Here is a 72,089-nt window from a genome sequence, read left to right as displayed (position 1 = left end):
AATGAAGTGAGAAGTGAACAATAATAAATTGGATTTTTTTGCCAAATGCAGCCTTTTATATGTGCGAGTTTGTTATTTGTAGCCTTTTCATTTCAATCTCTCCAATTGCAGCCTTTTAAATTGAATGTACATTTAAGTTGCAGCCCAATTTGGATTTAGGGCCAAAAGTGACGTCATGGTTAACCATGGTTAACCTCCAACGGGAAATTTTGTCCCAACCTTTTGTGAAACCCTCGATTTTTCTCTCTCTCTCCTCTGACCTTCAGTTGCTCTCTCTCCTCTTTCTCCTCTGACCTCCATTTTGTCTCTCCTCTCTCTCCAGGACCACCATTTTCTCTCTCTTCTCTCCCCTGTTCGTGTTGGCATTTTCGAAAATATGTGGCAATGACTGAAAATTTTGTGGGAAGCTCCATACAAGCATCTTCTACTTCGAAAACTGGACCCATGATATGCCCTGAGTAAGTTACCCTTTATCTTTTCCATTTGCAATTCTTTAATGGCATAATTAATTGTTGTTTATTCACTTTGATTCCTGTTATTACTTAGATATATTTTAGTGTTTAACCTAAGATTACATAAGACATTGTTAATTAATTTTATGGTTGCAAAGTTTTTATTTTTAACTTTATTTAATTTGAAATTGAACAGGGATTTTGGCATTAAACCCCTCCCTCTTGAAATTAGAATTAGGCTGTTGTATGGGGAGAATTTTGAGAATAAGAACTTAATGGTTAATTGGGTTGGGGAGTCATTGTATTTGGATGGTCAAATTCCTGTGAGGAGGATATGCTTGTTGAGAAAGCAGGTAGAGTAAAGGGGAAGAAGAACATGTGCAGCAATTGCAAGCACATGGGTCACAACAGAAGAAGCTGCAACAACCAAACATATGTTTCCACTGTTGCTGATGAAGCCCCAAATACAGGGAAGCCCCCCTCCACTGATCCTTGGTGTAAGCACATAAGAGAAAAAAGAGAACAAAACAAGCAAGGTACTAACCTTCTCTCATCCTAGTCATGTGCAATATTAAGAAGGGTGTTAATTTTTGTATTTTGTTTGTTACAAGGTTGCTAGAGTTGCTGCCAGAGATGCTGCACAAGCTTCACATGCAACAAACTTGGATATGGTGGGTTCACAAGCTTCTCAGCTAACCACATCAAGTTCTTCTAGGCAACCACATAGTCCAAGTCACATGATGTCATAATAGATAGTCTTGTAATGCTTAAACACTGTTATGTTGCTTTTGAACAAAGTTTGTGTAACCTCGTTTATTTAGAACAATGTTATGTTGCCTTTCTTAGTTTGGAGAACAATCATTTTTTTGGAGTTTGGAACAACTTTGAATGCAAGTGAAATTTGGTTGAACAAACACAAAATGTTATTTCATTCCCATTTCATTCATTACATTACTAATTCACTTACTACAACCTTAGATAAAACCTTACATATTACTAATACACTTAGATAATGAGCATTGGAAGCTCTAACAAATCATAACAATCCCCCCCCCATTACATCTCAAGTTAAGATGAAGTACCAAAACAACAATATGGCCAAAATAAAGTGCACATATTACCCAAACCTCACATTTCAGTCCTAAACTAACCCTTGTCCTATTCATCTTCAACATAATTTTTTCTGTATCCTTCGTTTCAAGTACAACTGATTCCATCAGCTTCCTCTTGAGCACCCCAACTTCATTGCTTAGTTGTCTCTTGTCTTTCATTAGCCCTAATATTACATCTCTCTGCCAATCTGTTGGGTCTTCCTCATCAATCCACTTAAAGTACTTGCATCCCCTTATGTTGGTGTCAGCATCAAAGTTTGGACATGCATAAAACCTTCTCACCGGAATGTCCTTAGTCCAAGCTCTCGTTTTTGAAATGTACAGCCCACAATTACACCTCTTACCATCTTGACTCCAACATCTACACTTCTTAAACATAATTCCTGCCACATAAGTATCAAATCATGATTACAATTGCACTTATTTAGGTATTGAAATCAAAAGCTCTAATTTTTGAGATCACCAAACCCTAATTGTTTCACCCAAAAATTTTGAAATAAAAATTCCTAAAAATCCCGAACCAAAAAAATTGGGGAAAAATCAGGAATTTAGTTGTACTAACCTTGTCTTATGATGCACAACACTCCAAATCAAATGAAAATGCACTGAATTGAAGGAGAGGAGAAAGAAAAACAATCTCAAATGTGTTAATGGTTGAGAGAAGAAACAGAGAGAAAAAACGAGGGAAATAAACTAAAAGCAACTGGAGGTCAGAGGAGAGAGAGATAAAAATCAAGGGTTTTACAATAGGTTGGGACAAAATTTCCTGTTGGAGGTTAACCATGGTTAACCATGACATCACTTTTGGCCCCAAATCCAAATTGGGCTGCAACTTAAATGTACATTCAATTTATGAGGCTGCAATTGGAGAGTTTGAAATGAAAAGGCTGCATTTGGCGAAAAATCCTAATAAATTTGAAACATATTTTGAAATTTGAATTTTGAAAACCAGCGGAAGTTTTAAAATTCGTAAACATAATAAATTTTATGAATTTTGAAAGAAGTCGAAAATGTTGAATATAGAATTGCAATATTGTTCATTCGACAGAAAGAATGTGTTTTATTACATTAAATTTCCATAAATATTCATTACGAAATTGCAAATGTTTAATCAACAATAGCTCGTGCTCGTTACACTACAATGTTCATTGGAATAAATTAGATTTTTATTAGTTTACAACGCACCTGAGGTAAAATAAATTGAGAAAAGAAAATTTGATATGGGTCTCACAAATGTTCATGAGTTCATCCCAAAATTGTTTAGTATCGTGCGCACCTAGAGGAAGGTCGTTTAACTATACGCATCTTCATAGTAAGAAATAGAAAAATTAGGCATCACAATAGGAAATACCAAGAAAATATCAAATGAATAGAATTGTCAGAGGCCTGTGTACAAAAACAGATCACGAGTTCGAATCATCCCTCTCCCATTTGTATTTTCATCTTCAAAATTTAAAAAATAAATAAAAAGCAAATTGTAGATTATTTTGAAGACAATCCCTTAAGTAGGTAATTTGCAACGGAGACATCTATTCACAATTTCACTTTTTTATGATTTAGATTCATCATAACATGTATTTTATTAATATGTACCGTATTTTATTAATATGTACTTTGGCATGGCATGCGTGTGAAGAGTGTGAGTGGGTAGATTAAAATGAAACAGAGGGAGTAATTAACCACTAGTTTATAGGCGAAAATAAAAGGTGGTAAAGGACCGTAGAGGATTCGAAAAAATGCCAACAATGCAAATTAATGCCTTAACCAGTTAAACAAATATAATAATATAATGCCTACTGTAGTTTTATAATATCAACTTTTTATATTTTTTTATTAATATAAAATTGAAGATATTAAAGTCAAAGTTACATCTTGGAGACCGTATAAAAAAGAAACAAACATTATATTATGGGACGGAGTGAGTATAACTATATTATGGGACAGAGTGAGTATAACAATGCTCATTGCCGGCCGGGCGAGTGATAATTGCCTCGTGACTTGATAGGAAACACTATTCCCATCTCCATTAAATAGAAGATCAGACTCAATAAGAAAAGTTCTCCAAGACCATAGAGTTTGGCCAACCTTAAAGCACATCGCATGGTCTTCCCTTCAGCAATTTCAGGGGATCACCACGTCCTGACTCTTCTTGTAGCAGCCCGAAGAACAGCTCCACGACTGTCCAAGCAACAGCCCTAAGGCCCATCAACGCCAAGTCTCCAACATGTGTTTTTAAGGTTCACAATATTTCCTTAAATAAACACGAGAGTGACAAATTTACCCTAAACAATGCACCAAAAACACGGGAAAAACAAAAGAAATACTAAAACCTGTTCAAGAGGGTAACGCGTCCTCTCGTGTTTGAACTTGCTCAATAACATGAGGCTTTTCATCCGCTCGTGTTTGAACTTGCTCAATAACATGAGGCTTTTCATCCGCTTGACAATCTACCGCTGGGACGGCTTCAGCTTGAATAGCGACAATATGTGCAAGAACACCTTGAAGTTGTTCCTCGTAGTAGGCAATCTGCGCCATCAATAACCTAACAATATGCGTACACCCACCAACAGGATCATATGCACGGACATTAGCAGAGTAAATTAGAGAAGTCATGGCATCGTCTTGAGCGTAAGGCGGGACAGAAGATAAAATTTTGATGATGTTGTTGACGCCGAAAAGTCTGTGCGCGTTAAGGAATTGTTGTGCTTGGTGGGCGGGGAAATAAGGTGCAAGAGCGCAGTCCGGAACGCATCTACGCCTTTGGAACCTGCATGATGCGCAAGCAAGTGTTTGTGATTGTGCACCTCTTTGATCACTATTAGTAGAATTAGTAGAAGTAGAAATTGTAGTAGGGGAGTTTGGGTCGTTGATCATGGAGGAGATAATTATATAGGCGCAATTAGGGGGATTGACAAATGTTTCCGGCGGAAGAAGGGGATATTTGGAAGATACATTTTCGTTTCTACGTCAAAAAAATATATTAATAATTTAATTTTGATAAATTTAGATAACTAAATAGTGATCCTATCAAATTAAAGATATTAATTAATAATTAGGGTGACTAATTACAAAGATTGATTGATGGCTTTTAATTATTTACCCAAACTTTTGTATAAGGCAGGCCACACCTTGAACAAAGCCAGCTAATAAAAGGCCCAAGCTAGGCTTTATAATGAAGCCCACATCCCCTAAAAAAAGCCCAAGCGTAAATTCGTTTTCAGAGGGGATACTTTTCGTAACAGGATTACTTTTGATCCGTTTTCAGAGGGGTTACTTTTCATAACAGGGGTTACTTTTGTTGAATCTATGTTTTTTTTTTCTTCTTCTAATTTTTAGGTGTTACTTTTTAGTGAAACTAAGGGTTACCTTTTCGAATGCTAAGCAGTTACTTTATTAAAACCGGGGATTACTTTTTTTTTAATGATAAGGGGTTACTTTTTTACGGAAAGTATGGGGTACATTTAATAGGTGTTACTTTTACTGAAACTATGGTTACTTTTTTAAATGTTAAGGGTTGCTTTTTTTGTAAGGTTGAAAGGTTACTTTTTAGACTTTTACTGAAACTAGGGTGGCTTTTTGTAGTTATAAGAGATTACTTTTACTGAGATTAGGGATTACTTTTTGTAGTTATGCTTGGAATTTACTTGCCTCCCTTTTTTGAATTTATTTTCCTCACGATCTAGATATCGTCATTTCCCCCTCTTCACATCTCTTTAACAAAGATTCCTTCCATTTTCATTTTCCCTCTCCTTTGCAAATCATTTTTATGACATACAATTTCAAATTCTAGTAATTTGTTCAACCAAATCATGGAGGAAAATCAAAATCTAAATAAAAATGAAGCTGAAAATGTTGAGTTGTCGGAAATTGCCGATAAATTGGACGAAACCCTCACATTAGGAAAAGAAGTAGTAATAGAAGAAGAAGAAACTGAAGATGAAAATTGAACCAGATTTTTCAATGAATGACATGTGGCAAAGCAAGTGACGTGTGGCCTGCCGGGATATTTAACGACAATGGTTGTGGCTTGGCGCATTCGACGTCACCGTTGGAGGAGAGAGTGGCGAGCTCCGAGGAGAGAGAAAAGAACTGGGAATTAGGTTGTTGGAGATAGAGAAGAAGAGAAATTGCAGTAAAATATGCTTAATGGGTGGCGACGAAAAGAAGAAAAAAAAATTGGAAATTAGGTTGTTGGAGAGAGAAAAGAATGGGAAAGAAGGGTTACAGTAAAATTTGCTTGGTGGGTGGGCGGTGAAAAGAAGCGAAGATTAAGGAAGGAAGATGGATGTAGCCGTACGCTTTAGTTGTGTATGGCCTGTGTTACCAAAAAAGGACTGAATTATTTATTATTTCCTAAGAAGAAGGCTTTCCCTTTTTAGTTTTGTATTGTGATTGGACTTTCCTAATTATTTTTTTTTGTTTGCGAAAGACTTTCCTAATTGATGTATTTTTATAAGAAATGTATTTTTTTTTTTTGTCAAAGAAATAGGTATGAGTTGACAAGCGTCTCAATTCATTGTGAGTTTTAGTTTTTGACCTATTGTTATCGGTTTAAGACATATAATTATTTATTATTTCCTAAGAAGAAGGCTTGCCCTTTTTAGTTTTGTATTGTGATTCGACTTTCCTAATTGTTTTTTTTGTTTGCAAAAGACTTTTCTAATTGATGTATTTTTATAAGAAATGTATTTTTTTTCAAACAAATAGGTATGAGTTGACAAGCGTCTCAATTCATTATGAGTTTTAGTTTTTGACCTATTATTATCGGTTTAAGACATATAATTATCAGTTAAAAGCCAATTGTTATCAATTTATAAACCTAAGTACTCGTTTACAAAATATATCTATCAGTTTATAAATCAAAGCTATCAGTTTATAAGATATATCTATCAGTTTATAAGATATATCTATCAGTTTATAAACACTAGCCTTCTCTGCACGTGATGCGTGCGTGGATTATTTTGCGGTTATTATTAAATTTTATTTAAATGTGATTTTGAAAAATGTAATTTACAATCATCATTAGTTCTGATTGAATATCATTTGGTATAAATACAAAATATAAAAATTACTTGATGAAGAAATTATTTTCTTGGTATTTTTTTTTTTGGGATATTCCATTTGGTACCATTAAATTTTTGGCTTTTCCATTTAGTACCACTGTTATTTTAAAATTCCACATGATACTACTCTAATTTAATATTAATTTTTATCATACCATTTGTTTAAGTAAAATGTTAGTTAATGGTTGAACAACAATTTGATTTTGTTTGCGTTTGCATGTTTCTATTTGCTGTTGCGAAAATTTAATAAATTAAGATTTTAGGGTGTCGTTTTAATCCTTAAAGCTTTATTTTTCAGTCAAAATTTTCATAAAAATGATCATAATATTTTATGTCTTTTTATTGTCAAATATGACCTCAACTTTGACCTTAACGACTAAAATTATTACTAAAACCTTAACGCAAATTAAACCATGTAAATCGAAGTAAAACTCTAGCCTATTCTAACTTAAATTAACACTTTACTTAATTGAATGATACAATAGAGAATAAAATCAAATTATAGTGGTACCACATAGAATATCTGGAAAATAGTGGTACCAAATGGAAAAGCCAAAAGTACAATGGTACCCAAGCTCCTCTCCCCCTGGCATCCCCGCAACCCCCCTTCCCTCGCATCCTCCGGCGACCCCCCTCTCCCCTCGCATCCCCCGACAACCCCCCTCCCGCCGCAGCCCCTAACAACCCCCCTCGCATCCTCCAGCAAACCCCATCCCTCCTCGCATGACCCGATAAACCCCCGTCCCGCGCAGCCTGTCCACCTCTTCTTCTCTTCCTCTTTCTCCTTTCATCCTCCCATCTGAAATTTCAAAAAAAAAAAATTGAGGGAGGAAGATGCTAGTAAAATAAGGGAGAAGGCGTGAAGGTGGAAGAAATGTGAAAACCTGAAACAAAATGGGTTCTAGGACGGTCAACACCGGAAAATCGAGGTCAATCACCGAATTTTAACACGTGATTGTAGTTTGGTTTTGCTAGGCAAACACTACTGATTATTAGAGTTGTGTAGTTTTTATGGTGAAATTTGTAAAAGCTTCATCCCTTCACCACAAAAAATTGGCAAATGCTACCTAAATATTATCATTCTTATTTAAAGCTTAAGGGCACCCACTAATAATAATTTGAAACTTATTTATACTTCTTATCTAAAGAATTATTTGAAAATTGGCAAATGCTATCAAATTATTTCTTATCGACGTTAGTAATAAATTCTATTTTATCGAGTAGCAAAACCCATTTTTCTATTACGAGTTAAAAGCATATAATTGTTCCCTAACTCATTATTTGGCTCCGCAGCTATAGTGGTGTCAGAAACAGATCTGACCGCTGGGTCAACCTGATTCTGACCTGACTTGAACCTGGTTCGACCTGTGAAGGTCAGTCTCCAGACCTGACCGAAACCTGACCTGGGATTACCCAGACCTGACCGGCACCTGGAAAGATTATATGCTGACCTGACCAGACAGACCTGTATTCAAATTCAAACCCGACTATACTCAACTAGATATTACTAAAATTCAATTATTTTTTTATATCTACAGAATCATTTAAATATATTAATTTATAAAATTTATTTCATTTAATAATTAATTAAATAAAAAAATGAATTACATTTAATTTAAGAGTTAAACACTTAAACTTTGAATATCATGTACTTGTTTATATTTTCATTTAATTACCCAATATTCCCATTTTCAAAATCTCATTTTAACATTCTACCAAATAATATCTCAAATTCTAGTAACCTTATACTAAACAATTTGCAATAACCAAATTAGAACTTGCAAAATCACAATCTCCAATATGCCAAATTAAATGGAACAAAAGAATTGTCAAACATGAAATCTCTTACATTAATATGAACAACAACAAAAAAAACTCATATGACAAACATAGAAAATTCAGATACTAAAACAAAATTACAGATTCGTTTTTCTTTATACTAAACAAACCATAATGTCGTGACAAACAAATAAAAATTACAATTTATTTGTCATGAAAAACTACAATTTGTTTGTGATGAAAATACTGGGGATTCTTTTATTATGAGTTCCCATGTATTCTTATTGATAATCATCTCCAGATTTTTCCAGATAAAATACTGCAAAAGAAAATTACACAGCAATTTATTTGTTACAATCCTAGATAAAATTCTTTTGTCTGTCAATAAAAAAATTACAATCCCAAATAAAATATTGAACTTGAGAATATCAAAAGAAAATTACAATTTCAGATCTAAGTTTATCAGATAAAAAAATTCAAAAAAAAAGTAAAATAAAAACGAAAATGGAACTATAAACTAGCAACAGAGTGAGGATGCGAGATAGACGACAATGGCGACGTTGGTGAAGTCGAGCAAGAATGAGAGATGAACGAAGGTGAATGAGGATGATGAGCTGAAATAAGATCTACACATATCTGAAAAATTCTGCAGAAATGGCGTCAATGTCTTTGTCGATGAAACGACGAGAGAGCTGTCGTTTTACTCGTCCTCATACGCATCCTTTCCTCCACCTCTTTCTCTCTCCTCTTCATTGAGTCTCTCGCTCTCTGTCTCCTCGCTTTCGCCGCTTTCTTCGTCGAGATCTCCGTCGAAAATTTCATCAATTCCACCACCAAATTCACTGCTAGGTAATTTGCTGTCTTGTGAATTTTCTAATTGATTTCATCGTAGTCTTGATTATTCGAATTGATAGCTTCGGAATTCTGAGTGAATTTGTTAGGGCTTTGATTATGTTGGATTGTGTATTGGTGGCGGCCGAATTCCGGCAAGTACAGAGAAAGAAAAGAAGGAGCAGCACAATGGAAAGAGCAGTGGCTGAACATAGAGAAATATGATTTTTAGGTTTGGAGGAGAGATGGGAGAAGGTAATAGGGTAGAGATGATCTAACGGTTCAGTTTGTTTTATGACATGTACCAACGGTTAATATTCATGATCCGTGTGCTTTGTGTTATTTCTTGTGTGCCCTTGATTATGATGATCTAACGGTTTAGATTTTGCCCATTAATGATTTTGGATTTTGCCTTAAGAAAACAAATAATCCTACCAAATTATTATTCATAACAACTAATCTCCATGTTCCACATCCCTAAACCCCAAATCTCATACCTTATAACCCCATTTTTAAATAATAATATAATTATTTAGTAGTAATATCATATCCACTAATTGACGTATATTCGTAGTTAATATATAATATTCATTATTATTATCGTTAGTTATGCTATTAAACATATTAAGAGTTATACTCATTAATAATCAATCGCGTATTAGTTAGAATGATTCCAATATTATTATATCGTACTAAAGTATTTAAGTCTACTGATAAAAGTTTGTTTATAGTCACTATATACAAAGTTAAGACATATAGCTCAAGTAGATGTTTTTTGTTTCAAAATGCATTTCTTATAAAGACGATTAACTCAAATATTGTATTGTTATCTTAATTAGCCTATCAACTACCATTGACACATTCGTTTAGTATAATATGTAATTGAATCATTCAAGTAGATTTCTTTGTTTATGAACGCATTACACTCAGGACGATTATCATAATGATTACCCACTTACATTGACTAATCTATACACTAATCCATTTGTTATCTTTGTTTTATACTAATGTATACTAGCTAGAAATGTAATACATTGATCTATACACTATCTATACATTGACATATAGTCGAAATGCAATACATTAATCTATGTACTAATTTAGTTTAGCCTAGTGATTACCCCTACATTGGCTTCCGTCACGTTTATCTCGTATTAGCTTGTGTTGATCGACTTTAATCATCATTATCACCAATTATGATCACATTATATCGTATTTTTTTTGGTCAATGATAGAGATTTAAGAAATGATAATGCTTAGGGCAAGGGAATAACCGAGTAACTGACTAAGTGTTAAGTTACTATATGGTTGTGCAACTTATGAATCCGACCTCGTTATAATCACTTAGGCCTCATATGAACCGTCGTTGTAAACACATGAATGTATGATTGTCATTTGTTAAAGTATTATAACATATTAAGAGTCGTTATACTAATTTATAATCAATAGAGTATTAGATTGGTTTTACAATTATTTTGATATCAATTTATATTAAAATGATTCAACATATTAGTGTTTATATTATATTATTGTTAGTATTCCGTTCTTATTTGTATTCCTATTGCTATTGTTAGCCTTGTTACTATTACTGTTATTATTTGTATTTTTACCTATTATCATTGTCGCTTTATGTTTATTAGTATTTTATTCTCATTACCATCATAGCTATTTACCTTATATATCAATCATAATGCTTATAATAATAAATCATTAATATAAAGTTTGAAATTAATCGTCTACTATTATTATTATCGTTGGTTATGATATATAATATTAAAACATATGAATAGTCGTTCTACTCCATTACTCATTAGAGTGGTTTTACGCAGTTGATTATTCGAAATAAGAGTTGACTAAGAGAATACACTAAACATCACGGTAATCAATATAGTGTTTTTTTTTGTCATCCATATATTTATCGCACCACACATATGTTATATATATGTCGATCTTAATACTTTTATTAATATGATTCGTTTACAAAATACATAACAAAATCAAGATGCCGACAGGAGTTACCCGAAGTTGATGGATGTATGCGAATGGACCCGATGTTTCACAATGATCGAACAAGGTCATTACTAATTCAACCCGAGTACATTTGACTTAAGCAACCGTACATGAAACCTAAATACGACCGCGCAAACCCGGCAAAAAAATATCAACGGGTGATCATATCCGGGATTGGATCGGCTTGTAAATGGAACGTTCAGACCTGTTCGGCACCCGGGAATCCAATGATTCAAATGTGTTCGACCCAGTTGAACAAAACCTGACCAGTCATGACCTGGGACACTGACAATCAGAATCCTGACCTGTCCGGGTATGACCTGGTTCGCCGTGGGTATACCCAGAACCTGTTTGATAACCTGTTTTGACACCACTACGCAGCTACACATATCTCCTTTCCAAACCATCAAAGACGTGAAATTAAACTCTCATAAACACCTTTGCAAAATCATGATGGTCAGGTCAAAACTGTTGAAGGTCAATTTGATGATTTCAAAACCATAAATCAGAAGAGCTAAGAGCTCTCACATAAAGTCAATGAGTACTTGAATGATATCAGAGTATATTTGGATCAGTTTACTCTTCTATGCTGCCCTCTTCCTCATGAAGACATCACATACATGTGTAAGTCGTAAGTACACCAACTAACAAGGAGTTATTATTCCTATTTATGCTCGTGAGTCGTGACATCCTCGATCTTGTATGACTAGTTTTACGAACAATTGCTAAGTCGTCAATAAATGCTAAAAATTAATTACTTTTAGCTAGTTCTATAAAAGTTTAAGCAGACAGCAGTAACACTATTAATGTAATGGGTAATGCAATACTTATAACTTATAGCTTTTTAAGCATAAGATGCTCGCAACAATAATTTTTTCATTGTGATATTTTGTAATATCGAGTAGTTAGTTTTACATGCACACAATACATATAGCGACAACTCACTATAATTTACGTTGACAGTTTTTTTTTTCCAGTAAAGACTCTATTTTGTTCAACTTATTAGAAGTTATTTCAACATAAATAAATTCTGATAAGTAAAAATAAGTTAAATAGAACAGAATTACAGTAGTTAAAGAAAGCATGCATTTATAATTAATATTTTAAACATAGTACTAAAAAAATGTCCATAAGAATATTATATAATCACCTCATTTGTCAGGTTTATCAAATATGATTTCCAGATTAGCTCATAATTGCAAAAATATATTAATCTTACGTGGAATTCAAATAAAAAAGAATATTTCTTTTCTATTTATTTTTTTTTTTGCTTTTTCTGATCCCAAATCTGATTCAAATCTATGTTTACCATAATTGCAAAGATTACCTTTATATCTTTGTGTTTTTCTTTTATCTTCTTTTGAATTTTGATTGTGAACTATTTTCAATTCTAACTCTTATTTATCTATCATTGATAATATAGCTAAAACTTCAAATGTAGTACATTGTCTTGATCTAACCTTATTATTCGATATGTAATTGACTTATACAGATTTAAATTATATATATAAACCCATTAAAATGATCATTTCTTTACATGACTTTTGATGGTGTGGAAATATATTTCTGATTTTTATTTTGACAATTTTTTCTTTTGATGGAAGATTTTGACATTCTTAAATGAATATGTTATCTTTGCTTTTTTTTTTGTAACTTTTTTAGTTTATTTTTTAACCTAAAATTATAAGTTTTTCTAATTTGAGTTTTTTTAAAAATAATGACTAATATTTTGATTGATCGATTACCCATTATTATATAAAATTTTTAAACAAAATGATTGTAATTAGAAAAACAAGAATATTATAGTCATTTTAATAGTGGAACACCATGCCTCTGCCCTTCACTTATGTAATGGAGATAAGGTTGTGAGAGTTAGAGCAAGATCAAGGGGTCTTGCACTCTTGTGTTAAGATTTTGTTCACATATCTCGTCAATACGTCCAACATTCCGTTTACATTCAATAATTGAATTGTTATTAATGTTCGAACTAGTTATTAATCTCGGACTCTTTTCCATGTAAGGAAAAATTTCATTTATTGATATTTTACTTTAAGATGATAGCACTAAATATCACTTAGTCTAATTGTTAAGACTTTATTATATAAATTTGAAATCGCAAAATCTATGCAATTTCTAATTTTTTTACTATATCTAAATTACATGGAGTACAACGAAGGAGAACCCCATGTGGCACCGTTCCTTGCTTATTTGTTTAATTAGAAACGTCTTTTAATTTAATATATTAGTATATATTTATCCAATTTTGCTCTTTACCCCTCACAACTTGTTTAAGTCTTCTCAATTGTTCCCCTCAAAAAAAAAAAAAAAAGTCTTCTCAATTGTTCTATTGTATATGCTATTTAACTTCCATTGATTCTTCAGTAGACTCTTAGTTTTTTCAAGACTCAATTTAAGACTTTGTCAAGATTTCCAATACTGCAAATAGTCTGTCTTGTCTTAAGATTAGGCGGGGCATATGCCATGCATGTCTGCGAAATCCAAGCCTTAAGAGTTAAGACTTAGGCTAATCATTAGGTATCACAACATATAATTCGAGTGATTTAAGGAGTACAAAAGAAAATTTTGACTATATGACGTGAGTTAATTTATATGGCTGAATCATACAACAATTAGGGGTGTAAATAATCAAGCTCGAGTTTTGTTAAGCTCGATTAGAACTCAAAAACTCGAAGTTAAGTTCGACTCGACTCGACTTGAAACTCACGAGCTTGAATTAAATTCGATTTGAACTCAAAATCCTTAACTCGAGCTCGAACTCGAAACTCAAAACTCGTACTCGAATCAAGTGTCAACTCAACTTGAGTTGATCCATGTACCTTGAGTTAGATACTTGGAGTAGTCTTTTATAGAGAAAAAAAGTTAGTGTTTAGTTGTCCAACCAATACAAGATATTATGAAATAAATTTTCATAGAAAACTATAGTTTTCACCCAATAAAAAAAGGTAACAAATAGGCTTTGTTGCATTTGGAATAGAACACAAACTTAAACTTTTGTTTACCGGCCAATGTGAGACAACCTGAAACAAAAAACTATTGTTTACATTGCAAATCAATATGATGCGGGACATTTAATATTTTACATGAAAGATCGCTTTTATTAATTTTTCAGTTTGTTCATGAGTTTTCGAGGCAAAGCAAGGTGAAGGCTCATTAAAATCTTGTGCTCGACTTGGTCAAATCAATTCTTGGGACTCGAACCACCAACTTAAGCTGGTGGTTGGAGTCCCAAGAATTGATTTATATTCTATCAGACTTGGTAAGCCATTCTAAAAACAAACTATGATTAAAGTCCCCTATATTTTCTATATTAGTATAAATTTTATTTCATGGATTAAGTTCTTTGAAAAAGTTTGAGAATTATTTATTGAAATTATAAGTATTACATATAATTTTTTTTCGAGATCATTTTGAGTCGAGTAGGTAGTAGCGCAGCTTGACTCGATGACTCAATTAGCTCGCAGGTTGTCTCGTCTCATTTACACCCCTAACGATAGTACATTGTTGCTAAACTCCTATACTCCAGCCAAACAAATAAATATAATTGTCGTATATATCACGCAGGGAGACGAATTGCACGATAATTGAAATCGAACATTCATTTTGAAATTCTTGATTTGCAACTAGTAAGAATGTTTTCCCACGATCTCAAACCTCCGAACTTCTCGAAATGGAGATACTAAATGATAACCAACTAAAATCTTAACCCCTATAAAAGAGGGGACTAAAACTCCTAGATAACACTCATAACAAGAGACAAACTTATCAACAAAGATCCCCACATAACACTTTCATCGTCTAAGCCCACGATTTGGAAGACGAATTTAATTTCTACTCTAAACTCCTCAAAGTAAAAACTTCATGATAATTTCTTCTGATATTTCAATAAAATTATTGACAAAAAAAACGAAATATCTCAGTATATGCTTATTCCTATGCCATTGCGTTTAAACTTTCAGCCACTTAAATTATTTTGCAAAATTGGATGGTGGGGATTCACTTCAATGAATGGCACAAGCCAACATTGTACTAGATTTTTTACGGGCCACAACATACAAGTAGCTTCATCAAAATCTTGATTACAGAAGTCCAAAGGCATCGTGCAAGATATTATCTCTTCCTAAACGAGGAAGTCCACAAATTTTGACAATAGGGTTCCAACTATGAGTCATTGTTAGAGGTTTTTGACTATTGATTATTCACCGTGGAACTAAGTAGGAGTTGTTGTGATTTGATGAGACCTAACTTATAAATAACAAAAACTTGTATTTTGTACTGCGTTTGTGGCTCATATGGATATAAATATATATAACAAGAGCTTAGTTACCACATTATTAGTGATACACTGGTACTTATCAGTAACCCCCATATATATTCATAATCATAAATCCCATTTATGATTTATGTAAACCAAATGGGCACCATCAAGTGATGTTGTGGCACATCACCTATAGTGATCGGTATTTTACTTATTTTTTTTATTTAATTAATGTTCAAATGAGAGTGAAGATATCAAGAAAAAAATGCAAATGTTAAAAAGTTAGTGTATTTAAGCACTATATATACATTTGGGACCATGATGCTCATCATGGTCTATGTCCATAGTGATGGGCAATTTAGATTTCTACTACGAATACAGGCTACAACCACCATAGTTCTTAGTTACATATATACATTGTTTGGGCCAGTGAGAATCTAACCCCAAACCATTTAGGAGGTGGGACTTGGGAGTTCACAATCCCACTTTTTTTTAACCATATAAGCCACGAAGACAGTACAAAGTACAAAAAGAAAGGGGGATTCAAACCTGTAACTTATCGTTCACATCACTGCAATCTTAATCACTAGGTCAATATATCCTTAGTAGTTTACAGTTTCTACTTGATTATCAAGAAATGTATATATATTTATAACAAGGGATTCTGTCCGGAATAGAAATTGTAACAAGATCAATAATATATGAAGATACTGAGAAACACAAGGCATAAATTCATATTTAGCAGAAAACTAGATTACTTGAGCAACGTGCATTGAAGTTTATACGCTGAAGCATATATATGCTATATGTACAAACCTATGAAGCTCCAATGGTACACCAAACATCTATCTTCCATGCAATTCAACAGAGTTTCATACATATATACAATCTACTTATTGATTGATAAATGCGGAACTCTGTATTCAGTATCATCCATGAGTATTCATAGCCTCCCACACCAAATTCTTAGGAACAGGATTGCTTAGATCGCGAGCCTGAAGTGCAGCAGTTTGAAGAGTATTAAATGTCAAGACATTCGCCTTCCAAAAGGATGCGCAATTATATGGCAAGTTGTGTTTCTCACAAAGCTCTTTCACAAATGGAGATATTTTCCTTAGTTGGCACCTAGGCATCCTAGGAAAAAGATGATGTGCAATCTGAAACTGCAAACCACCATGAAACCAGTCCATCCAACAAGGACAATCGATGTCGAGTGTTCCACTTGTTTGCTTCTCAAACCAATCATTTCCTCTAGGAGGTCCAACATAAACATTGGAGGAGAAATGGTTCAAGCAAAATTGAACATGTTGAATGCCAGTGACACTAAAATTAGCAATCACAAATGCAATTCTCTCAAACCAATTAGGCAAGCACGAAACCAAAATCGGGTACCAAATCCAAAAAACAAGTAATCCAAGAAGTTCTTGAGCTCTATTGGGCACTTTCCTCTTTGAAGAAAACAGCAACAATAATGACTGAGTATAGAGATTAATCCTTGCAACACACATAACAGGGTAAAAAGTCCAATGTTGGTAACTGACAAAAAACCTTGAAATTGAATCAAAATTCAATTTTCTACCATAAAATTGTGAAGTTAAAGAGGAAAAAAACTTGGAAGAAACTACAAAAAAAGGCATGTATTGTAAATCAGGATCAAATTCAAGGGAATTAACAGCAATATGATGAGCATTATGGATCCATTTCCACCACCCAATGCTTATCCCAGCAATGCAATTTCCTGTCATAAATTGCACGAAACGGTTAAATTTAGGGTTCATCATAACTTGATAATGCCCTGAATCATGCCCAATCCACCCACTTTGAATCCAAGTAAAACCCAGTAATCCACCAGAAGCAAGATGAACCCAGAAATTATCACTACATAAAACACCATAAACACTCATTGTAATCATTATTACTATAAAAGCCATCAAAATGAACACACCATGACCTTTCTTATCAAAAAGTCCCATTTTAGTGAATTCTGAAACCAAATTTCTGTAATCTTTTGAAGTTTCAGAGACAATGTAGTCTTTTAAGTAATACCCAGTAAAGTGATTATCAAGAAATTTCCAAGCAGATGTTGGATGAAGAGCAAGAAATGGGTCCGTTACATCTTGACCTGCAAGATTTAACAATGGTGTTTCACCACCTGGGTGGTAATTAGCCCAATTAGTGACATTGTAAATCTTACCATGAATTGAGATCCAAAGATCATTTCTTTTGTTGTGGGTTTTCAATTCTTCTTCGGAAATGTATTTTTTTGAGTCCAACATTATGTGTTACAATTTTAATTTGATGAGAGTTGCTGAGTTGGGGTTTGTAATGGTACGAGGAAGACTATAGGATGTAATGATAATTAGTTGTGCTTTTCCCAGGTTTTTGGAGCAGGCAAAAGTGGTAGTGTGGTACTATGATGATAAAATTTAGAAAAAAAAAATGTACAAGCAAGAATCTTGAAAGGAAGAGAGGGGAAAGGATAATAAAAAAGAGGAAACTATATGGTTTCTCACACTTAGACTGCATTTATTGGTGATTCATCTACTAGTCAGTTTATAACTTTATATACTGAAGGGATTGGGGATTAAATCTTCAATAAATATATGTTTTTTTGTGTTTGGTAATTGGCCATGTTCAGCAAATATATTTTTTTTGGGTGTTTGGTAATTGGCCATTAATTGTTATTAGAGTGCATTTTTTTCACCTGGATTCTCCTAGACGTATTTGAAGTTAATTGAACTTTTTTCTGAACTTAATTATTGAATTTCATTTTATAAGGTTTTATAAATTTATTTGAACTTCACAGAATATATGGTGAGTAGAAGGCATTATTTTACTTGACTGATTTATCTAGCTGATTATATTTGTTATATAAGTGAGCTATTTAACTATAGGTTGTAGATAATGTGTTTGATAAATCAATAGTTAGTGTTGAGTGTTTAATTCAGACTAAAAGAGAAGGCCAAACGCCAATACAAAAGCCAAAAAGTCATTTCCCAAAGTGTTGTTTTTTTTATAAAAAAGGTTGACCGCATAAAAAATCTACCAGAAAGCCATTTATCAAAATACTTTTTTCTAGCTGTTTGACAACAGAAAAAAAAAAATTCAAACGTCAATAGTCATCAAACCAAAGCCATTTATCTAACATCCCTCTTATATATTTTTCTTAACTTCTAAAAAATTATTAAAAATATTTTCTTTACTCCATGCGTCGCATGTTAATTGCAAGACAACCTTGTGACAAAATTTTAGAAAGTAGATAGAGTGTGACTGAGTTTATTATTATATTGATAAAGTTGATTTAATTGAAGATAATGGGTATCTTTATATTATAGGTAAATTGCGTGGGTCATTTAATTGAAGTTTCCTTTTTTTGGTGCAATCTTTTAATTGAAGTTGAGTGTATATAGGGATTATTATTTTATCACTATTTCGTCATTTTCAACAAAGTTATGGAGTATAGTTATATAATGAAATTTAACTAAAAAATACAAAGTGGGTCATGCCTAAAATTGAAGTGTTGCAATTGATAAGGAATTCTCGGATGTGGAAAGTGTTGCAATTAAAATGAGATGATAAGAGTACTAACTTTATAAGTTTGTTCCCTGAACAAACTTATCAATTTATAGCGTAAACTGGTGGATACATGGTTTTAAATGATATAAACATATCTTAAATTGGTATAAAAATTTCATAAAATTTTAAACTCATCTCAATCAGAAAGCACTAAGACTCAGCCAGGAAGGCTTTGGATAATATAGGCATATAGCCATATTTCCAGAAAACATTATATTTTTGACAGAATTTTCTTTTAACTTTTTTTCTATTTTTTTGAGATACATAATGAAAGTTAGGATACACTTCTCTCAACGGAGAAGAATTTTCTTTTAACTAATAACGTCTGATATATAAGAATTTACAAAAGGTGGAGTCAAATTGTTTCCTTTAAAGTTAGGATACTTTTGTCTTTTTCCCATCCAAAAATAAAAATTTAAGATATTTTTTTATGTAGAGAAGTAAATTAATAAAAATCTATCACACGCTACAGGATGTAGGAATATCTTTGGAATTATCCTGCCTGGATATACCATCTTTCTGTAGGTATATTCTCTAAAAATAGATTGTACATTATACAATAAAAATTACATACTCCCTCCGTTTTAAAATATAAGACATGCATGATGTTCGAGGTCAAACTTTGACCATTAATTATTTTCAATTTACGTGGATAAAAAATTTCAAAAAATTAATATTATTATAGTATTTTTCTTGACGAATCCAAAACGATATAATTTTCATAAATTTTATTTATCATATTATGAGAGATAATTGTGGTCAAAGCAAATTTTCATAAAGCGTAAATGCCTTATATATTTTGAAACGAAGGGAGTAACTACTTCCACTATTTCTTAATACTTACAACATTTATTGACCACGCTATCCTATACACTACTTGTTCCTTAATATTTTTAATTATGTATAAGTACATATTATTAAAAAAAATCGATATAATGAAAGTATGCATTAAGACGAATCAAATAAGATCACACTTTATCATGTATTTTTCTTATATATTTGTCATATGGGATAAAGTTGGTAAATATATAGTGGTATACAAATGTTGCAAGTATTAAGAAATTAAGAAATTAAGAAATTAAGAAATTAAGAAAGTATGCACATACATGTACAAAATCTTTGTAATGCTATAATTTCGCCACGTAGAGCATGCCAAGAAATTTTAGAAAAATTAAGAATGAGCAGAAGTTGTTTTTTACAATGAATTAAGGGTCCGTTTGATTCAACTTGTCTTATTTTATCTGATCTTATCTTTTTTTTTTCTGAAATAAGTGAAGATAAGTTAACAAAACATCTGATCTTATCTAATCTGATCTGTCTTATCTCATATGATCTTATCTTATATGATCCAATCTTATCTTATCTTATAATATCTTAAATAAGTTAAAATAAGTTGAACATAACACGTCTAATAAACTGAAAAAGAAAGGCAATTGGATTTGTGATGAATGATGATTTGGACCACGTGACCTCGATTAAGATGTGAATTTTGCATATTCTTTTTCTATAAATATCTTTGGCTTTGTGCAAGGTGTATGAGATTTGATATTATATTTCATGCAAGGTATATGAAATAGACATATAAATTTCTTGCAAAGTATAAGAAATAGTTTTATAGATTTCGGGTAAATTGTACGAATATATTGATGTATATATTGTGAAGGTCGAATGAAAATTGATGCCCTAATTCATGCATGTTGAATAGAACAGAAATATAGATCTCGTTTGGATTGTATTAGTGACTCGCTAGAGTGATATCTTGCTAATTGTGTAAGACAACTGATTAAATTTTGCGCAGCTTGTGTGATTCTTTCCATCTATTTTATGGACATTGTATAAAGTTTTATGATGTGTTTTAAATTACTTGCATGAAACATATTGAGTAGTTTTACGTGCTCGATCTACATAAAACATACTCCCTCCGTCCCAAAATATAGTTCCCATTTCATTTTGCACAGTCTCCAAGACGTACATTTGACCTACAATATCTTTTGTTCCTAATTAGTAAAAAATATAAAAAGTTGATATTACGAATTTACACATTGAGACGAATCTAACAAGACCCCTCATGAATATGTTTTTTTTATACATTAGTAAGAATATTTGGTCAAAGTTTTTAAAATTTGACTCCCAAATTAGAAATGGGAACTATATTTTGGGACGGAGGGAGTATTGAGTAGTGTCACATGCTCCACATAAAACATGCTGAGTAGTTTTTACATGCTCCACTTGAACTTTGTGGTTATGTTTCTTCTAATGATCTAATCCATTAATGTGTTCGATATTAAATTAAGTTTGAGGTTTAAATTTTAGTTTTGTTGCTTAAATTTGATGTTGTTTGTCTGTTCATATTGAAGAAGTGGGTGAGAATACACTTAATTTTAGTGAAACAACCTCAATTATACCCCCACTTAAAAATTTGTTGTTTGATTAGGTCATTATAGTTGATTATATAACATGACCATAATCTCGCCCAGATCATAGCATGATGAAATTCATGGTCTTGGAATGCAAAAAGCCAACCTCAACTGTAAAAGAAACAGACTTATAGGTTAAGGTTTGATTTTTTTGGATTGAAATGGATTTAACTTAACTTAACTTAATTTAATTGAACTGAACTGAACTGAAATAATAATGATAATAATAATTAATATAATAATAATATTTAATATTAATAATAACTAATCACTTATAATAATATAACAATAACAAATATAATGATAAATAATATAATAATAAATAATGTGATAATAATAATAAATAATAATATGATAATAGTAATAATAATGATAACAATAATTATTAATAATAATTGATCATAAAATTATTATTATTATAGTAATATAATAATAATAATAATAATAATAATAATAATAATAATAATAATAATAATAATAATAATAATAATAATAATAACAACAACAACAACAACAACAATAATAATAATAATAACAATAATAATAATAATTATAATAATAATAATAATAATAACAACAACAGCAACAATAACAACAACAACAACAATAATAATAATAATAATAATAATAATAATAATAATAATAATAATAATAATAATAATAATAATAATAATAATAATAATAATAATAACTGAATTGAACTGAAATTAACTGAAATTAACTGAAAATAAGTCCAAAAGAACATGACCTAAGTGTATCTTTTGTACTTGTAGATGTGGAAAAAATTTCAAGAACACAAACAAATATGTCAATTCCAACTTCAAGCAAGCGTTGGTAGTAGATTTTAACGAGGGAATGCAATTATCACCGAAAAAAGTAAATCTGAGTTCATAATGTATACACGAGGTAACCAAATCAAATCATGACAGTGTTCAGTAAAAAAAAAATTTGGCATCGAGAAACTTTCCATTAACTAAAACTTGGAGTACATCCTAATGCTAATACAACCACACAGAAACTACTAAAACTAACAAGAACTACATTAACTCGTACATTACTTTTTAAAGAAAACACTAACTATTATGTGTCCGGTCCGAAAGAAGTTTGTCTTGAACGATGGCGAATGAGGTTGGATATGAGAGGAACTCTGTTGAGATACAAAACCCTAACGATCTTCATAGAGAGATTGCCATACAACAGTTAGTAGATCCCAATGTCCACTAGACGCGAAATCCCAAGGTCTTTGGTGATCCTCATGGGATTCTTCTAATACAACTAACAATGAATTCACGTTCTTTAGTCACTTCTGACCCTACTGCGAGGGTATCCGAAGTTCATTCATACTAGACTGAAACTCGAAAGACATGGAGGTATTGACGTTCCCCGAAGCAAGTTCGAGTGCCTCCCACAAGATGCGTTTTTTAGGTGTGATAACACCTGAAGTCATCACGAGAATTGGGGCGAGTTAGAATGATGAACTTCACACCACTTACGGATCCTCTCGTCTTAACCAACACCTGAATTTCTAAAGTGGCAAAAACTCCATGCCTAACTCCAGGATTATTGGCTCTACCTACCAAGTTGTCTAGATCTTCATTCCTTTATCATAAGAAACCAAGAGCATTGAACTGCCTACCGATCACTACTAACGAACACCCCAGCACAGCCAGTCACAAAAAGGCAATGGCCTTCGGATTTGAAAGAAACGAACATGAAAATAAAGCATGTCAGAAGTTGAAAACAACGTTAACAAGTGGGTAGGTATATGTGATGCAACATATTATGAAATTGATTGTCGATTATAGCTATCAGTAGTGCCATTGTGGAGAAATTGAAACAGATTTGGTAAGGGACGTAGTCATGTGCATCTTAGTGTTATTGATCTATCACTCTTATAGTCTTATTTCATTATATGTTAAGTCATTACTTGTACATATAAGGCAAAAGATAAAAAAATCCCTTTTTTGTTATAAATTGTTGGTAAGGTTTGCACGAGAAAAAAATACTCTCTATTCTTTTTGTTTGGTTAAAAACTGAAATGAAATAGAATTATGAATGGGCTTTTAGTTTTAGGAATGTACTTAGTGTAACTAATAGGGAAATGATTCTTATAATTGATGTTGATTTTATATAATGTAATTCTTTTGAAATCGTGGAGAAGTTGGAAAATTGTGTGGGCAAGTTGAAAAAATAATAGTGTCGATGCATTCTAGCCAACTTGTCGACATAGATCTTATTGTAGCTTAGTTGAATTTATCTGAATTATTAGACCTTATTGTTATGTAATAATCAGAGGGGTAGATGAGGGTGTGCAAGGAGCCCAACAGCACAGGGCCCCCAAAATTTTAAAGGCCCCAAAATATTTATTTTGAAAATTTTACTTCATATTTGAAGAAATCACCCTTGTTTCCCACCCTTAATAAATTTTTCAATGATTTATCTTTAGATTTTCAACTTTTCATCTTTAGAACTCTAACCTTTCATCTTTATTTTCTATAAATCTAGGGGCCCAATTTTCATGTTAGAACCGGGGCCTCAAAGTTTTCAAGACGGCCCTGGTAATAATTATGCATGAATAATTATAGTTGGATGTCCAACCCTTTACATTACCTAACCTTTAGCATCCCCATGACTTTTCGCATTACATAACTCTAGACTCTTCCATCATTGTGTATATATATGTACCCCATGAGGTTAATAAGATATAACCTTCTCCATCATCTTTCTTCTCACTACTCTATAATTCTCTCAATTTTATAACACGTTATGAGCACCAAACCCTAGCCAACTGAGCAAACAAGAAACCAAGAAAATTATCTGTCATTGAGCCTGCCGGAAGCCAGACGTCCGCTGCAGCAGCCACCCGCCAGCCGCAGTCCATTGCTACTCTCTGCCTCTTTGCTTCCTATCTTATCTTGACGAGGTTTGTTTTATCTGTTTTTTTTTTTCTTATGCTGAATTGAGACGAGGCTTGTAAATTTGCAATATCTTGACTCTTGAGGAAGCAGTGAAGAGATCAAATATAAAGAAGAAACTTTATTTAATTTTATACACTGAATTTGCATGGTTTAGAGTTGTTTTTGCCGGTTTTTTTTTTTTTTAAAAAAAATTTATAATCCTACCTTATTTTAAGAATCTTTCATATTTGTTAGCTCGTTGCTTCCTTGACTCTTAAGGTTTCCCCTTGTGCAACATGCATTGTCTCATATATGCCACTAGCACCAATCAATAGTGTGATAAAATCTTTCGTTAGTTTTACAGGCCAAAAGCTTACCCCCTTAATGTTATTTTTGTTGGACTTAATTGAGCTTTATTTACCATTTTCATTGGCATTGGTGTGCTTGATACTATAATCAGCCTCTGCCATGTTTTTAGATATGCAGTATAGTGTATATGTTTTTGCTAATCTGTATGCAGGTTAGATTTTTCAATTTATTTCTTTGCAAACATTGACTAATAATCCCATTTTATTTATCTATATATTTTCTCATATATATGAGAATAAGTCTAACTATGAACCGTTTTTTCATATTAAACTCAACTATAAGCTTATAATCGTCGTTAATATTGGAGGCGCCTTTTCAAAATTATCCCATGTAGATGATCTGTATGCATTGTTTACTAAGCTTCAGTGTCATGATTGTCTATGACATAAATGCATAAATGTCAGTGAGCAAATTAGTGAAGCTTATGTACTAGATTGAGGTCTTTCGGGGATGCCAAGCAATGAAATTTAGTCGCATTAATATCTTGTCAGTTTCATATTTGGGAGTTTTTATTTCTGTTCGTATGCATAATTGATCTGGTTTTTTTTTGAGTGACTGTTATGTATTATTTTGTTTTAACGTTCGATTTTTTTTAGTTGTTCTTCATAAATTTGCTTTAATTATGATTCATTCCATTTTGTTCTCAATACGAAAGAAATCAACGGATTTATCGATTTGTTGGTTTTGTTTGTTATTAAATTACAACTTGGTGGTATTATATTAGACTTGATTATTCATAAGTTTCTGTTATATAGTATATGTTTATTGGAACCTATTTAATTTCATCTTGCAATATTATTTTGTATAGTGAATTATGTCAAATCTCGCGAAACTTGAATTTGTGGCTCTTGATATCACTGGAAAGAACTATTTATCATGGGTATTAGATGCTGAAATTCATTTGGCTGCAAAGGGTCTTGGTAATACTATCAAGGCCGGAAATAATGAATCGGATCAAGATAAGGCCAAAGCTATGATATTCCTCCGCCATCACCTTCATGAGGCTCTAAAGAATGAATATTTAACTGTTAAAGACCCAGAGGTGCTTTGGAGTAATTTAAAGGAAAGATATGACCACCAGAAAACTGTGATACTTCCCTCAGCTCGTTATGAATGGCTAAATTTAAGACTGCAAGATTATAAATCTATTAGTGATTACAACTCAGCCATGTTTAGACTAACTTCTAAACTGAAACTATGTGGGGAAAAAATAACTGATGATGAGATGTTGGAAAAGACTTACACCACCTTTCACAAAGATAATCTTCTTCTAAGCAAACAATATCGTGAAAAGGGTTTCACGAAATACTCTGAACTCATATCTTGTCTACTTGTGGCTGAACAAAATGACGAGCTATTATTAAAAAACCACGAGTTACGACCTACTGGTTCTGCACCATTCCCTGAAGCGAATGTTGCATCCCATGATGGAAAGACAATAAAGACCATGCCAGTAGCAAGGGTCGAGGCCGTGGTAGAGGTCATGGCCGTGGAAGAGGATATAAACCTACTAGAGGTCGAGGTGGTTATGGACCTAGTGGAGGTCGAGGTGGTTATGGACCTAGTAGAGGTCGAGGTGGTTACTCCAAGAACTCTTATTCTCACCAGAAGTGGGACAATAACAATGGTACCAAATACGAGAAGGATAATGCGACCAGTGTGTGCTACCGTTGTGGAGGAAATGGTCATTGGTCTCGTATATGTCGTACCCCAAAGCATCTTATTGATCTCTACCAGCAATCATTGAAGCAAAAAGGAAAGAAGGTAGAGACAAATCTTGTGTTCGAGGACGGTGAAGGTGATTTTGCTCATGACAATGCAACACACTTGGAAGTTGCTGATTTCTTCACCACCCCCGAAGGGAATAATTGAGATTTGAGAGACATGAACTTTGATCTTTTATGAAAGAACTCTAATAGTTTACGTTTATTAATCTATTTGCATTATGGACTTTACTATATCTTTTGACATCAATTTATGACTTTATGGACTTTGTTTGGTTTAAACTTCTCAATAGTTTTTTTTTTATTATTATTAGTTTGTGATTTTATCTTCTTTTAATTTCTTTGAAGATCATGAGTACTCAAGCTCAATTACCATTAAGAGGTGAAGATGTGTGCTTAGCAGACAGTGCCTCTACTCATACTATACTTAAAAGCAAGATATTTTTTCTCAATTGATAATGAAAAGCAGAAGTGTGAGTACTATATCTGGTAGTACAAAAATTATTGAAGGCTCCGGAAGAGCAAATATATTAATGCCTATGGGAACAAAATTTGAAATTGTTGATGCATTATACTCCCCTAAGTCTCAAAGGAATTTATTGAGCTTTAAAGACATCCGTCATAACGGATATCATATTGAGACAATAAATGAAGGGAATGATGAATATCTTCAAATCACAAGCATATCCCAAGGCACCAAAAATGTTTTAGAGAAATTGCCTGCATTCTCTACTGGTTTGTACTACACAAAGATAAGTGCAATTGAAGCACATTCTATACTAAACCAGAAGTTTACTGATGACTTTACAATTTGGCATGACCGGTTAGGCCATCCCGGTTTGTGATGATGCGAAAAATCATTGAAAATTCATGTGGACATTCTTTGAAGAGCCAGCAGATTCTTCAAAGTCATTCTTGTGTTGCTTGCTCACAAGGCAAGTTAATTATTCGGCCATCACCGTACCCGCCAAGATAAATTATGAATCTATTAATTTCTTAGAGCGTATACAAGGAGATATTTGTGGGCCAATACACCCACCATGTGGACCATTTAGATATTTTATGGTTTTAATTGATGCATCCACTAGATGGTCACATGTATCATTGTTATCAACTCGTAACCTGGCGTTTGCGAGACTACTTGCCCAATTGATCAGATTACGGGCACATTTTCCAGATTATCCCATCAAGACTATTCGTCTTGACAATGCTGGTGAATTTACTTCTGAGGCCTTTTATAATTATTGCATGTCAATTGGAATAAGTGTTGAACATCCTGTAGCGCATGTTCACACCAAAATGGTCTTGCAGAGTCATTCATTAAGCGACTTCAGTTCATTGCTAGACCATTGCTCATGAAATCTAAACTTCCCATTTCTGCTTGGGGACATGCCATATTACATGCAGCAGCACTCATTCGCATGAGGCCAACAAGTCATCATAAGTTCTCCCCATCACAATTGGTTTGGTCAGGAACCAATATCTCCCATCTACGAATTTTTGGATGTGCTGTATATGTTCCAATTGCTCCACCACAGCGTACTAAGATGGGTCCTCAAAGGAGGTTAGGAATATATGTTGGGTATGAATCCCCATCAATAATCAAATATTTAGAGCCGACAACAGGGGATCTGTTCACGGCTCGTTTTGCAGATTGTCACTTTAACGAGTCGGTTTTCCCAATATTAGGGGAGAAAACAAACAGCTGGTAAAGGAAATCAGTTGGAATGAATTATCATTATCTCATCTTGATCCTCGTACTAGACAATGTGAAATAGAAGTTCAAAAGATAATTCATTTACAGAACTTAGCAAATCAACTGCCAGATGCATTTTCTGACCCAAATAGAGTGACTAAGTCACATATACCAGCTGTGAATGCTCCTATAAAAATTGATGTCCCAGAAGGACAACATCAAGTTGCTAATGATTCAAAACCACGCTTAAAACGTGGTAGACCAGTTGGTTCCAAAGATAAGAATCCTCGAAAAAGAAAAGGAGCAACAATTGACAATGGCCAATTTGAGGATCTGACACATTCTGGTGGATCTCCAGAAGAGATCGTGGACATGACAAATAATATTATTCCAGAAGAAATTCAGGTACCTGAAAATGAAGAGATCTCAACAAATTATGTCATGTCTGGAATAACATGGAACCGAAATAAAGTCGACGTCGATAATGTTTTTGCATATAATATAGCACTTGATGTCATGAATAATGAAGAGGATCAAGAACCAAGATCCATGGATCAGTGTAGACAAAGAGAGATTGGCCAAAATGGAAAGAAGCAATTGATGCAGAATTAAAATCTCTGGCAAAGAGAGAAGTGTTTGGACAGTAGTCCGCACACCTGCAGGTGTTAAACCAGTGGGATATAAATGGGTCTTTGTGAGCAAGAGAAATGAAAAGAACGAAATTGTAAGATATAAAGCACGTTTAGTTGCACAAGGATTTTCTCAAAGACCTGGGATTGATTATGAGGAGACCTACTCCCCTGTGGTGGATGCGACTACTTTTAGATTCTTGATCAGCCTGGCAGTAAGAGAAGGACTTGATTTACGCTTATTAGATGTAGTCACAACTTATTTGTATGGCCCACTGGATAATGAGATATATATGAGACTTCCGGAAGGATTTAGGCTGCCAGAAGCAGCAAGTTCAGGATCTCGAGGACAATATTCTATTAAATTGAATAGATCCCTGTATGGATTGAAACAATCTGGGCGCATGTGGTACAATCGCCTTAGTGAATATTTGTTGAAAGAAAATTATAAGAATGACCCTTTAGCCCATGCATTTTTATAAAGAGATTTGGGTCAGGTTTTGTCATTTTTCCTGTATATGTTGACGATCTAAATATCATCGGAACTCCTGAAGAGATTTTGGTGACAATAGAATACTTGAAGAGGAATTTGAGATGAAAGACCTTGGAAAAACAAAATTTTGTCTAGGACTGCAAATTGAGCACCTGAAAGATGGAATCCTTGTGCATCAAACATCATACACAGACAAGGTGCTTGAGAGATTTTATATGGATAAAGCACATCCGTTGACCAGTCCGATGGTAGTTAGATCACTTGATGTAAATATGATCCATTTCGTCCTCGGGAAAGTAATGAGGACATCCTTGGTCCTGAAATACCATATCTAAGTGCAATAGGAGCATTGATGTACCTTGCTAGTCATACACGGCCTGACATATCATTTTCTGTTAATTTATTAGCAAGGTTTAGCTCATGCCCTACCCGAAGGCATTGGAATGGAATTAAGCACATATTTCGTTACCTCCAAGGTACAAAGGATAAGGGCTTATTCTTTTCTAACCTATCGAAAGAAGCAATGATTGGTTTTGCAGATGCAGGGTATTTATCTGATCCTCACAATGCTCGATCACAAACTGGATATGTGTTTACACATGGTGGTACTGCCATCTCCTGGCGCTCAATGAAGCAAACCATTGTAGCTACTTCTTCCAACCATGCAGAAATTCTAGCAATTCATGAGGCTAGTCGTGAATGTGTGTGGTTAAGATCTCTAATCCAGCATATACAAGAAGATTGTGGTCTATCATCTGAGAGGTTGACTCCAACAGTTTTGTATGAGGACAATGCAGCATGTATTGCACAGCTCTCGGAAGGATACATCAAGGGCGATAGGACAAAACATATCTCACCAAAATTCTTCTTCACTCATGAACTACAGAAAAAGTGGCGATATTGATGTTCAACAAGTTCGTTCAAGTGAAAATTTGGCAGATCTATTTACTAAGGCACTTCCAACCGCTACTTTTAAGAGGCTGGTTCGACAAATTGGAATGCGTTCTCTCAAAGAACTTCACTGATATTTTATGAGGGGGAGTTAATGCGCGTTGTACTCTTTTTTCCTTAACCAGGGTTTTTTTCCCACTGGGTTTTTCCTGGTAAGGTTTTTAATGAGGCAGCATCATCTTATGCGCATTATGAGACATGTTTTGTATGTTGGACATCCAAGGGGGAGTGTTATGTAATAATTATGCATGGAATAATTATAGTTGGATGTCCAACCCTTTACATTACCTAACCTTTAGCATCCCCCATGACTTTTCGCATTACATAACTCTAGACTCTTCCATCATTGTGTATATATATGTACCCCATGAGGTTAATAAGATATAACCTTCTCCATCATCTTTCTTCTCACTACTCTATAATCCTCTCAATTTTATAACACTTATTTGAATGTATCTGAACTTATTTTTTCTGACAAGTATTGATAATAAGGTGACAAAATAGACCCAATAACAATAATAAGACCCAATTATCCTTATTTATTAGTGAAAGTATTGGGTCAGACCGTCTGACCCAATATTCTCGTCAGACGGGCTGAGCCCAGTACTATAATATACAGCAACGACGGCGGTCGAAGGATTCTCCACCATTCCCACATAAAACCCACCACCACCACCACAACCACCACCACCACATTACAAAGCCTCATCCATCTCCACCGCCACCACCTCAGTTCTCGATGCGACACTACAGGAGAACTTCTCCTCGACAAGGTACTATTCGATGGTGGTTATTACAAACCTTACAGACTTAATATGTTCAGGCTAGTTTGGAGGACAATCTTTGTGATAGTTATGACCGTAATCTCAATGCTCTTACCTTTCTTCAACGACGTAGTTGGATTGCTTGGAGCACTCGGATTTTTGGCCATTGACTGTATATTTCCTAGTAGAGATGTCGAAGAAGGAATTATCAAAGATGTTATGGACTGATGCCGCCATTAAAGCTATTGAGAGTAAAGCTGGTTCAAGAAAGTATAAGAATTTATGGCCAAAAGCTGTTTTGGAAGCCTTAGATGATGCTATACACTACCTTAAATGGGACTCTGCTCTTAAGGTAATTTGGAAATTCTTTCTTTATCTGTCTGAAGTCGAACGGCCAATTTCCCAGTAGAGATGTATATCTCGCAGAAAAAGATTCCCAAATGGAGTACTAAATGGATTTGCCTTCAGATGCTTAGTTTTGCTTGCCTCATTATCACCATTACCGCTGCTGCTGGATCAGTTGCCTCATTATAAGGAATGAAGAAGAAGAAAGTGAGAGAAAGCAGAGGTTAGTTTTCTTTTCAGTTGGACTTTGTTTTCTTTCAGTTGGACTTTTGTTTCTTTCAGTTGGACTTTGTTCTTCAGTTGACTTTGTTTCTTTCAGTTGGACTTTGTGTTCTTTCAATTGGACTTTATTTTCTTTCAGTTAAACTTTGTTTTCTTTCAGTTGGACTAACTGAAACAAAATGAAGACTACCTGAAGAAAAATGAAGACTGCCTGAAAAAGAATAAAGACCAACTGAAACCCAAGTAAAGCACAAAAACCAACTGAAAAACAAAGAAGACTAACTGAAAACAAAATGAAGACTACCTGAAAAAAAAATGAAGACTACCTGAAAAAAATTGGAACCACCTGAAAGTCGTCCGACCAAGATTATGGTCGGACGAGTCCGACACAATATGTTCTCTATTTGTTATAATTAAATCTTGACATATTCTCCATCAAATAATTTCACGCAATCAAAAATCTTGTCATAACTCTCTTTCTTCTCATTTTTTAAACTAGCCTTTATATGCACGCGATGCGTGCGTTAATTTCAAAATTTGTTATTCTATTAGATACTCTATTCATACTTCATTTATAATTAAACTTAAATGTGAAAAATTCAACAGTTAGATGAATTTAGATATATTGATTCGCTAATGTAAAAAAATAAAAAGGTTGTGAGTGATTGTTAACATTAATTTTTTGTGAATGAAATTGAGCAGAAAGAACAAAAATAATGAGTTGGTTTAACTGGATTAAAGAGTATCAAAGCTAGTGAATGTTCAGACTGTTCATGTGCACGTTATGTATGCCATCTTTTTTTATAAGGTATAAATATTTTGTCCATTTAATTTTTGATTGAAGTATTTGATGCATATACTATTTTAAACTTGTTTTAAATGACAAGTTGGAATGAGAATTTTTAAATGATTTGCTTTTGTAATTTTTTTCATTCCATTAATTAGATCATTAAAGGTATTTTAGTCACTTCAAAAGATGATACCATACCTCCTCCCTTGGCTTATATAATAGAGATAAGCAAAGGCAAGTTTGTTTAACTAAGCAAAGATAATATCAAAATCTTACTTCGGGGATCTTATCAACAATTCCTAAAAAGACATCTTGTAAATCATTATCTTATACTACCTCCGTTTCTTTTTCATTGTTACACTTTGACATTTTACACTATTCACAAATTGCACTTTGACCCTCGTTTGTGATTTATACGTGAATAAAAACATAGTCATGCGGGATCTTGTTAGATTCCTATTAGTATGTATTTTATTAATATGTGGTTTTTATATTTTTTACAAATACAAAATTAGAGATATTAAGGCTCAAAGTAGTGCACCGGCATGCGTGAAAAGTGTAAGTGTAACAATTAAAAAGTAACGGAGGTAGTATGCACTATCAATGACTAGCACATAATAACAAAAAAGTTATAGATTGACAACAATAAGGTGTGCCATGTGGGTGGTGGGTTTGCCACCAGCTCGTTTGAGGCCGCCATGCTCAACAGCCCAAGCCCGTTTGAGGCCCGACTCATTATCCTCTACGTGGGCCTGCCACGAGTCCGTTTGCGGCCCAACCTGTTGTCCGCTACGTGAGTTGTGAGCTTGTTACGATCAAGAAATTTTAATTTAAGCCCGACCTATTTGGCCTGTGGGCCGAACGCCAATTTTTTTTTAATTTTTTAGTCTAAAACTACTAATAATCCAAAAAACAACATAAAATACGGACCAGACCTGTAGGAGGCACGAGTATGGCGTGTAGGAGGCACGAGTATGGCCTGCAGGCATGTGGGCCTGGGCCGTACCGTGGGTAAATATGGAAATTTGAAGCCCAGCACAACCTGGTCCGGCCGGCTTGCCCCAAGTCTGTGGGCCAAGCTCGTCAACAGGCCTGACCTGGCCATGGGCCAGATCTAATCAAAATAATTGTTACCAATAGGCTTGGGTCTAGAGCTTAGATTTGGGCTTGGGCTACTCTTTGCAAATTCTCGTTTCGAGAAAGCAATTTACTTTACACTCTCACTTAGGGATGGCAAATGGGCAGGGCGGATGCGGATACCCCTAAATCCACACCCACCTCCACCTAAATTTTCCATACCCACCACCTACCCGCCAACCATGGCGGGTACAAGTTTCCATATCCACCTCCGCCCCACGTGGGTATAAGATTATACCCACACCCGCTCCACCACCCAAGTGGATATCCATTACCCACTTATACCCGCCCATCACCTAGGTGGATTTTCCACTCGCCCACCTGATTTATTTTCTATATATAATCTATTATATAAATTAGTTATTACAAACATCCATTTCAAAGAAAACAAAATACACATTCTTAGTATTCATATTTCTTAATTATTTTTTACAATTTTTTAGATTTATGAACATAATTCTTATTTTATAAAGGTAAATTAGTAAATATCATACGGGCGGATGGATATGGGGCGGGGCGGGCGGATATTGGGCGGGGCGGTGGATTTGGGGCGGATGTGACCTCATATCTACACTACCCACCACCCATGGCGGATTTGACTTTTCGTATCCATACCCACCCACTACCCACCAAAGTCATCCATACCCGCCCCAACTGGGGCGGATGCGGTGCGAAACCCGCCAAATTATACCCACCTGCCATCCCTACTCACTAAATTACTTTTGTTACAGATAAGAAGATAACAGCAATGATAATGTCAGGAAAATAAAATAAAATAAAATAAAAGTAGTTCCAAGAAAGAAAAATAAAAGGAATATCCTGCTGATTATTCGACAAATCCAAGCTCAAAATCTATGGAGTTCCTGTGACTATCCTACTCCACATTAGCAACACTTCAAAATTCAACCCCTTTCTCTCTCCTATCTATTTATGAGAATTTCTGTTGAGTTTGCTCTGATTTAAATCTTCAAAAACAGGTACTGTAATCTATTTCTGTCAAATTTGAGCTATCATATACTGTTACTTGAATTCAGAATCGTTAGAAATGTAATGGATTGTTGAACTTTCAGGTTTATATGTGTGTATCGTTGACATTCATTGCATGCCTGCTAACTGTTTGATAGAATGTCTGTGTTGATTTGTGCTCCATGATCTCTCCTGAAATAATGATTGTTTGTTAAACAAATTTCTTAAAAGGGGGTTTATAGTTGAAATGTTGTGTGAAATTTAGATGGAAATTTATCTGAACTATGTCCTTCTGTTATGTAATTTAATATCTAAATGGTAACTATTATGATGGTGAATGTTGTTCAAATTGCAAAAGGGTTTCTTTTGTTGATGATTGAACAACCCGATTCTCATTGGATGCCTAAATATAGTGAATTTACGTTACTGCTTGAAGATCATTCTGTATGAATCAGTTAAGTAAAGTTTAATCAAATCCATATTCTCTATAATGTTGTAGTTTGCTCATATTTTCAATAAAAATCCGATTTTGCCAATATAAATGTTTTTCCTAACATGGTTAGAAATTGCCATGTGATTGTGTGTGGATGTAGTAAGATCAAAGATGTGATGACATAATTGAGTTTGTAGTTTATGATTTGCTTGTTAATGAGAATTACGTTACTTTGTGTTTTAGCTTACTTGTTTAGTGCAAATGCAGCTGCTTTGAACATTGTTGAAAACCCAATTGTCAGCATGGCTCATGTACTTTCAGCTTCTTGCTCTGTTAAAGTATCCCCAAGTGAGAAACTTTCCTCCAAATGTTGGAACGTGGGGTTGACAAAATATCCTTTATCATTTACTCTGCATACTTCAAAGTCGTCATTTAAAAGGCTTGTTCACCAAGGAGATAACCCACAAAAATTAACTGTTATCCGTGCAACCACTCTCCCTCTAAACCAGAAAACTAAAGCTCAATCTGGCACTAGTTCCTTTGAGAACAATGGCAATACATCTGGTCGAAAGAGAGTAATGGTTATTGGTGGAGATGGTTATTGTGGTTGGGCAACAGCCCTTCACTTGTCTAATAAAGGTTATGAGGTTGCCATTGTTGACAACCTTGTTCGCAGGTTATTTGACCATCAACTTGGCCTTGATTCCTTGACCCCTATTGCCTCGATTCAAACTCGCATTCGCCGCTGGGAGTCTTTGACCGGTAAAACAATTGAACTTCACGTTGGTGACATCTGTGACTTTGAGTTCTTAGCAGAAACCTTCAAGTCATTTGCACCTGATGCTGTGGTCCACTTTGGAGAACAACGGTCTGCCCCATATTCCATGATCGACCGTTCAAGAGCAGTGTACACTCAGCAGAACAATGTAATAGGGACTATCAATGTTCTGTTCGCTATAAAGGAGTTTGGGGAAGATTGTCATCTCGTAAAGCTGGGAACTATGGGGGAGTATGGAACTCCAAATATTGATATTGAAGAAGGTTTTATAACAATCACTCATAATGGTAGAACAGATACTTTACCTTACCCCAAGCAGGCTAGCTCCTTCTATCATTTGAGCAAGGTCCACGATTCGCATAATATAGCCTTTACATGCAAGGCTTGGGGGATTCGAGCAACTGATTTGAATCAAGGTGTGGTCTATGGTGTGAGGACAGACGAAACTGCAATGCATGAAGAATTGTGTAACAGATTTGACTATGATGCTATTTTCGGGACAGCACTTAATCGGTTTTGTGTTCAGGCTGCTGTCGGTCATCCACTCACTGTCTATGGCAAAGGGGGGCAGGTAATATTTTGTAAATTGTTCTCTATCTGCTCAATGCCTTTATTTCTTTGATCGAAAGTAACCAACATATAGTAGTTGTTGAAGTTATGAGATAAACTGGGGCTGGTGTTATTGGTTACTTTATTTCATTTATACTTTACCATATGGGAGTTCTTAGCTTTCTTCTGCCATTAAGCTTGTCAAACAGAAAATTCTCAGGCATCAGATTTAAGTTTGATATAAATGTTAATTTGGAAATGGAGAGATCATATCGCTTCCCTTGTTATCTACAGAAATGTTTACAGGAAACGTTGTACTTGTTTCTTCTTCTAACGTTCTTATTTCATTGTTCCAGACTAGGGGATATCTTGATATAAGAGATACAGTTCAGTGTGTAGAGTTGGCCATCGCAAACCCTGCAAACCCTGGTGAATTTAGAGTCTTCAATCAATTCACAGAGCAGTTTTCAGTACGAGATCTTGCTGCCATTGTAACAAAAGCAGGAGAAAAACTCGGGTTTAATGTTGAAACCATATCAGTGCCCAACCCAAGAGTCGAGGCAGAGGAGCATTACTACAATGCTAAGCATACTAAACTTGTTGAGTTAGGTCTGAAACCGCACTTGCTATCAGACTCACTCCTCGACTCTGTGCTGAATTTTGCAGTTCAATACAAAGATCGTGTTGACACGAAACAGATTATGCCAAGTGTATCATGGAAAAAGATCGGGGTGAAACCACAAACTCTTCGAGCTTAGTGTAGGAGAGAAAAAAAGTTGCATTTCACTACAAAAGCTAGCAGACCATCTGTTTGTGACAATATGTCTGCCATCGTTTTATCAATTAGATTATTCTTACATAGAGAAGTTAGGCAGCTGTAGATGTGAAACTTATTATGCTGTAACTGTAGTATGTTTGCAGTTTCAGGGTTTTATGGACAGTACTACAATGTAATTCTTGCATGTCCTCTGCCATTGTTACTAAAATAAATGTCTTCTGCTTCTTTGTTAGTCACTACTTCAAAATTTCTGATGTGTTCTTTCTCCAACTGATGAATTGAATAATTGGCCAAGTAATATAAAAAACTTTGAAAGTTTTTGGGGGTGCGAATTGCAAGCCCATTTCAAATCTGAACTTCTATTCGTCACCCCAAAATTACTAAAAAATCGCATCAAGAAAAGTTGAAATTTACATCTTCAACCTTTTCTTTCCTTTTCCCTTAACCACCACCCCCACCACCAACCACCTCACTCCACCACCATCCACCTCCAGCCAGCACCACCCTCATTGCCACAACCACCCACCAGCAGCCCCCCACCCCCGTGCAAGCCACCACGAGCAAGTCGCAAAACCAAAAACAAAAATTTCAGTCGCGTCCACCGCGGAAACGTCCAGACGCGACTGAATTTTTTTTGGGGTTCGTTGGTGTTGTGCGTGGCTTCGGTGGTGGTTTGCGTGGTTTCGGTGGTGGTTGTGGGGATGGAGGTGGTGGTTGTGGAAAAGAAAAGAAAAAAGGCAAGGATAAAATTGGAAATCTTTGGTAGAACGGTGGTTTAGTTGCTAGTGTGCGTGGCTTCGGTGGTGGTTTGCGTGGTTTCGGTGGTGGTTGTGGGGATGGAGGTGGTAGTTGTAGAAAAGAACAGAAAAAAAAGGAGAAGGATAAAGTTGGAAATCTTTGGTAGAACGGGGACAATTATGGGACTATGTTTAACAATTTGGGCATGTATTTCTGAAGATTTAGTGCTCTAAGCTAGTTGACGCATGAAAGATTTCATCAATAAAGCTACCCGACAACACCTTTGCAAGTGCTGCAACTTTCGTGGTCCCTGCCTGGAGTTTTGGATAGTGTTAGAATTTAGAAGAAATGCCTTTGCTCTTTGACAACCTGAGCTAGTAATATGGTTGAACAACCTCCTGGCAGTTTCGTTTCACATCTATCTGTCATTTTCTGCTTTTGTTGTATAGAGAGCCACAAAAGCAGTAATATAAACGAAAAACGATCTCAAGTCTTGGTTACTATACCGTAAGACTTTACAAACCTAGTTGGCTAGCATCAATTACGTGTAAGTTTTTTTTGACATCGGAGAAATTGTGCATCAATTAAAAATGAAAGTATCCTAGTGCTAAAAAACAACCAAATGAACATAAAGAAACTAAATTGAGCTGGACTCGCTCTTACACAACAACTACAAAATACATAAAGAACTTAAACTAGAATAAAAACTGTTCGATCTAGTGGATGACGCTTTTTCTGGGGGATGACAATCGCCAGAACCTTGCTGAAAGGAGTGGGAGGAGAGGCTTGATTTCACGAGCGGGGCAACCAAGTACTAGCGAGACGATGAACTCCACAAGACCAATTCGGGTGACCTTTTGTCACCTGGACTTCTATGGTCAATTTTCCTGAAAGAGTTACATTTTTGTGTGGCTTAATACCCTTTTGGAAAGGTATTTCAGGCTTTTCCTTAAAGGAGAAGCTCAAATGAGTTGACGCGCTATAAATCCAATTGACAAATTGGGGAGCCGCCTTCAAATATCGTTTTGTCAAGTCAATGATAAATGAAATCATTGCCAAGCGAGATTAAAATCTAACCAAGGTTAGATCTCGAAGAACCATCCGATTATGAAAATCGGATAAAACAAACCCCAAACATGAAATCTCTTGTCACGCAAACCCTAACCAACCACATAGACAGATGGATTTAATAAACACCACCACCATACTAATCAACAACACCATACTAATCCAATCAAAACCTCAACAACGAAAATAGTTAACTAAACCGTAAAGTGGATAAAAGGGAACACACTTCCAAGATCAAAAGCAATACCAGGTGAAAGCACAACCACCGTGAGAAACTACCTACACAACACTAAAGGGGGAAGGGGAGGGGAAGCCCGATATCTTTACGATTTTCCTGATACTACACTAAGAGGGGAGGGGGAGGCCCAAAACTGACATAAGGGGAGGGCGAGCGGAGGCCCAAAACTGACAACAAAGGGGAGGGGGAGAGACACCTAACCACGAAACAAGGGTGAGGGGGAAGGGAAGCCCAAACTAAACTAACTCACGGTGGGCGGTGGAGACGACGGAGACACGGCTGGAGCAATACTAGTGGTTGAAGGGAGAAATTGCAACCGAAAAACTAGGCGACGAGACCAATGGAAAAACCGATCGAAAAACTAGATGACGAGACCGATGGAAAACTAGGCAACGAGGCTGAAGGCTAAGGGAACCGATTGAAAACGGACAAAAAAGGCAAAGAAAAAAACAATGGAACTCGCCGAAGATCCGCCGGAAACCTGCACGACGCCGGATCTCCAGCGAGTTCTAGGGTTAGGAGTATACTTTTGTAGAGAGAAGGCAGAGGATGAAAGTGTAGAGAGAGAAAGGGGGTTAATTACGTGTATTTGAGGTACTAAAGAGCACTTCTCTCTACAAAAATAAAAGAGCACTTCTTCTCGGTCACAATTTCCTATAATCTTCATCCCATATTAGTATAGGCTTTACGCACTTTGATTTTTTTAGTCAAATTTGGTAGACTTATCTGGGGGAGAGGGAGGATTGTTCTTGCATGAAAAAACAAATAGCAGTTCAGTTGAACCCTAAGAGACGTCTAATTGTAGATAATTAGTTCCTAAGAAACATACATACTTCCAGCACGATACCTTAATGAAACTTTAAAAGAGGCCATACCAGTATGCAAAAGTTCATATATGTTAATCCCAAAGGATGATGCATTATACGGGTTATCATCTATCAACAACATACTATTGTTTTCTGGTTCTCCAGAAGCTTCCATTTTCCAACCCCATATTACACAGGGTTGATGTTACATTAGGCATCCTGAACTAAGAAAAAAGAAACACCATCAAAGTTTTGGACAGATGGAAGAACGACCTCGTGCATGAAAGAGCAAAGCATCTGCTGTGTCATCGCATTGATTTTGATTCCTGATAAAATCTAGGGTTACTTGTACCAATTCATTTTGATGCAAAGTAAATTCATGATCCGCACCATCTATAATTCGAAGCGTGTGATTGGCAATAACTTCATCAAATTCTAAGGCATCTTTGACTGGCACAATTTGGTCCATGGAACCATGAATTGTTAAAACCCTGCAAGGAAGAGCTACTGCATCAGCAAATTTCTTAACTGCTAAATGGAACACTAAACTCTAGAGACTAGACCACCAGAAACACCGTTCAGAACCACAAGTGACGTATGCATAGATCTGCCTGCTAAGATTAATGGTTGTTAAGACATTAAACAGAAAAGGTATATGGTAATTATACAAGTATTCAAATACATCATATTTTCAACATTTTCAAAAGTTGCAAGGAACCAATCCAAGCCCCCACTCTTGTTTACTTATGCAACGTGTGTTATGATAAAGGGGACGATGGGAATTGGGAAATGTGCATAAGAATCGGTAATGAATGTGATGCAAGAGGTATTTTGCTAAGATCACAACAATTAGTTTGAGAGAAGCAAGTCCACAATAAGGTGTGATGTAATAGATAATAAGATCACCTTTCAATGTGGGTGTTGCATTTGTGTGGTCATTTAATAATCTTAAGCAATCCTATTTCTTTGCTTCAGATTACTCGTATCATTCTTTCTCCACTTAATTAGCCTCAATCTGCTATGCATTGGGTATTAAGGGAGGGGTATTATGGGAAGCACAATAAAATTAGGTTAGCTTGGAGAGAAATCAAGTTAGTTAGCTCATAAATAGAAGAGATTAGTGAGAAGAAATCAGGTGGAAAAATAGATGAGAAAATTGGTGAGCTTTTAAGAGTTCAGTTGGGAGAGAATCAAGCCTCTCGAAAGCTTGAATATCATTTAGTTTTGCTGTATTTTCAGTTATCAATCAAATACTCATTATCTTTCTCATTTTCTGTCATCAACCGTGTCAAGGTTATGTTAATTTATAACAAATCTTAGTCAGTTCTTACCACAAGTCAGCTGAAATCAATTAATACTTGCTATCGCTGATGTTTCCACTAATTGCCAGACAAAACTAAGCACCAGTTTCACAAACAGCTGCATTGACCTTTCTGAGCTCAATTTTACTCTATTTTATCGAGGAACTTGAGTTCACTACATATTAAGGCACAAAAGGTGAAAATTGCACCTCATAAGGCATATACTAATGCAATGGAAGATGAAACCTTTTGATTATGAGTGAAAGGTTCCTGATAACGAAAATTTCTGATACAATCAAACTGGCTAAATTCTGACCTGCAGTCCTCACTTATTAAGTGACATGCTGATCGAACATCTGTAGAAAGGCGATCCATTAAGCTCTTCTTAGTTACACGATACTGAAATTTTCCTGCAACAGGACACCGCTAGCCAGTGAATGTTCCTCTGCTGCTTATGCTTCAAAGAAGCCAAAAGATAAATAATGTAGCTAATTATGAGAAAACACTAAAACTTAAAATAACAAAAAGTTTGAAACAGGATGGCTCTGGTTCCAACTTGCATAACAGGGAGTAGGAAGCATGTGATACCAAGTCAAAAAAAAATATGTTGCTTCAGCAAGTACAGGAATACAATTACAAGGAACTTCCAGAAGAATAAATAAATGAAGAAGTTTCAGCAACAAGATCAGCATATCTGAAGCTCTGAAAGCTAAACCCTTCACTTTAACTTACCACTTTTGCTATTAACATCAATAAATCCAGCGTTCTCAATCCTTTCTAGAAAATTCTTGCCCAGGCGACCTTCAATGCCTTTCTTCAGGTCAAAGCGGCCAGAAATATTTATGACTCTATGAACATCATGGTATTTTGCAGCATACAGCAGCACCACATTTCCTCCTGCATGAACCTTTTTCAAACTCCAGTGTTAACTTATTCTAGTGTTACTTCACTTGCTAGCAAGCTTCCGAAAGTAACCAAAATAAAGTTTCAAGGTAGCAAACTGAGCAACTAGAAAATTAAAGTAAAACAAAGAAAGCTTGTGACAAGGAGATTCTAGGTTGCGAATCCTCCTTGATTGTGCTCCAATAATATGGTTACATGTTCGAACAATCGGGTTCCTACTTCATTTCTTTGTACTTTTCGGTTTCATGAATTGCAAGGTTGAGAAACTATATCCCGTAGTCCTAGTCCTTAATTTGTCAACTTTTCATAATTAAGGGCTGAGATGAAGGTACCATTTAACAGAGTTCTTAACTTTATACCACCACAAGCTATATCCATAGACCATAGTTTCCAATCCAATAGGCAAATAGTTAGTATACAATGCAAGCCATTGAGGACTAAAAATGATAAGACATGATACAAGTACTCCTGAATCATATTCTTTGTGCTCTATTAAACCCCATAGCTCAAACAGACACAGACTTCATATATGCTTCTTCAAGATAGGGAGAATGAAGCAAAGTCCTTCCATCTAAAATATGTCAATATCGATTTTTATTTGCTATTTAAGTTTAAAAAGCAGGGCTACAGTACAAACCTTTACTGTGACCAACAATCATGGTTATAATACGGCCAATTCCGCGGAAGTGTTGGGCAACTGCATGCAAGTCCTCAGCTTCTCTGTGATAGTTGCCATATCGAAATGAACCTTCACTTTCACTACATGAAGAGCAGAAAAGATTTCTATCAATGAGTCAGCTAGATGAATTTTTCCCAATACTCAACATATAGATGTGCCAACTAAAAAATTTGGCGAACCATTTATTGCTGTCATGCACTAAAATTTCCACGCTCCATGCGTGTTTCTAAGTCCTTTGCTTAAACAGAGAAGAATATACCATTTACGAATACATATTAAGAAGTAATATACATTTTCACTCACAAACGCTTATTTTCATGAATCTAGAAACTCCGACATAAAAAAGAAACTGATAGACTACATAATACAGAGTTTGAACAATATAGTGAAGGGCGTGGTGCAGACACAACTCACAGCTGCCTAACCACCATTTCAGATTGTTAGATTGGATACTTGTGATTTTTGTTTGGGGAAAGAGGAAGTGAGGGACAAGAACCAATCATTTCCTGGGAAACAAAGAAGCTTTACCTCAAATATCCGCATACAACAAACCATTATCCGTTGCTTCATAGTTTACAGGTTTTTTCCCTTATTTGGGGGGGGGGGGGGTTCCTTGATTACATCTCTATCTTCTTTTTGTTGTCAGGATTAACTTGTTTAATTCTCTTTCCATGCAAGACTAATTTACATTGTCCAAACCCCTAATACTTCACCATGATTTCACTAAAATATCTTTCATGAAAGTCGTGTTCTTTCCCTCCTCTCTCCACCACTCCATTACAGTGTATGTTTGGATATCTAAGCACCATTTATTTCTTATCAGGATTATAAAAACTTTTTGGTAGATCCCAGAGTAACATAGAAGTATAAGACTATTATTCCGGATGGAGGGACTATGTAATTCAGTTCACAAAACTCACCCATTTCCAGCAAAGTCAAAGCGGAAGGCACTTATTCCAGTCTTTCCTATTGCAGCAGCAAGGCTCACCATGGGAATGCGTTCCTGACATCATCAAATGATTGTTGACAGTTCATCCAACAAATCAGGTTGTTTCCTTCAATTCAATGCAATAGAGAAGCAGTTCATAGTCACTCAGGAAATAAATATCAGTAAACCACCCTGCACAATAATGCTTTACATTTGATATTTAGTTCATAAAATATTGTTCAGGATGCATTTCTAAGCCCATAAGGTATGAAGACTGTGGCATATAGCAATGGTGACAGTACTGTATGAATATTGCAACAACCAAGAACCATGTAGACTCTAATCAAACAACATCAAGGCATAAAAAAGTTGCTAATTTGGTTCCCATCAACGATTATTTTCATCACAATGAAAAGCATAAATGCCAATACACAACATCTGCTAGAAAAATCTCTTAATGCAATGAGAAAAGGCAATAAAGTATAGCAATAGGCTGAAGAGGCAAGTTTTTAAAATCAATCAGTCTCTCCATTGTACTGGTGTTCTGATGGAAGTAAATGTAATGCGTCCAAATTTGAGATAAGGCAGTCTTACTTCCAGCAGCATATACTAACCTTCACGGACTTAATTCCATGACACACAATTACAAGCTCCTTGGAGCTTGTATCATGTAATATCCCCACTAGATTTTCGCCATGATGGTTTGGTATGACAAGCTTTATTTGTACATCCGCTGCATAAATATATAGAAGAGCTTTTCAACGGGGCCAGGGAGAGGAGATAATAGCTTTCAAACATTAATAAATAACGATTGAGAGTGAAACGTAATAACATAGAGACAAGGAGAAAGTGCTATCAAAAGAAGCACAGTATTCAAAAGATTTAACAAATCTTAGATGTTCACCCCCAAAATTTGAGCAGCAAGAAGTTTTGTGCCTCTTTTATGGGCTTTTTTTCCCTAAGGTAGACCTTGTGGTTTATCAAATTCTGCTTTGTATTGTACCCTTTCTCTTAGGAATTAATTACCATAAGGTATCCCTATGTATTTAAAATGGAATTAGCTCTACTCTTGCTCTTGAACCCGTGTTAATGATTCAATTCCATTATTTTCATTTCTTTCGTAGTTTTAGCTTACTGAATTTCAGTTTTTTGGGGTGAAAAAAAAACCTAGATTTGGATTCAATAAACATTATTATTCAAGGTCTGCACACAAATGTTTCACCCAAAAAATCCAAAATTTTACCCACTTATGTCTACTGTTGCATATCCAACAGCCACAACAAAAGAGGAAAAAAGCTGAAATTATCAAATAAGTTCTGAAACATAGCAATAGTACCACCTGAGGAGAGGAAAAAAAGATAAGAACAAAGAAAAATTAGAGAACATTGCAAAACCAAAAAAAAAAGAAGAAACCAACCAATAAAACTTTTGACAAGAGTTCAATCACAAGGACAACACCAATACATTTTCAAAACAATAGAGGTAATGTGTGCAATTCTCTCAAAGGACGAGTACAACATAAATTCAAGAAAGTACAACGTAAGCCAAAGAAAATCCCTTTTTGTAAAGAGCATAGAGGTTAAATGCCTAAAGATCTAGAAACTAGACCATTCTATTCCTAGCTACAATGTTATAGTTTCAGGCCTCTTTCAATTCACTAAAGCCAATTTCGAATGGAAAGTTCGATCATGTTGAGGCCTTAACCATTCAATCAGTTAAAAGATTCCTCTTCTTTTGCTCAATAATGTGTTCATCTGCTATTAGTTCTCCATTTCTGTTGATCATACATCTTCAATCAAATTAGCAATAAGTACAACATTGGTCTTTGTAATCCCAAATTAGTACTGATTTGGTTTCAGAAATGGATTCAACTTAAACCGAATGATTATTATACTCCATAAAATTACTACTGAAGAACTGGATTTTTCACGACATATCATCAGACACAACACTATTCTTACGATACTTTAGGCATCTTTGAGATATTCTTGTTATATGCTTCTTCTTAGGAAATATATTATTCTCCTTGATTATCTCTCTTTCAAGGACTCTTGTAACCTATTCTCTTGTGTTTAATGAGAAATCTCAAGCTTGATTGTGCCTATTATTACTTTGCCATGGTATCAAGCAGGTTAAATAAAACCTTCCCTAAAACCACGATTTTTTTTTTCCGTCATGGCTGGCGAGGACGCTGTCAAACCTCCGCCACCATTAAAACCCGAATCTCATTCCCCTTTCTTCCTTGGGTCGCAGATAGCCTGGCAATTTCATCACGCCTACTCGTCTCACTCACGAGAATTACGCCGATTGGGCGGCAGACATCCACCTTGCCTTAATCGCTCGTCGCAAGTTCGGCTTCGTTGATGGAACAATCTCAAAACCCGAGCCGCCCTATACGGAGACTGATTGGCTTACTATAAATGCCATGCTCGTGTCCTGGATCACTAATACGATTACCCTCACCAAATTTCGTGAGGCTAGTAGGCTTTGGGATCATTTAAAGCAAGGATATTCTGTTGTTAATGGCCCTCGTATTCAACAACTATCCATTGCGCGTTGTGAACAATCTAAAACAATGTCTATTGCTACCTATTATGGGAAATTAAATGCTTTATGGGAAGAACTCTCTTTGCTTGAACCACCTATTGTCTGCCCTTGTTCTCCTTCTTGTAGTGTGTCTAATCTTTATTTGCAACGTCGTGAAATCGCAAGTTACATGAATTTTTGATGGGGTTCTGTTCTGAATTTTATGCTCAAATTGTGTACCAATATTTTGTCTACGAATCCACTTGCCATCTTTGAACCGCGCCTATCATCTTGCTCTTCTAGATGAACGGGTTCGATTTTCTCATGCTATCTTAGTCGAAAAAATTGGTGTTCCCGAGGTAGTCGGTTTTTCAGTTCGTGCTCCTTCATCTGGTGGCCAAGGCCGGCCTGTGTGTGGTAAGTGCAGCAAACTAGGTCATGAGTCCGCCACCTGCTGGGCGCACCTCACCTGCACTCACCGCAAAAAGACGGGCCATGGAGCTGCTACGAGCTCCATGAGTATCCCGATTCTATTCAACATATTTTCGTTTCTTCTGATTCTTCTCTCTTTGAACTGTGGCATCAACGTCTTGGTCATCCCTCTAACAACGTTGTAAAATTACTTCCCCCTCTTTGCAATCATAAGGGTCGTTTGCATCCTAATTGTGAAATATGCTTTCGTTCCAAACATACTAGATCTAAATTTCCTTCTAGTGACAATAAAGCTTCTAGAATTTTTGAGAAAGTACATTGTGATTTGTGAGGACCTTATCGCCATGTTTCTTCTAGTGGTGCTTGTTATTTCTTGACTATTGTTGATGATTATTCTAGAGCTGTTTGGACATATCTTTTGGTTGATAAAATGGAAATTATTTCTATGTTAATTTCTTTTGTGGCTATGGTCCAACGACAATTTTCTAAATCTATTAAAATTGTTCAAAGCGATAATGGCACTAATTTCGCTGCTTACTTGACTATTTTAATGCTTGTGGTATCTTGTTTTACACTTCTTGTGTGGGCACTCTAGAGAAAATGGGAAGGTAGAACGCAAACACCAACACATTCTAAATGTTGCTCGTACCCTTAGATTTCAAGCCCATTTGCCTATTTATTTTTGGGGGGATTGTGTTCTTGCTGCAGCTTATTTAATCAATCGCACTCCCTCCTTACTCCTCAAAGGCAAATCCCCTTTTGAATGTTTGTTTGGCCGAGTTCCTTCTTATGATGCTATTCATATTCTTGGGTTATGCTCATAATCAAAAAACAAACGGTAACAAGTTTGCTAGTCGCACTCGCAAATATGTGTTTGTTGGGTATCCATTTGGCCAAAAGGGGTGGAAACTATACGATCTTGAGACTAAAAGAGTTTTTTGTTTCTCGCGATGTCAAATTCGATGAGCATCATTTTCCTTTTCTCCATCCTACTGACACTTCCATTTCCTCTGATCCTCTACTCACCGACACTCTGCTCACCGACACTCAAGAACTTCATAGTGATTTTGATGACTGCAATTCCCCCCTCTCCACCTCCACAAAATTCGCCTACTGTTCCACAAAAAATTCCCTCTCCATCTCCTTTGTCACCTACTCCCCTTCCTACACCAAATCCACCACACACTGCCTCGCCCACACCCTCTACATAATCCCACATCCCTCCCAGCGTACCACAAACGCACAAACCCATTCTCTCCCTAGTCCAGCCCAAATAGTCTTTCATTCTCCTATGCCTTCTAGTCCGTCTGGCTATCTCCTGTTTCCAGCCCACTTCTCCCGCGCCTACTTCTCTCCTTTCAACTTATGGCCTCTCTTCCGGCCCATCCTCACCCGGATTCCCCTCTGGCCCATCCTCAGGCCTCCATTCTCCCTCTGCCTTGCATGTTCCCATTTCCCCCTCGCCTCGTCCCACTTTCCTCTTCCAGCCCACATTCTTTGCCTTCCTTGGACTCTTGCTCTCCCGAGCCTTCTTCTGAGGCCTTGGGCCGTGGTCAGCGCACCAAGGTGCCTTCTATTCGCCTCCGGGACTATGTTACTAATACTATTATTGCTCCAAGTGTTTCTTCCTTCTCTCCTATTTTCGGTTCTTGTTCTTCTTCAAGTACTCCTTATCCATTAGCACATTATATTAATTGTGACATTATAGAAAGTTTCTTGCAGCTCTTATTTCACAGCAGGAACCTCGTTTGTTTAAGGAGGCTATGAAGGATGAAGGTTTGAGAGCTTCTATGCAAACTGAAATTCAGGATGCTAATGGTACTTGGACTTTGGCTTCATCCTCCAGGTAAACAGGTTTTGGGGAGTCAATGGGTGTATCGTATCAAGTATCATTCTGATGGGCGAGTTGAGCGTCTCAAATCTCACTTAGTTGTTTTTGGAATTCATCAGCAGACTGGTATTGATTATAATGAGACTTTTGCTCCCGTTGCCAAAAATGACCATTGTTCGTGCTTTTCTTGCCATTGTTGCCTCCAAGCAATGGGAACTTCATCAGATGGATGTTCACAATGCTTTCTTACATGGGGATCTTGAGGAACAGGTGTACATAAAACTTCCTCCTGGTTTTGCTCAGTCTGAGTCTAATTTGGTGTGTAGGTTGCACAAGTCTTTATATGGACTCAAACAGGATCGTCGGTGTTGGTTTGCCAAGCTTGTCACTGCCTTGAAAGGGTATGGTTTCTCTTAATCCTACTCGGATTTTTTTTTTGTTCGCCTTCACTCATAGCACTATTCAGCTCAATGTCTCTGCTCCTATTTCCTTATTCAAGGAATATCTGAGTGATTGTTTCAAAATGAAGGATTTGGGTCCTCTTAAGTATTTTTTGGACATTGAGGTTCCCCGCGGTACTTCTGGTTTGTTTCTGTGTCAACGGAAGTACAATCTTGATATTATTTCTGACGTTGACTTGTTGGGTGCTAAGCCGTGTGGCTTCACTATGGAGCAAAATCATCATTTGAGTCATGATACTGGTGATTTGTTTGATGATCCAGAGCGGTATCGTCGCCTTGTTAGGCGACTTATCCATCTCGCTGTCACTCGACCGGACCCTGCTTATTCGGCCTCGCGTGGCTCATTGGGAGGCTGCGGTTCGTGTGGTTCGGTACTCGAAGGGCACTTTGGGGCATGGGATTTTACTTCGAGCGGATGGTGATCTCACTCTTCAGGGATGGTGTGACTCAGATTGGACAGCTTGTCCTATTACTCATCGCTCCTTGATTGATTGGCAGTCTTCGTAGGCCATTCCCCTATTTCATGGAAGACCAAGAAACAGCATACGGTTTCTTTATCTTCGGCCAAGGCCGAGTATCGTTCAATGATGGCTATCACTTGCGAGCTTAAATGGCTCAAGGGTTTACTATTAAGTCTTGGGGTTCACCATCCTAACGCTATTTCTCTCTTCTGTGACCGTCAATCTACTCTTCATATTGCTCAAAATCTAGTGTTTCATGAGCATACAAAGCACATTGAGGTTGATTGTCATTTTTTTTGTGATGCCATCAAGGATGAATTGATTGCTCCCTACTACGTTCCTACTACCGCTCAGTTGGCTGATATTTTCAATAAGGCTCTTGGCAAGTCTCAGTTTGATCCTCATGTTCAAGTTGGGCATTTGTGCTCCCCAGGCTCCAACTTGAGGGGGTGTTACGATACTTTAGACATCTTTGATATATTCTTCTTATATGCTTCCTTATCTTCTTAGAATATATATTATTCTTCTTAATTATCTCTCTTTCAAGGACTCTTGTAATGTTGAGATATTTTAGGATTGATTTGTTAGGATTTTTTTCCTTAACTTGTATTCCTATCTTTTTGTATGTGCCTCCCTATTAATGCTTAGGTAAATTATTCACGTTGAATAACAAATCAAACCTTCTTCCTAATATTTTGTCATCTATAAGATTCTGTCATGGTATCAAAGCATGTTATGCAAAGCACCATTAATATCTAAATTTTTTTTTTTTCAACATGGCTGGCGAGGATACACCGCCTCCACCGCCGCCTAAAATTGATTCTTTTTCCCCGTTTTTCCTAGGCCCCCAAGATCGGCCTTGTGACTTTCTTACTCCTACCCGGCTTCGTCATGACAATTATGCGGATTGGGCTTCTGATATTCAGTTAGCGTTGATTGCGCGCCGTAAATTCGGCTTTGTTGATGGCACCATCTCTGCGCCTATCCCTCCTTGCACCGACAGTGATTGGCTTACAATTCATGCCATGCTTGTTTCCTGGATCACAAACACTATTACTCCTGATGTAAAGAGTACCTTAACTAAATTTCGTGATCCTAAACGTTTATGGGATCATCTTCGTCAACATTTTTCTATTGTTAATGGACCTCACATACAACAAATAAAATCATCTATTGCCCGTTGTGAACAAACCTGTACCATGTCTATTTCCACATATTTTGGCCAATTGAATGCTTTATGGGAGAAGCTTTCTCTCCTTGAACCTCTTATTACTTGCTCTTGATGTGCTAAGTGTACTGCTGGTGATCTTCATCATCAACGCCGTGAAACATCTAAATGAGTTTTTGATGGGCTTGTATCCTGAATTTTATACTACTTTGCGCTCCAACATTTTGTCTTCGGAACCCTTGCCTACCCTTGATCGCGCCTATCATCTTGCCATTCAAGATGAACGGGTTCGATCCTCCCAATTCGCGCCCCTTGACAAGGCCTCTGAAGCTCTCGGTTTTTCTGTTCGAGCCCCTCCTAGTGCTGGCTGAGGGTCCTCTCGGACTATATGTGGGCAGAGTCACAAGCCGGGCCACGAAACTTCCTCTTGTTGGGCTCATCTCACTTGCTCTCACTATAAGAAGAAGGGACATGGGGCCTCTCACTGTTATGAGTTACACGGGTACCCAGACAGCAATAAGGGTACTGGTCGAGGTCGTCCCACTGCTCGCGCCAACGCCGTCGCAGCCGGTCCTGTCGTGGCTGCCTCCAGCAGCTCTAGCGCTGCCTCCAGAGCACCGGGCAGCACCTCTGCTTCCCTTCTCTTTAGCCCCGATCAGTGGAAGGCTCTCGCAGGCCTATTTGGTAATGCTCTTGTGTCTTCTAACAGGTTGAATGGTAAGTTTAATAATACTTTGTGGATTATAGATACTGGCGCTACTCACCATGTTACTGGTAATGACTCATGGTTATTTGATGTAAAACATTTTGATAGTCCTGTTGGCCTTCCCAATGGCGGTTCGGTTTGCTTAACGTCTCATATCACTCTTAAGAATGTTCTTTTTGTTCCAAATTTGAACTGCAATTTACTTTATGTGTCGCAACTTAGCGATGATTTACATTGTGATGTCCAATTTACCTCTTCGTTGTGTGTCATACATGACCCCATGAAGGCGCTGATTGGAACGGGGATTAGGAAGGACGGCTTATACTACTTTATCGGCACTGATTCCATTCACAATGTCTCCATTCCTTCTGCCTCTTCGCTTTATAGAGCTCTGGCATTGCCGCATGGGTCATCCATCTGAAAAAGTCGTAAAATTACTCTATCCTCTCTACAATCATAAGGGTAGTTTAGATCCTAATTGTGAGATTTGTTTCGTTCTAAACATTCCAAACGCATGTTTCCTTATAGTGATACTCGTGCTTCTCGTATTTTTGAGAAAATTCATTGTGATTTATGGGGGCCATAACGGCATGTTTCCTCTAGTAGTGCTCGTTATTTTTTAACGATTGTTGATGACTATTCTAGGGCTGTATGGACCTTAATTGATAAATTGGAGGTGTTTGCTCTTTTTATGTCCTTTGTTGCTATGGTTGATCGCCAATTTTCTCAAACTATTAAACTTGTCAAAAGTGATAACGGAACCGAGTTCAATTGTTTACTTGAGTACTTTGCTGTCACTGGTATTCTATTTCAAACTTCTTGTGTGGGTACTCCAGAACAAAATGGGAGGGTAGAACGTAAACATCAACACTATCTAAATGTAGCCCGTGCCTTACGCTTCCAAGCTTACTTACCTATCCATTTTTGGGGGAATCAATTCTTGCTGCTGCTCATCTCATTAATCGCACTCCATCTTTACTACTCAATGGCAAGTCTCCTTTTGAATGCTTATTTGGTCGAATTCCTCCATATGATGCTATTCGTGTCTTTGGTTGTCTTGCTTTCGCTCATAATCAAAAAACAAAGGGTGATAAATTTGCTAGTCGTAGCCGCAAATGTCTTTTTCTTGGTTATCCTTTTGGCAAAAAGGGTGGAAGTTATATGATCTTGACATTCTCGAATTCTTTGTATCTAGAGATGTTAAGTTCTTTGAGGCTACTTTTCCATTTCTATTTCCGGAAGATGTTAACATAGCTCCCCATGAAATGTTTCCTGAAAACTCTGACGTTCACTATGATTTTGACGAGTACGTCGCTCCACAAAATTCTGCCCACCACATAAAACGACCCACACACCACATTCTACCCAAACACCAACCAATGCCCAAACTCAAACTCCTGCCCAGCCACAAACATCGACCCACGAAACCCCTTCTGCCCCAACAACACAATCCGCCCAAACTCAAACACAATCCTCCTCTTCGGCACAATCCAAAACCTTCCCTTCTAATATTCCCACCCCCCCCCCAACAAAACCCTCCTTCCGTGTTTGGCCCAATTCCCCCCACCACTAATACCGCCCCTCCACCCGGCCCTCTTATTTCTAACCCAGCTCCTTCTCCTCACACGCCTAGTCACGTCACCACTACACCTCTTGGGCCTCTCTCTTCTGCTACCCACTGTCCGCCTACAGACACGGCCCAAACCCCTTTCTCCTCTGATCCGGTTTCTCCAACTTCTCCTCCTACGGCCTTAGGTCGTGGGCTCCACGACAAAATTCCTTCCACTCGCCTGCGTGACTACATTACCCATACCATCAATGCTCCAAGTGTAAGTTCGTCCTCTCCTTCTCCTACTTCCTCTCATCATTAAGGTACTCCTTATCCCTTGACTTACTATATAAATTGTGACAATTATTCTGTGAATCATCGAAAGTTTCTTGCAGCTCTTATTTTTTAACAGGAACCACGTTCTTTCAAAGAGGCTATGAAACATGACGGTTGGCGGGCCTCCATGCAAAAGGAAATCCAAGCTCTTGAGGACAATGGCACTTGGACTCTTGAGCCCCTTCCCTCGGGTAAACATGCTTTGGGTAGCTAGTGGGTCTATCGTATCAAATATCATTCTGATGGGCGTATTGAACGTCTCAAGTCTCGTTTGGTTGTCTTTGGAAATCATCAGCACACGGGCATTGATTATAATGAGACATTAGCTCCAGTGGCCAAGATGACCACCGTTCGGGCTTTTCTTGCTATTGCTGCTTCTAAAAATTGGGAGCTTCATCAGATGGATGTCTATAATGCTTTTTTACATAATGTAACTAATGAGGAAGTTTATATGAAGCTTCCTCCTGTCTTTGCTCGTATCAATCCTAATCTTGTTTGTCGATTGCGCAAATCTTTGTATGGGTTAAAACAGGCTCCTAAGTGTTGGTTTGCTAAATTGGTCACGGCTTTGAAAGGGTATGGTTTCTTGCAATTTTACTATGATTACTCTTTGTTCACCTTTACCCGTGGCTCCATTCAGATCAATGTGTTGGTTTATGTTGATGATCTTATTATTTCTGGGAATGATTCCGCTGCCTTATCTCTGTTCAAAGCTTCTCTTAGTGATTGTTTTAAAATGAAAGATTAGGGGGCTCTCAAATATTTTCTGGGCATTGAGGTTGCCCGAAGCTCGTCTGGGCTCTTTCTTTGTCAACGAAAATATACTATTGATATTATTTCTGAGGTTGGTTTGTTGGGTGCAAAGCCGTGCGGTTTTCCTATGGAGCAAAATCACCGTCTCGCACATGATGAGGGTCCCTTGTTTGATGACCCTGAGCGCTATCGTCGTCTTGTTGGTCGACTTATCTATCAGGTTGTTAATCATCCTGATCTAGCCTATTCTGTTCACATCCTATCTTAGTTTCTCCAGGCTCCTCATACGGCTTACTGGGAGGCAGCCGTTCGTGTTGTTTGCTATCTGAAGGGTACTCCTGGCAGGGTATTCTTCTTTGTGCCGATAGCGATCTTACTCTTCAGGGTTGGTGTGACTCAGATTGGGCTTTGTGTCCTATTACGCGTCGCTCATTGTCTGGTTGGCTCGTCCTCCTGGATTACTCCCCTATTTCCTGGAAGACTAAGAAACAACACACTTTCTTTGTCTTCTGGTGAGGCGGAGTATAGATCGATGATGGCTATTACTTGTGAGCTTAAGTGGCTCAAGGGGCTCTCGTTGAATCTGGGTGTTCAGCATTCTAAGGCTATTGCCCTTTTCTGTGACAGTCAGTCTGCTCTTCATATTGCTAACAATCCGGTGTTTTATGAACGCACCAAGCACATCGAAGTTGATTGTCATTTTGTTCGGGATGCCATCAAGGATGGGATGGATTGATTGCTCAATCTTATGTTCCTACTTCCGCTCGCCGACATTTTCACCAAAACGCTTGGCAAATCTCAATTCGATCTTCTTATGTTCAAGTTGGGCATTTTTGCTCCCCATGCTCCAACTTAAGGGGGTGTGAGATATTTTAGGATTGATTTGTTAGGATTATTTTCCTTAACTTGTATTCCTATTTTTTAGGAAACATTCTTATCTTTTTGTATGTGCCTCCTATGAATGCCCATAAAGATTATTCACGTTGAATAACAAATCAAACCTTCTACCTAATATTTTCTCATCTACAACATTCTGTCATGTAACCTATATTATCTCTTGTGTTTAATGAGAAATCTCAATCTTGATTGTGCGTATTATTACTTTGTCAACTACTACAGTAAAGTAATAAAAAAAGGCTTAAATCAATTAGATGCCCATCTTCCGTAGCAAGAAACCAAGATTGGATTTTTGCATAATGAACAATTGAACATGTTGTAACTTATTAAGTTCTAATTACAGAGAGACTAAGAAACAAAATTACGGCAATGGAATTATGGAAATATTAGCAAAATAAAGGCATTTTCAATAACTTACAGTAAAAATGGTTATGCTGGTTGATTCCTGCATTATCTCGCTGCTCTTCAACGGACGACTTCGAGCCTTCTCGTAGACGATCAACCATACTTTAGAGAAGTTGGACCGTTGGAAGTTGGAAGAGAATAGGGGAAAAAAATACTACTATGAGTTTGGGAGAAAAATCCATCGTTTTTCAGTGCTTGTCCGTTATTATCTTTTGTTTTCAGTTTTTTTAATTTTTTTTATAAAAAAATATAAATTAGAAAAAAAAAATTGGTTTTCAATTTTTGATTGTCAATTTTTAAATTAGATATTTAGGCTTCGTTCTTTTGGATTGAACCGAATTAAACAGAACTTGAAACTAACTGAATTGAACTGAATTTGTCTGAATTGAATTTTTATTAATTTAGCTCTAAAGAACATAGCCTTAGTATAACTGTATAAATATGACTACTTTTAAATTTAGTATACTCATTCATAAAACAAAAAAACTGAAAACTGATAGTGATATCGAACGAACCCTTAATTGTCATTGTGGCATAATAAACGAATTGATTAGGTTGAGTTTGGTTCGAGTTATTTATAAGTGATGAGTCATTTAATTTGCTTACAATTTTGGGTTATTTTGATCTAATTATTTTGAATTCTCCATCAGGTCATGCACGCATTAAAACTAGTCATAACTGTAATTCTAGTAATAATAATCCAAAACTATTAGAGTTCTTACTTATATCAAACACTTTTTAAGTAAGTTGCTCACAATGTATTTGTAATTCAATTAGCTCCGATATCTTAAGGGATATTGAATAATCGATTGAGTACATTATATAATTTTTTTAAGAATATTATACATGTGGTTTTAAAAGGTCTATTTTCTTCAACCTATTTTACTTAATTTCAGATGACTTAAGAGACTTTAAAAAAGTTTAAGAAAATAAGAAAGAGCTAAAATAAAATTCAGAAAAATTAAGAGAAATTTTGAAAAATTAATGAGTTGAAGAAAATTAAATTTGAAATGAACAAACTCGAGGAAGGTGAATCAAATGGTACAAAATTATAATTATTCAATGTTTAAATTTAAACAGAACGAAAAATTTACAGAGTAATTAGTAGTTTAGTATTTAACCTTAGCAAAACTAATTGGCAAGACGCCAATTACAAAGTCCTGAGTAAACTATCTAACTCTAACACCTGAAAACCCAACCCTAAACTAATTAGTATGCGAAAAAAACCCTAGCCTTCCCTCTTTTTTTTTCTCTCTCAAACCCTAGCCTCCCCTACCCCTTCTTCATCAATTAGGGGCTGCCATGGATGTTTTCATCCATGGTAAGCCCCTTTTCCCCTTTTATTTCCAGTTTTTAATTCATTTTCTTGTTTTGTTCAATAAATTAGTCTCTCTTTATGAGATGTGGGGTTTTTAGTTTTTGTTTTGGAAATCTCCTTCTCCCCTATGGGAGTTGTGAGTATGGTTCTTTTGTTTTTAGGTGTGAGAAATTTTTCTCATTGGTTGAAGTTCGAGACGCAACATGAAGGTATTGGAATCTCGGATGCGGTCAACCTGACTCGATCAAGAATGTTCTTCCCAAACTATATCAGAATGATAGACTTCTTCATCAATAGCTGCTTGATTCAGCAAATACAAGAGGGTTGTGCTGTATTGTTCGATCTGGTTCATTGTAGTTTTTTCGAAGACGAATTTGATTTAATCTTGTTTAATTGTATCTTGTTTTACTTTGATACCTATTGTAGATGCCGTTTGGCCTTCAATTAATGAAATTTCTCTTTAAAAAAAAAAAAAATTTAACTCTAACACCTTTTATTAATAAAAAGGCCTAGATAGCGCAATGTTTAGTGGTGATTGGTGAATAAACATGGGCCTTGCCTTGCTTGTTAAACTAGGCCAAGTTGACCAGTGTAAAATTTCGGTCAATTACATCCCACTAAAAAAAAAAAGTTAATGAGCCAAATATACATAATCGAATATACTACTTCCTTCATTTTAATTTAGTTATGACAATTTAAAATTACGGACTCTTAGATAATTTTGGAAAGAAGAGAGATAGAGAAAGAAAATAAAAAGGTCCCATGTGATAGGAGAAATACAGAGAGAAATTTTTACCAAAAATAGAAGTGTCACAACTAAATTGAAACTTTTTTAAATAGAAACTGTAACAACTAAATTGAAACGAAGGAAGTAATATGATTTCCCTTGGAGAAGGTGGGAACGGGTGAGTGTGGTAAGGGGTGTCTTAAACTCCCATGAGCCAAAGCTCAATTCTCTCACCTCCTCCTTGCCTGGGAAGTTGATCCCCCGTATTTCCCAGAGATGGGAAAAAATTGACTTTCCTTGGATTGCGCGACGAAAGCTCCTGAGTGCACCATGAGATGTTCTGGCGAAAATGCATCCATTAATACACCAGAACACATGCATATACATTTCAAGAATGTGTACTTATCATCAAGCAACAAATATACATTTCACATGATAACGAATCACAATTACAACTGATATAATTAGAGAAGGGCAACAAGAATAAATATAAGAAGAGCAGCCACAAAAGAATACTTAAGAGCAGCAACCACAATAGCAAATGAGACAGCCAAGAGCTGCCACACCACTTGGACGCTTGCCCATGTAAGCAGACCAGTCAATCCCACTGATACCACGTTATCTGGGTCTGGGTCAAGCAGAAGCTCTGTCCATTTCAGCTTAAAGAATGGGGCCTCCTTATTCTCACTACCATTTCCGTTGCTGGGGTTTGGCTCTTTGCTTATCTCATTTTCATCTCCGTTCCTCTGCTCTTTAGCACAGACGACGAATTTTCTACGTTTCTGAAACTGCTTCCCAATAGTTAGGTGCTGTGCCTGGATTTGGTGGGTCATACACCGTCTTGGAATTGGAAGCGGACTCGCAAGTATTCTGAAGTCTGAAAGAGTTTCGAGGCCTAACATATCAGACCCAAAACTGATGAGCAAAAATTAGTTTCCAGTGGACAGATTGAGCAACAGAATTGGAAAAAAAAGAGATAATAAAATGAGCAAATGCAAATTCCAACTTATGTAACAATCTGAAGCCAATCTAATGTAAGAAATTTCTCACACAAACAATGAGTCTTGTAGAAAGAACCAATTTCTTAATTTACAGAGAAAAAAATCCAATCTAGTTCCATTATCCAAATGTTCCTATATTCTAATTCAAAGTTACTTTTCTCAAAACACTAGCAAAGGATACAATCAAGCCGGAGCTTGTTCCTGAATGTCTCTTAATCTAACCTGACATAATAACACCCTTTGGCTATGACAATCATTTGTTTGCTGTATGATTTTGTTTGGTGAATCTGTCAACTGAGATACAATTCAAAACCTAGAGACACTCACTGCCACATAAACCATCAATTCTTTGCAAGGAGATAAACACATTTTCATGAGACATGACCTCAAATTATTTTTATGGGGCATCTTAATTCCTTCTCAAAAAAACTGAACTTCTCAAAGAAATTATCATTAAGAGCAAGGTTTCCTTAAAGCACTAACTACTAATGTGAGGTTCTAATCAAACATATAACAAAGAAGTAGCAAAAACACAATTGAACTACCTACTCCAAATCAACAAACAAAAACCCGATTAAACAAGTCCTGCATCCCGATCTATAAAATATACTAGCAAAATTGATCCCTTTAACGAGAAAAGTCACCAAGTAAAAGACTAGGAGAAAGGATTATGTTTTTGGTCCTGAGTAATGCATAAATTATTGAAGGAACCACCAAAATTGAGTAGAATCTCCTTAACTTTCAAGTTAGATTTATCAAAACCCACTAAAAGAAGACAAAGGAAGGAGTAGCCAGAACACAGCTCAATAAATGACTGGTAATTTCAAGAGTAGATAAATAAATTATGCATAATTGATAATTCAAACACTAAACTCAGAGAATTCAAAAGAGGATAACAGTGACAAAGTCACAAGAATCAACGGAACTGGATTTTGATTTCCATCAAAACTGACTATATTCAATTCGTCATTCAATCAAATGAGATGTGTCGGTAGTGGCATGAAGAAGCTGAGTAGATCGAGAGCAGCTGAGCTGAGAGCAGATCTTTCAGTTTGATAAGGATTACATCATCATCATCCAGAATTGTATACACTATCCAATTCCACGAGCTTGACGAGAGAGGAAAGGAGATGATGCAATCAAAATATTCTAGGGTTGATTCAATTGGAGTGTAGAGAGATATTGGTTATGAACTAGAGAAACACAGTACAGAAGTACCACAATGCTCAACATTCCAATTCCGGCTAGAATGAGCAACATCATCAAGAAACAATTAGTACATGGATTGATTCCCCTCTCCTCATTAACATAAACAATTACAAAACTCTGAATTCCACAACAATATTTTGTTCTCCTTCTTCCCACTAAATTTTCAATTCTGATTACCTATTGTCTACTCCCATCACCCCACGGATTAAGAATTCCCGAACGTCAACACTTGAAAAATTGATCTGATGAAATAAACAGCAAGTGAACAATTGCATGAAAATATGCGCATCTACAAATTGTAACATTAATTTTTCTTATCACTTAGTTCCATCAAACAAACATGAATTAAGAAATTATACCAGAAATTCGAAGAATCATAAGTTTGTTATATGTAAATTATCCCTAAAACATGAAATAACATATATGAGATAAGGAAAAAATAAGTTGAATACATGAAACAAACAATAAAAACAGCATAACAAACCAATCGCATGAATAATCACATGAAGTAGATCTTAAAAATCGCAATTTCACACCAAAATTTGCAACAAAAATCGTCTAAACAAGTAGATTCATCTAAGGAAAAAAACAAGAACCTGGAACGAGCTTCTGCAATTCGAGCCTCGGAATTTGCTTATGAGTGAGGGAAGCTGAGAGGTTCTGAAGTGTAGAATTGGCACGGTCAGCCGGTCAGGGTGTTGTATACTTGTTGTAGTTATGGCCTAAGTTAGTCTGAGTCAGACACGGATTGAGTGTCTATTCAGATACGGGTAGTCAAGTATTCGATTCAACTATTTTATAGAAAAAATTCAAACTTTTAGTTTAAAATAAAATATCCAAGTAAAGTGTTGTTTCGGACACGAAACTCTGTTTTTTAGATAAACGAAGGTGTCGCTGGAACACTGCTTGTATAACTATACTATACGGCTATACCTATTAGTTTAAGATTTTTTGATGCAAAAAAACCCAAAAATGTAACACTTGAAAATTAAAGGAAAAAAAAAAGACTTGAATGAACCAAGTTTATCAGAGGTGGGGCAAATATGGGTAAAAATAATGAGTCCCCCAACTTGTACAATTTACTTAATTGGGCCCTTTATTTGTCGTTCCAAAAAGATAAAAGTATAAGATTCGTATTTAGACTATTTACAACTAGATAATGGTGAATATCTTTAATAGTTTAAACAGCAAAATTTTGATAAATTTCATGTTCTCATTATTCCTTCCATTACACTTTTACTATTAATCCAAATGTTTTTCTTTTGTCTTTTCTTCAAACAATAAAAAAAAAAAATGAGGGCCCTCTTCGATCGTCGTGATTGCATGGGCCAAAAACCACCCTTGAGGTTTATAGTAACTTATTACACACCGAAAACCTTATGATATAGTCAGTAACGTTCGATATGGTCAGTTATCGTTCGATATAATCACCTTTTATATAATCAGTTTTTGTATGATATAGTCAATTTTCTAACATAGTCAATTTTCTTATGATATAGTTGGGGTTTTTTCTTCTAAGAGAACACATCTTTTGTGTGAATTCAGTTTGGGTGCACAATAAATTATTGTAAACCCGATTCACCCAATATGTATTGAAAAGATAAAATTACATGATACTTCCTTTGTATTTTTTTATCTTTCCTACTTTGACTTTGCACGTTTATCAATGCACTTATTCTATATTAATTATCTTTCATTACATATTAGTAAAAATTATAATAATTGAATATTAATAAAGTACTCATTGAGACGAATCAAATAAGACCCCACATGACTATATTTTTTTCTTATATATTGAGAAAAATCTAAAAGATTCACTCTAATTGTGAATAGTATCAAGATTCTAAGTGAGAAAGGTAAGAAAATACAGAGGGAGTACTATTTTATTGTTAGCCTTATATATACATGACTAGCTTTTAACCCGTGCAAAAATGCACGGGAAGTTTATTTTTTGAGATAATTGCGTACATCAAATGTAATATCTGTAAATATTGTTGCAACATATTTTGAAGCACTTAAAGTTCGCATGCAATATAAATCATAAAAATCTGAGGTAAAAAAAATACATGTCAACAAAGTGGATGAAAATAAAAATTAAGTATTGAGTAACATTAATAATAAGAGTATTTAACCAACATTCTGAAATACTTCTTTGTACACTACGTTCGTGGTAAATTTGATGTTCCACGTTCTTTATCAACTATTAAAATTTTCAAACCCTTCTTGCTAGTAACTCTTGATACGGCCACATAAAATTGTCTGTAGCTGAAAACAGACCGAGGAAGATATAGGCCAACATGCGAAAGTGATTGTCCTTGACTTTTATTGATTGTCATTAAGCACACAACCAAAGGGAATTGTCTCCGTTGGAACTTGATGGGAAATTTTGTTGAGTCTGACAGAAGTCAGCGTCATTCGTGGAATGAAGACCTTATTGCCCAAATTACTACCAGATACCACAATAGCCTCTATAATGGATCGCCTAAGTGCTTAACGACCAATCTTGTGCCATTACATAGCCCAGAACTTTGATCAATATTCCTTAGGAGCATCACTGGTGCTCCAACCTTCAGTGTATACTATGGTTTGGTAATCCTCCGCATTTAATTGTATTTAGGAACTCGTTGAATACATCTCATGAATTCCAAAATTTCCTTCCTCCACTGAAATTGCATCTGAACTCAAGTAAGTTCTTTCTTCACCTGGCAATTGAGATAACACGTGATGTTAACCGTCTCAGCAATTTCATTGGTTGGAGCAAGAATAGCTCTTTCTTGAAAATAACTTGGTTCCCAAATGTGATCCGCTATGTCAGGATATGTGCTTTCTACTATTGTCGCAATAGGGTCATGTCCCCCATCTACAAACATTTCATGGGGTATTTCAATATCGGCCTCACCATCATTTGGCCCTCCAACTTAGCCATCTCCAACATTGAGTATCCATTATGAAAATTCTCTAATTTCATCAACATTTTAATTACTTGAACCTGTTGTAAGGCGCATGTTCTTTGTCAGCCTAAGTACTCGGCAAAAGTCCCATAAGTAAGAACTATTTATTGCTGAGAAGACAATGTCTTGTCTGCTTCCTTTAGGCACCACGGGTAATATTTTTCTTAAATCACCAGCAAAAACTACAACCTTGCACCAAAGTGATATCTTGATTTGCAGGATTCACAAACTGCATAACATCCTTTAAACTCCTATCTAGAGCTTCAAAGCAGTATTTATGCATCATGGGAGCTTCATCCCATATGATTAACTTTGTCTTCATAAGGAGTCTGGTTAATTCCGAGCCTGGCTTAATGCCAACACATGTTGACTTCTCAGCAACATTTAACGGGAGTCCAAACCTAGAATGAGTAGTTCTTCCTCGCGCGCAGAAGCAATAAAGAAGCTATTCCGCTTGATGCGACTGGCAAAATGGTATCTCCTTTACGCCTTAATGAGGCACACAACAATCTCCAAAGATACGTTTACCTGTTCCTCCGTATCCATATACAAAGAACACCCCTCCTTTTCCTCGTGATACAGCTGACATAATTTCATTGTAAATTCCACGTTGCTCAGTTGTTAATCCTTGAAACAGTCGCTGGAACTCCTCTTCTAACTTCCCTCGGTCATAGGAAAGCTCGTCCATTATCATTTTGTTTTGCCCGTCTTCTATGATAAGATCATTAGGATATGGCATTTCGCTGAATTTACGTAATTTCTGCCATTGCTTTGTAGCTTAGCTTCAATGTCTGCTAGCGCAAAGTTTTGCATTTTTTTTCCACGTCATCAAACTTTACAATCTATATTTACTCAGATATTATATCTATTTTTTATATAGTGACTTTTTTTTAATAAATAACATGAATTAGCATAGATCCATACGATTTTATGTTGGGCCAAGTCCATATAATTTTTTTACACATTTGAATATCTGAAGTGGTAAGTTCTTTCCTTTAGTGAAAAAGAGTGAAATGGAAGCTAGTAAAATAGTGTTTATTTAAAGATTAACTTTGATTGTAAAAGTTATATTTTCTTATATTTGGACACAATCAAAATGCTTCAAATTTTGTATTCTCCATAAATGAGCATACCACTTTACTATAATGATGCTTCAAAAATTTGGCCCTTGGTTATAAAATAATGCTCTAAGTCCACTATGTGTTCTAACTTAATAAAAAATATCATACAATCTCTCTTATTACAACTACATACATCATCTTCTCCATAAATTGATTCTAAATCTCTCTCTACATACAATCTCTATCTTATTACAAGATTTACAACCCTCGCCTAGATGATTCTAAAACTTATTAGAACCAAAACTATCTTATTACCGATTATTGCATACAACTTATCTACGTTTTTTTTAGCAAATCTCTCTTAGCTACATTTTTTTTATACTTTAAACCTGCAAATTATTCATCAAAATTATACTCCAAGTCATCGATTTTTGCATCAACAACAAATATAAAACTCATGCATGTGGGTTTCATGAAGAAATTAAGCCTTTGATCTCCATGTTCTTTGCATTTGAAGCATGGTTACTATAATTCCTTGATACAACCAAGGTGTAGAATCATTCGATCTACAAAGTGAAGAAGATTTAAAGACCGCATGCAAAACCGCAAATATATGGAGTTGGATTTTTTTTTTGAGGGGAATATATGGAGTTGGATTGATATGGAGTTTGAAGAAATTTTCTAAATGGGTCAATATAGATTGAAATTATTTGGTAAGTTCATTTAAAATTTTTTTGATTTTGACTAATTATGATGAAATTGAACTGATTTTATGTTTCCATGTACTAAAATTTTGATTTTATATAATTATAATACTAAAATGAGTCATATACTCCCTCCGTTTCCTAAAGATCTTCCCACTTACTGTTCCTACAGATACCAAGGAAAATCAAGTTGTGTGGGGCATGGTGTGAGTAAAGTAGGAGAGAGAAAGGGGTTAAGATAAATAAACAAATAAAAAGGGGTTAAAGTAGGAGAGAGAAAGGGAGTAAAATTGAATTAATAATGTAATGGTGGACCATATGATAGTGACATACATGAGGGGGTAAATACTAAATAGGGAAATTTGTTTTGCCAAATAAGGAATAAAGCAAAAGAGGGAAGATCTTTTGAAAACACCCTTGAACGGAAAGAGGGAAGATCTTTAGGAAACGGAGGGAGTAATTCTTAAAATTGATAATAGTGAGTGAGAAAAATCAATAATATAAGCTAAGGTTGGAACGAAATAGTCAATATGCCAATGTATTGAAAATTTTGTAATTTATTACAGTTAGTGAGTGAGAAATTTATTGAAAAAATTAAGATTCTAAGTTTTAACAGTTAGTGAAAATTAATTCAATATATTAGTAGTATAACTGTCAATTAGGGATTTAAAAATTACCCATCAAATAAAAAAATTTAGAATTAAGATTATTGAAATAAGGATGATTTCTACCGGTGAATGACACAATAATTTTAAAGTTAGTAAAAAATAAATAGACAATATAAGTTTGTTCCATTGTTAAATATTTAGGGTTTCATGAATTTAAATTTTTTATAGTAAACTTCATCTTTTTTGTTTTTGTTTACGGTAACGTCATTTTGTTTTTGTGCTAACATGGTAGTTTTATTTTTTTTATTTGAGATTCATTTGAATTTTTTTTATTTTTCGTGTAAAGAAAGAAGTGGAAGAAAATCAGTTTATATTAGGGTGTGATTACATGAACATCTTATATAATAACATTAATTTTTTTGATAAGTTACATAAATGGTAATGTAAAATGGTAAGTTTTATCAATATTAATATTGTTTACTATTAGTTAGCAACTGTGGCGTAAATAATATGATTGTAAAGCAATTCCATTTGTTGAGTTAAACTTACCAAATTTATAAGATTGTAATTGATCCATTGTACACGTGGCACTAAAAGAATAAGAATAAGTATAGTGATGACATGTGGCAAAATGAGCATTAGCTTGAAACATAAGCCAATTGAACCTTGTTTTATATATATATATAGATATAATTACATGATATTTAAATTTTTATTAGCCTTACATTTTTATTTTATTTTTTTTGGATTGGGAGATGAATTGTCCTACCAGACACTCTGAGAGTAGGGGATGTTAAGCGAAATTCGTACCCTCAAAGTTCGCCTAGTTGCTTGCAATTGAAACCCCCCAATCTCAAGGTTGGAAGGCACAATCCTAACCAATAGGTCAAGCTTAGCTTGGATTATTATTAGCATTATATGTATATGATACAATTACATAATGATTCTGAAAGACGTAATAAACATATATTGAATTCAAACATTATTATGCTAACTTTTATTAATGTCAAGTGGTAGATAAATTCTCAAAAAGGTACCTTATTTTACGTACAATAAGTAATAAATTAAGTTAATAGTATGAAAATTATAAGTTACAATAATTACATAATGATGATGATAGATAACTAATATTTATTGAAAAACCTCGTTAAAGAGAACATTCAGGGATACGTCCGAGAAAGGGGCGGGGGCAGAAATAAAGCAATCGAAATCGTTCAATACAATGAGATCAGAAGTCATTCATATTTCGTAAAATTTATACTCCATATGTTGTAATAAACTCTAAGAAAATATTAAAAATGACATGAATATCATATTCGTATTTTTACTTGGGAATAGAATTGATAAATAATAATAATAATAATAATAATAATAATAATAATAATAATAATAATAATAATAATAATAATAATAATAATAATAATAATTGTTGTAGCCTAAAATATCAACTACTATAAATGAGACACGTGGCACCATCGTCACCCTACACGTGGCACTTTCTACTGCAATCAACTACGTGGCCCAGAAATGTGCATGGCCTAAAGTACAATTTTCTGGGTAAAAAAGGTTGTACCAGCCCCCTTCTGGCCCAACCTGTACTTAGGCCCAGTAAAAGCTAAGAACATCTTTATAATGGATGAGGTGTACTCTCCAATCAATGATTGCCACGTGTCATAATATTACTGCTTAGCCAATTAGATGCTCCCAAATTAGGGTGACATCAAGGTACAACAGTCTTTTCAGACACCAGAAATAGTCCTTGAAATCAGGGAAAAGGTACGTTTTTCAGAAGCAGTGTACTGTTATTCTGTCATAAATTCTCTCTCTCTACTTTCTCTCTCTAAAAGTTTCTTTTCTACTCCTGATACCTGACTTAAGTTTCGGAGGGGGAAATACCACCCAAACCTCCAGGGTGGGTCCCTTTTTGCAGGTCCAAAGGCGGAGCTCACGTTCGGGGTTTTGAGTCCAGGCGTTGTTGCACAAGTCTCCTATTATGGAACCTACTGTTGGGGATAATAGTATTCCTTTACGAGTTTAGCACTATGTAACATTAGGTTGGTCGCCTTCCTCTTCGGAGCAGGGCGGGTCCATATGTGGTGGCTCATCAATGAAACCAACACGTTGGTTCCCAGGACAAGGTCCTGCAAAAGAGGGAAACCGGCCTTATAAAGGTTGACCGCCTTCCTCTTCGAAGCAGGGGGCGTCCAAGTGTGTAACTCGTCAATGAAACCAACATGTCGATTCCCTAGACAAGCCTCATGGGTCAAAGTAGACCAGCCTGATGCTTCTTGGACGTCTTTCGTTCAAGAGAAGGGTTCGTCCAAGATAGAAGCCAAAAAAAAAAAAAGGAAATTTTTACTTACCAAGGTGTCCATCCTCTTCTCAAAGCCGGATTTGCTGTACTCTTTCCACGGCGTGCTAGTGAATTTAGACATACTTATGTCTCGTAGCCAAGACTTTTTCGAGAAGGCTTTGGCTGCAGCTGAAAAGGAAAAAATGCACTGAGGTTAAGATACAATTGTAAGACGAAGCTATTTACTTAGTGAAATCTGAGTGAATATACCTCTATCTTCGGCCTGCAGCAACCAAAAAGTTGTCATTATAAAACACCTCCTTAAGGGAATCCAGTTGGACGGACCCTTGAAGGACGAATTGTCAGGGATAAAGTACTCCGCAATTCGAAAGTACTCCATCATTTCCTCGACATAATCATCTTCTAGCTCCAGGAATGAAGTCGTTCGACCGGTATTATTGGGGGCTTGGCTGAAATAGCGGCAACGTGTGGCAACCGCTTCGGAGGGAGCTTGGACAAATAGAAACTCTGCCTTCCAAGCATGCATCTTAGACGTTTTATCCCAAGACGTCAGAAAGCCATGACGGTTGCAGACGCTGAACCAAGTGTAACACCCCGATTTTTGAAACGGTTTATTATTTATTTTATTAACTATATTATATATTTTAGTTTATTTAATAATTAAATTCATTTATATTTAGGAATTATTTTGTAAATAATTTATATGCTTATAGTGGGACAAGTTTAGTAAGTAACTTAACTAATAATAGTAATAAGAGAAAATATACTCACATATATGTAAGAAGGGGGAAAAGGGAAAAATAAAACAAGAAAAGAAAAAGGAAAGAAAAAAAAAAACAAAACTTACAAAAGAACGACATTCAAAACGGTGCTTCACCACCCTTCACCATCTTCACCATCTTCTTCTCTCAAAATCTTTAACATTCTTCCTTCATCACACAACCACCACCGTTGCCGACGACACAACCACAACCGCCACTAGAAGTGACACCATAAAAGTAGGCGGCGCAAGGGAGAGCAAAGGGGGTCGTCGTTTCTGTAATTTGGAGCATTTAGTGCTCGAATTAGGGGTGTTTGCAAGTTATTTTTCATCCCCAATCTTCTATATTAGTGGGTAAGATGAATTCCTCAACTAATTTAAGTTTTCTTTTAAAATTATGAAGTTAGGGTTTTTAGATTGAAATTGAATTGGGTTTTTGATTTTTAGAGTTTGGGTGTGGAATTTATTGAGTTGAATGTTCATTCATGAGTTTAATAGTTAGATTAGAACAGTAGGAAGCTTGTTAATGTTCAAGTGAATATAGTGTGCTGTAATTCGTAGAATTTACCAGTTCAGGTTCGTATTTTGCGTTTTAGGCAATTTACGGGCATTTTTAGCAAAATACTATTTTACAAAAGTTGTTCGTATTTAAATGTTACTCAAGATAGGCTCAAGAAACACTTGATTTGGACTTCGTAGGAGAAAGTTATGCTCATGTTAAGTTTCTGTTCAAATTTCATATTTTATATAGTTGATTTTAAAACTCTACTTTTTCATATAATTGTTTCATAATGAACTTTTGAGTTACCATATGAACATATGATTCTTTAATGTTGATTTTATATAAAGTAAGATGATTTTGATTAATTTGGTAAGGGTTTTAATTAGACGATTTAAGTTAGACGGTTTGACTTAGACGGTTTGAGTTAGACGTTAGAACATGAAAGTCATTTATATGGTAAAAGAACATGATATGTTTGTTTGATGTTTTATGTGAAATTAGAAAATATTGATGGCTTTGTGAACTAGAGTTAGTTGTATCCAAGTCTTTTACTTACGAAGTACACACATTTATATTGTAGATTCCGGTTTCATTGAGGAGCCGTATTGACTGAGCTAGTTGGTTTGATATAGTTTAAAAGGTAAGATTCCTTACTCAAATCTTTAATAGTTACGAGAAAGGTCTACAAAAGATAAGATTTCAACTAAAACTTTCATATTTACGAGAAAAGATTATAAAGGTATGTATCTCTCTTGAGTTGAGATTGGTTTGAATAGGAGGATGTTCCTCCTAATACGATAGTTTGTTTTCAAACCTTGAATTATAAAATAGTTACAGAAAAGATTTATGGATAGTTTTATGTTTTTAAACTGGTTGGGATTACCTTTATAGTGTGTCAAGGAATTGGAACTTTGTCGGGATCGTCTCGACATTACAGAATAGTTGGGGGTACGTTGATCAGTACCTCAGACTTAGATCTTCTGCTACGGTTTGACCGTTTGTGGGGTGTGCACACTAGGGGTCTTTGTCTAATAGTTACCCGGAGGGCCTAGCTAGCCCAATGGGAAATAAAGTTCGTTCCTTTCTATAGATTTATGATTCTAAAATTGTGAAAGAAATGTTTTAGCAGAGAAAATAGAAAAGTATTTGGTTTGGAAAAGAAATGAAGAAAAATGTTTTACAATGTTTTATTTAGTATTGGGGTTGCAAAAGTAAATGATTTGTAGGATATAATTAATGCATCCTACCTGCACATGTATTTGGCTTTACAGTATTGAATCTTGCTCAGCCTGTTTGGCTGATACTACATGCTTGATATATGCAGGTACATGAAGGCTTAGAGTCGGGGTATGGGCGGAGAGCAACGTCCACTAGTTTTGCGTAAATATAGTTATAATAGTTCTGTTCTGGTGCATTTCTTATATATAATCAATATTTTGAGACTTAGGGTTGTAAATATTAATCCACCTAAATCTTTATTCAGTTGGGTTGTAATACTTTAAAATAAGCTTTAATTTTGTTTTGGTGCAGGTAGTTCTTCCTTAGCGATTATTCTCGTAATAATCGTGGAATAACACGTTTGGATTTCAAGTAGTTATACAGGGATTTCGTTGTATTTGAAATGGGTGGAGTTGTTGGGAATTTGGATTTTGGATTGCTGATTTGTTGAAACAGGTTTAAAATTCGGATGCCAGTCCTAAATTAAATTTTAGGCATACCATTTTTCAAACGGAACTCTGCCGGATTTTCTATAGAATTTTAATATTATTTAATTGAATTAATCACTCGAAATTCAGGCTGTTATACCAAGCTCCATCTATTGTTCTGGGGACTTTGGATACATAATGTATCTGGGTAAAGGCGCCCAAAGAGGGATCAACTCCCTATAACTCACAGACGGCCAAGAACGTCAGAATGTTTTGCCATGAGTTAGGGGCAAGTTAATTGTGGCCAATGCTGTAATGATGAAGTAGATGGCTTATGAATGGATGCAAGGGAAATCGCAACCCTGCGTCCAAAGCCAGGCGATATACGGCAAAGTGGTTGCCGGCGCACTTACTATGGTATCGTCCCTACTTGGCAGTACGAATGAGAACCCCAACATTGATATTGTAGAAGAGAAATGTTTGATGTCCGATCCTACTCGTCCAAGCCAACTGTCGGCTAGGATGAATCTAGGGTCTGATAGGGGACCTAAGCACCGTCTAATTTCAGAAGACGTGGTGGACGGCTCCTCTGAATCATAGGACGGATTTGAGGAGACTTCTACCTCATTGGACTCGCCCACCGCCAAAGCTTGTCCGGACGGGCTGGCCTCGGAGGCCCTTTGAGTGATCCTCTCTTCCTGGATGTTCTCAGGAGAGGGAGTTCGGTTGGCTGGCCGAGCACTTTGAATCTCACGCTCCCCTCCTTCAGGAACTTGGCCTATTGATAATTCCATTTTCGGGCTGGAGGCTGGGAGATTCGCCCCTCATCTAATACGAGTTGTTTGCTTAACGCGTGCGAGATTATCCTACACAGGTAAAGATGGGTCGTCTGACTTTGTCGTCCATGTCCAAATAAATGAAATGGATGTCCGGCCAGAATAGGCCCAACTCTAGAATATGCCGAGGAAGAAAGGCTCTCTGTTCTAGGGTTAAGACCAACCCTTAAGCGCCCGGGATTGTTCGATGAAGAGGACGAATTCATTTTTTCTTAAAAAGAATGAAAAAGGAAAAGCACAAAATAAGGATTAACAAAAGGAATACATGTTGAATTACTCGGACGGATTGAAGAAACTTAGCGAAGATCTTGGACGATTGAAGAAACTTAGCAAGATCTTGGACGAAGGCTCTTTCTCTCTCTAAGGTTCGGTAAGAAATTGAGCAGAGTCTCTCTCTCTAAAAATTCTCTCAAGGATGTGAAATGATTTCAGAAAGGACAAAGGATCATATTTATAGGGAGGTAAAAATGACCTCTCCCTCCGGTAAAGTAACCGCTGCACTCCAAAAAACCCTTGAGGATTGACCTGTTGAGATCGGCAAAATGACGCCCTTTTCATATTAAAAAAGATAAGGCATTTCCCATCGGTTAAAAGAGAATTCCAACCGTATGGGCCTAAACTGGTAAAAATCCTCTTTTAAGGGGGTAAATGTTGTAGCCTAAAATATCAACGACTATAAATGAGACACGTGGCTCCATCGCCACCCTACACGTGGCACTTTGCTACTGCAGTCAAGTACGTTGCCCAGAAAGATGCATGGCCTAAAGTGCACTTTTTTAGGTAAAGAAGGTTGTACTAGCCCCCTTCTGGCCTAGTAAAAGCTAAGAACATCTTTATAATGGATGAGGTGTACTCTCTAATCAATGATTGCCACGTGCCATAATATTACTGCTTAGCCAATTAGAGGCTCCCAAATTAGGGTGACATCAAGGTACAACAGTCTTTTCAGACACTAGAAACAGTCCTTGAAATCTGGGGAAAGGTACGTTTTTCAGAAGCAGGTGTACTGTTATCTATACTAATATATTGAAAGGCGTGCATAACAACGTCGATGCGCCACGTGGCACCCTCCTCCTGCCACCAGAATTTCGCCACGTGTCTGTTAACCAACAAAGTCAAGTGGTCATTATTTTAAAAATAAATATGCTGAAGCTTGGGCTCGAACCCCTGACCTTATGTAACAGTTTTCAAAGAAGCACCATCTCATCTAACTTCTCTTAGTGATACAT

The 72,089-nt window shown here is 35.9% G+C and overlaps 7 protein-coding genes across 11 annotated transcripts; 3 read left to right on the top strand and 4 right to left on the bottom strand.

Annotated features, from left to right (window-relative positions):
* Positions 1-3,396: 3,396 nt before the first annotated feature.
* On the bottom strand, positions 3,397-4,438 carry LOC125495216 (LOB domain-containing protein 22-like). Its single transcript, XM_048639880.2, has one exon. It carries the CDS (start codon positions 4,436-4,438, stop codon positions 3,899-3,901), a length of 540 nt encoding a protein of 179 aa, XP_048495837.1. The 3' UTR covers positions 3,397-3,898.
* An 11,793-nt stretch (positions 4,439-16,231) lies between these two features.
* Positions 16,232-18,043, bottom strand: LOC104886626 (acyl-lipid (9-3)-desaturase). The gene has a single exon (XM_010671096.3). The coding sequence runs from the start codon at positions 17,797-17,799 to the stop codon at positions 16,453-16,455; it is 1,347 nt and encodes a 448-aa protein (XP_010669398.2). The 5' UTR covers positions 17,800-18,043; the 3' UTR covers positions 16,232-16,452.
* Positions 18,044-25,596: 7,553 nt separating this feature from the next.
* On the top strand, positions 25,597-26,654 carry LOC130590521 (uncharacterized). The gene is made up of 2 exons (XM_057392997.1): positions 25,597-26,409; positions 26,520-26,654. The coding sequence occupies exons 1-2, from the start codon at positions 25,597-25,599 to the stop codon at positions 26,652-26,654; spliced, it is 948 nt and encodes a 315-aa protein (XP_057248980.1).
* Positions 26,655-29,676: 3,022 nt separating this feature from the next.
* Positions 29,677-30,228, top strand: LOC130590520 (secreted RxLR effector protein 161-like). Its single transcript, XM_057392996.1, has one exon. It carries the CDS (start codon positions 29,677-29,679, stop codon positions 30,226-30,228), a length of 552 nt encoding a protein of 183 aa, XP_057248979.1.
* A 4,054-nt stretch (positions 30,229-34,282) lies between these two features.
* Positions 34,283-37,269, top strand: LOC104886625 (UDP-sulfoquinovose synthase, chloroplastic). Its single transcript, XM_010671095.3, has 3 exons — positions 34,283-34,510; positions 35,200-36,281; positions 36,616-37,269. The coding sequence occupies exons 2-3, from the start codon at positions 35,235-35,237 to the stop codon at positions 37,015-37,017; spliced, it is 1,449 nt and encodes a 482-aa protein (XP_010669397.2). The 5' UTR covers positions 34,283-34,510; positions 35,200-35,234; the 3' UTR covers positions 37,018-37,269.
* A 2,677-nt stretch (positions 37,270-39,946) lies between these two features.
* LOC104886624 (putative uncharacterized protein YDL057W) lies at positions 39,947-55,413 on the bottom strand. 5 transcript variants are annotated; one of them, XM_010671093.4, is made up of 7 exons: positions 55,237-55,410; positions 44,313-44,431; positions 43,691-43,773; positions 42,729-42,850; positions 41,921-42,085; positions 41,505-41,598; positions 39,947-40,378 (listed from the first exon to the last, which is right to left on the bottom strand). In XM_010671093.4, the coding sequence occupies exons 1-7, from the start codon at positions 55,322-55,324 to the stop codon at positions 40,132-40,134; spliced, it is 918 nt and encodes a 305-aa protein (XP_010669395.2). In that variant the 5' UTR covers positions 55,325-55,410; the 3' UTR covers positions 39,947-40,131. The 5 variants fall into 5 exon arrangements, with proteins under 5 accessions (XP_010669395.2, XP_057248638.1, XP_048495073.1 ...); XM_057392655.1 differs by lacking the exon at positions 41,921-42,085; XM_048639116.2 differs by lacking the exon at positions 44,313-44,431 and having other exon boundaries at positions 55,237-55,405.
* Positions 55,414-57,672: 2,259 nt separating this feature from the next.
* On the bottom strand, positions 57,673-58,145 carry LOC125495001 (uncharacterized). The gene has a single exon (XM_048639115.1). It carries the CDS (start codon positions 58,099-58,101, stop codon positions 57,733-57,735), a length of 369 nt encoding a protein of 122 aa, XP_048495072.1. The 5' UTR covers positions 58,102-58,145; the 3' UTR covers positions 57,673-57,732.
* Positions 58,146-72,089: the final 13,944 nt, after the last annotated feature.

Source organism: Beta vulgaris, chromosome 2, assembly GCF_026745355.1.
Source record: "Beta vulgaris subsp. vulgaris cultivar EL10 chromosome 2, EL10.2, whole genome shotgun sequence".
Classification (NCBI taxonomy): Eukaryota; Viridiplantae; Streptophyta; class Magnoliopsida; order Caryophyllales; family Amaranthaceae; genus Beta; species Beta vulgaris.
Note: the sequence above shows the minus strand (reverse complement) of the source record. Positions and strands in the feature narration are given on the sequence as shown.

What these genes read in the sequence shown, in the direction of transcription:
- LOC125495216 (XM_048639880.2), bottom strand. Translation starts at nt 4,438, where the DNA reads ATGATCAACGACCCAAACTCCCCTACTACAATTTCTACTTCTACTAAT.
- LOC104886626 (XM_010671096.3), bottom strand. Translation starts at nt 17,799, where the DNA reads ATGTTGGACTCAAAAAAATACATTTCCGAAGAAGAATTGAAAACCCAC.
- LOC130590521 (XM_057392997.1), top strand. Translation starts at nt 25,597, where the DNA reads ATGTCAAATCTCGCGAAACTTGAATTTGTGGCTCTTGATATCACTGGA. An exon ending in GAAGTGGGACAATAACAATG is followed by an intron (nt 26,410 to 26,519) that starts GTACCAAATACG and finishes GATCTCTACCAG; the next exon opens with CAATCATTGAAGCAAAAAGG.
- LOC130590520 (XM_057392996.1), top strand. Translation starts at nt 29,677, where the DNA reads ATGTACCTTGCTAGTCATACACGGCCTGACATATCATTTTCTGTTAAT.
- LOC104886625 (XM_010671095.3), top strand. Translation starts at nt 35,235, where the DNA reads ATGGCTCATGTACTTTCAGCTTCTTGCTCTGTTAAAGTATCCCCAAGT. An exon ending in TCTATGGCAAAGGGGGGCAG is followed by an intron (nt 36,282 to 36,615) that starts GTAATATTTTGT and finishes TCATTGTTCCAG; the next exon opens with ACTAGGGGATATCTTGATAT.
- LOC104886624 (XM_010671093.4), bottom strand. Translation starts at nt 55,324, where the DNA reads ATGGTTGATCGTCTACGAGAAGGCTCGAAGTCGTCCGTTGAAGAGCAG. An exon ending in CCAGCATAACCATTTTTACT is followed by an intron (nt 44,432 to 55,236) that starts GTAAGTTATTGA and finishes ATATTTATGCAG; the next exon opens with CGGATGTACAAATAAAGCTT. An exon ending in ATGGAATTAAGTCCGTGAAG is followed by an intron (nt 43,774 to 44,312) that starts GTTAGTATATGC and finishes TGATGATGTCAG; the next exon opens with GAACGCATTCCCATGGTGAG.
- LOC125495001 (XM_048639115.1), bottom strand. Translation starts at nt 58,101, where the DNA reads ATGACCCACCAAATCCAGGCACAGCACCTAACTATTGGGAAGCAGTTT.